Source organism: Saccostrea cucullata, unplaced genomic scaffold (genome assembly GCF_032062105.1).
Source record: "Saccostrea cucullata isolate Sc308-1 unplaced genomic scaffold, CSIRO_AGI_Scuc_v1 ctg87, whole genome shotgun sequence".
Classification (NCBI taxonomy): Eukaryota; Metazoa; Mollusca; class Bivalvia; order Ostreida; family Ostreidae; genus Saccostrea; species Saccostrea cuccullata.
Window position 1 is genome coordinate 175,181 of NW_026932818.1, and position 65,479 is coordinate 240,659.

A 65,479-nucleotide genomic window follows, 5' to 3' on the forward strand; every position below is an offset into this window, starting at 1 on the left:
TTTTGAGAATAGTGTCGAGGAGCATTAAGGCTGATGACGACCAGATATGGCACCCAATGCGCCACTATCATCTCCTGTTCTTTGGAATTTTTATGGCGGCTTGATCGTGCTCCGTTTCTCCTGATAAGAATTTTAACCAACTTGTCGGCTACTGGTACCCATACTATTTTTAATACTAATGGACAGGTTGATCAACTGAGTCAGTTATTAGAAAGGAAATGAACTTAGAGTCAGTGATCTGGCTAAGAAACAAAACAAATATGTTTCCTATTGACATGCAATATTAAAATCAGAAAAGATATATATCTGTGGCGTTTTTGAAAGACAAACATCATTTGTATTCTAAATATAATCATATACTGGTAAACAAAAAAGACAGAGGATTCATAATTTATTTATTGCTTTATCCGGACCAGAGTGTTCAAAGCCCTTTATTGCAATCTATCGTGGCGCAGAGCAGGATTCGTTTCATCCTCTTTTTTCTCGATCTACTTCAGATTGACACGCAGTCTGTGGAGTATAGAACTATTTTTTTTCGATTGATTGAAATCTTGAAGTAGATTAACGCTAATCTCGCGCTCGGTGAGATTTGATGGTTTTGGCGGGGGTACCTAGCATTGCAGACGCCAGGAACTATGTATAGCGAACCCGAGGTTATATTGTCAGACAGTGTGGCATGATAGCGTTTATCGTGATCAATGCTTACAATACAGAAATATGAAAGATGAGAAGAATGCAATAACAAAAGTTATTAAAGAGAGATTATTTACGACCTTCCAGAGAAAATCCTGTTTCCGGCATTTATGAAGTGTAAAAATTTTGTCAATAATATGCTATTTTTTGATGTGTTTTTTTCTTATTTCTTCGATGCGTGTGCACAAAGCTTTTATCAGATCACTAGGTAGACAAAGTTCGCAGCATTGATTTTTTGAAAAAAGAATCTGGTACCAAATCATTCTAAAATCGCCGGAACTCTTCAGTTTTAGAGGAGCGAATTGAGACCTCATTACACGGCAATTAAACGATAAGTGCTGAATAATTGAATTACACTTCAACTCCGCATGTAGCAGTGCGTAAACTTGTTAGAATACTGCAGCAAAAAATGGGCGAAAGCCAGCATATACAACAATCTTTCAAATTTTTTATGCCTCTTTATCTTTTGTGGCACAAAACAGTAAGAAAATCGTTTTCTTGATATCTGTAAGTTACGTGCATACCATTTTACAACGGAAAGAATAGATCTGATGGACAATCATTGCCTCCCAGAATTAATTCTTATGTGTCATTTTGGAAATAAGCCTACACACTTAAGGTGAAACACTATCCAATTTTAATTTTATTTATGATCACATCAAATTCGATTTTAGTCGCTTCGTCAGACTCGCGTAGCAATCACACGGTCTCTTTTATTCATCAGACAGAGATTCTCCGCTTAGATGCTTTCATTTCTGCTCTACACAGCGATATCGCCTGATCGTCGGGTTTTTCACTTGCTGTCGTCAACTTTACGATAACTATCAAAATATTTACAAGCAGATTTGAAAGCATGTTGCCTTGCATCTACTTAAGCCTTGTTGCGAGCGGACGAGTCGGTCTGTCGACGTGTAACATGTATTCGGTATAGGACACAGAAACGGGCTTCTCTTTTAAATTAGCTTTCATCGCATGGGAATGTAACTTGATTATTTTTCACATAAAAGCCTTTTTTCAAAGGCCTCCCTAAAAATTCTTTTTGGTTCGCTATTTAGTTTAATTATGAAAGGATAAAAGAAAAACAAGAAAGATTCTTCAGTAAGAAAAAATCCTGGACATAATTTTGTGGTTACTGTTGTATTCTAATTAAGTTTTTATATAGTTGAACTCTTAATTAAGTTTTTGTAAAGTTCAAATATTGTTCACAGCAATATCTGTACGACTGCTGGTCGTTAAAGTATGCATGTAATGTATGTGTTTGCAGGAGATAAAACAGAAAACAAATTGATAAGCCAGATAAAAGTCTTTATTCCCTAATTTCTATTCATTATGGTCGTCTAGGTTTTTTTAAAAGGCATATTTTGCTTGCTGTTTGCTAACTGATCGAGGTTTCCCCTTTTTATCGTTGTTTGTTGCGAGGCAATTAGAGATTACATACAAAATACCTAACACTGACATCATTCTGATTGAAACCATTTTACTGTGGGTAATTTCCTTTATATGCCAAAATCAACGGACATTCCTTGAAATTTGCCGGAGACTGTCAAACGAATCTGTTCCCTAGTTTTAAACACAAACAGACTAAATGAATGTTCCTTTTGCTTTTAAATATAATTTTGCCTTTAGTGATGCATATATCTACTTATGAATCGCAGAAATGGGACAAATAAAAACACTTAGCCGCGGGCGACACTCTAATTACCGGCAAGTTGGCCGTCATGGTGTCTAAATAAAAGTACCAACAACGGATGATATAATCCGTAATTGCTAAATCAATTTCTGTCTGCCAGATTAACATTGTATTCCGTCAATACGGTACTTTGTGTCTCACATTATAATAACACGTGCTCTATGGCGACATCCAAAGAGGTAAAACGACAAGAACAAAAAATACAAATGAGGAAAAACAGAACAGAAAGCAATACAAGGATTTATCAAATAAAGATCACTGGTGATTTTTGCCGACTTTTCCTTCGCCAAATTAAAATATGTTATTAAGTACTTAAGAGAGAGCTCTTAACTCGCTTGTCGTTATGATTAAGGCATCCCGCGCCATGTTGACGCCGTAATTCGTGATCATACACTATATTATCGATACATTTTAATGTAGATGTAATGCTTTTGAACATCTTGTCTAGACTCATGCTTTGGAAGGAAACATTTCATACGTTACTGCTCCGCTAAGACGATTGGAACTCGGGTTATCAGTGGATTATCTGTTAATGGAGACGAATGACATTGTTTATCTTTTAAAAACATCATCAGTGAAATGGAAATAAGATCCGAAAGTTTGCCTCTCCGGTAGTTCAATGTGCATCGGGCAGCCTCGGTGTTTTTCTTTGTTTTTGTGATGTTTGCTAATCCGAGCTTTCTTTATTTCTTTGATCTACTCCTCAGTCGATTTTCTCGGTATTTCACAAGTCCTTTAGCTAGCTAGCATTTGAGTCGAATACTACACTATGTGCGTGACAAATCTTGATATTTTGTCGATGTATAGTTGATATCAAAATATTATAAATATTTCTTGAGGTTAACATTTTTTGTAGCTAATTCTTTCCGTGTATATGTACATCTGGTATTCCATAATTATACCTGCTAAGTTTTCTTTTCCTTCCAAATCTTTCTGAACATTTTTCTCCTTCAGATGTCAACTTCAATTACAACCATTCACGTTTATTCTATAATTAATAATCTAAAATACGTTGTATTTCTATAGTGGACTTCGGATTGGACATCTCCCTATAATTAACATTGAGTGATTAGAATGCTCTCTTTGACCGCATCAAAACTCTACTATGAGCAGGCGGTGACCATTGAGACACATCGCTACCTAAGGCGACCTGGCTTTTTGATAAAATCTGACGAAAAAAAAAATCGCCAATAATTTCAGGCCTGTGGCAGTTGACGTGAAATGAACAGCAGAGGGTGGGCCTAAAAAGCTACCTGAAAAGTGTTTTTATCGACCTGACTAGCCATAGATTTACAAAGCCTCTGCGTGATAGGGATTCAGTCAAGAAGCTGATCCGACTAATTCACGCCATGACTCAATATCAAGGTTTTATCAACAAAAACAGTTTTTAAGTCAATCGTAAAAGTGATCACAAAGGTGTTACTATATCAACATAACTGAATATGCCAAAACAGCGTGATTTCATTAATCGTCATTTTGAAGACAAAAGGTCATATGTTTTAAAAGTACACATAAACAATAACATTTCCTTGCGTTGACATTTGATCCTGCGCAGTGCCACATACTTTAATCTTCTATAACTGGAAGCATTTGTCAATATACTATAATGTCATCATAGCTTTTTTGTTCCGCCGGTTGTCTATTCGGCACCGCCTTTCAGCTTCCGGAATCGACTGGATTTAGAGCCTTAGAATATTTTTGGGTACCCGGAGATGCAATCTCGTTCTGAAATCTCGTTACCACGGTCACGCATACGTTTAACGAGATGTTCAGCTTGATCAAAAAATCATTTCAAGTTCTTTGAAGTTTAATTTTAGGAGTTGTGCTTTTTTCTTCTTTTTCAGAAAAAAATGTGCATTTTTATGACTCTACCCCCACACCCCTCCTATATACCCCATCCTATGACTAACTTAAAGTCTAAGACAAAGTTCCAAAATTATACAATTGATATGCCAGAGAAGAAAGGGTGATTTACATATCAAGCTGCAAATAAAATCACAGAGGATTACTTAAGATTATGAAATATGATATAGTGGTAATGTGTCCTCACTGGTAAAGAAGTGTTACGTATAAACCATCTTAGTGCTTATAGGTGACATACATAAGGTTCCAGGAATACGATACTATAGCTTAACACCAACATCTGAATAAATGAGATCTTCGAAATCGGAACCAGATTTCCGTAACCCTACTATCTATTTGATATTAAAGTAATCAGTATAATTCTCTCCTCTAGATTATCATGGCACATACATTTGTATTTTTAACGCAGCAAATTTTCTCGATTTACCCCCATAATTTATAGAGATACCGGTAGATTGGAACAAGTGTACAGAACACTCTGGGTTTTCGGATTGTTAAATTTATAGCATAAGGAACAGAGTGGGATCCATTTATTTTCTGGACGTACGTATTGAATTTCCTAATTCTGCGTTACTTGTGGAGATAACAAGTTGCAGTATGCATTTTTCTCCCCAACCGGCATGACATGATGAGGTTTTCATGACATGAAACATTTTATGCTTATATCTTGCGCATTACCCGAGGTGTTGAAATATTTAAAGCGTGATGAGAACGGGATGGCTGTAATTAAAGCTCCTCGCCATAAATCAAGTTATATTGAGAAAAAATATCATCGGGATCGTGATTTTGTTAAGTAACGATTTTTTTCATAAAGATGTAAGGTTTCGTGACTTGCCTTAACTGCTATAACGTAACTAACACCAAATCCGATTCATATGGATTTTATATGATAATTTTTACTGATTTTGTTAGTAGAAAATGAATATACCTACATTGTATACTAGTTAATAAATGTGTGAAAACAAAGAAGAACAACTGCATTAATAGACGTGATTATTTGCTACAAATTACAGTAATATACCTTTATAAAATGTTATGTTTTTACTATGTCAGTCAAAAAAAAACTTTTAGCTCGTTTTTGCCCGGTAGTCTTTTCTCACGTGCCCGCTAAACTGTAGAGGATATAGACACGGCCTTTATTGCCCAAACCTTAGACAAATGAGCGGCCCATTTCAGAGACCTGTGTAAATACATTAGAGGAAAAAAACCCAAACAGGCCGTAGATTTATGGCTCCGGTGCGAGATAACAAGAGTCCAGCGCCTGATAGCTGTGTTGATACATTTCAGAAGTCCTCAGACGGCAAAGTAAATTTTGTTTAAGGACAGATAAACAATTATGGGCCGTAAAGTCGGTTTTCACTTTTCATTGAACACTCGTAAGATTACAACATGCAGGAGTGTTTAATTTGAATATTAACTTATGTCTCTTCAATCTTCGAAATAAAATGGAAAGATTAAAACTCGTAAAATATATTAATTATCTGTATTACAGTATCCTATAAACCTTATTACAAATTCAATTCGCTTTTTACATCAATAATTTTTCAGTTAGACATACTATTTTTGAGGCTGTTTTCTACTTTTTAAAAGAATGTATAAATATTCTGACATGCTACCAGCTTTTGTATCAAATACACAGGTCCCGAAGTCTTAAAGTACCCAATTTATGGCAGAAAAATGACTCATTTCATAAGTTTCTTTTCCTCGCATTGACAGAATGTGGCAGTCATATTGAATTTTTATCACACTATTGAATAACCATACCCGGTAGGAAAATCCGTCTCCTTAAACAATAAGTGAAATCTACCCGACTCAGACAGTGCAACGCAATCCCATATACTGAAGAGCGCTAGCAACCAAGCGAGGTCGCCTTAACAAAGGGGAGCAAAAGCAAGCCTGACACCCGATTTTATCGCAGTGAATTGGTCGAGAGTCGGATTTCTTTTACAGAACTCTCGTTTTGGCGACAAAATTGTATACCCACGGTGAAGTTTCGGTTGGAACCGACACCTTGATCTTCTAGGGTCATGCCATGCAAAACTAACGTGCTCTTTTTTTCCTTTGCGTTTTTCTTCACATGAACATCCGTTTTGTATTTCGACTATAATACACGATAGTCCGAAGAAATTATAAGGATATCGGGTTTTCATTCCCCCTTTTTGCGTTTTTCTAATTACTTACTGCTTTGAGTTTTTTTTTTTAATTTCTTGCAGTTAAGTTTTGCAGGTTTATTTGTAGGGCATAATGTGGTTAGAGAAGAACAAAGTCTCTAATCTTAAAAAAAATTCTCTACATGAAATATCCACATTCAACACCAAGACTTCAAAACTGATGTACAAGATAGAGGTACATGTAAACCAATGAAAAACACAAGCACGCTCGGATCACAGAGCTCTATTATCACCTCAAAGCCTTCTCTAGGTAAAATTGTTTTGACGCAAATACATCACCCTTAAACAAGAGTGCATGCTGCAAAGATCGCCCCGATTTGACAAAACTCTTTTAAATCTATAACACAAAGTAACTGATAGGTCTTGAGTTTTCATCACATTTAAGACGTTTATCAGATAACTCGAAACTAGATTGTTGATAGGTAATTCATCTCTTGTATATTCTTGACTTCTATTTTTTTCTTCTAAAATTGAGAACTGTATCTTAAGACTTTAGTAAACTGAATGAGGAATGACACGTCCTTTTTGAATATTATATAAGATGACAGCAGTCAGTAGTTAATCAGTAGTTTGTCAAATTTTAATTAATATTTTGCAATATAATTTTTGATACGTTTATTTTCTTGTGCTTAATGTTGCGCATACAAAAATTTGGATTTTTTTCCCCTGATGAAATGAACACAAAAAACCCAAACGACGTTTTTATTCTATTAGCAGGAAAAAGACCGATTTCATCAATTATTCCAATTAAATGAATTTCTGACAGTCGTCTGCTGAATCGTGTTTGGAATTGATTTTTTAGAGAAAAAAATCGTGTCATGATCATAAGGACGCTTTAACGACAATCACAAGCAGCTTGTCAGCGGATATGCAAATACAAGACCGGAAATAACCTCGGGTACAGACTCCGATTTATATTCAGGCGACAGCTGCTGAAAAAGCAGACTGTCATCGATTAATTCTAAGGACTACTGGCCTCTGTTCGACTTATCCGAATCGAGCAAATTTTCCATTGTCCGAATCCGATTTCCGGAGAGTAGCGCAAGCAAACATCTGTTGTTGGTTCCGACTTTTATCTTTGCCCTTATCTTGTCCCGGCTTTTATGAATGTCGATATCATATGTAGCATTAAATTATCCTTCCTAATTATGCCGTAATTATTGATTATTGGCCTTTGTTGGCGACAGTACATTAGCGCCCTGACGCCAGATGACAGATGTAATGCGACCAACAGCCAGGAAAAGATGGATTTTTTTATGACCGTGAGTCTATAGGGAGAGTCGTTTCAATAATTATGTCGCCATGCGTTAATGACATGTCGATAATTAGGCGGCAAGCTTAGATGAAGGAGACGGTGTATTTAATGAGAGAGGAAGAGGGAAAGAGTGAGCAATTTTTTTCTTTCGAAAGTTTAAGGAAATCTTTCCTTAATACAAACAAGAATTAAAATATGTAATTCTAAGAAAGAGATGAAATATTGTACGATACAACCCACTTACATTGTAACCTTTCGACAGACAACATACGACAAATATCATTGCGATAAGGCATTTTTGCATCCGGAAAACACTTCTTTGAAATAGAGATGCTATTATGCTGTCTCGTTTAGCAATAATACGAACAGAATTTCAGCGACATTGACACTTAGATTTTTTAAGTACTTTGTAATGTGTCTGTACACAATTCAGTTGTTATTTCCCTCTCCTTGTGTGATCTCAGCTTGTAAGAATTCTCTATAAAGAAACAGTAAAATGACACAAATATATAAAAACAGTCATCTTTCTTCCCTGAAGTGACTTTTATCGATACTGTAACTACACGTTATCATCTGTGTATCGAAGACCGACTTACTTCACTTTCACAGCTCTTCAGGGCTCGGAGATAAATAAAATGCATAAGATGGATGGAATGGACTTCTCCTATTTACATTTGAAAAGTGTATTAATTTCTTGATTTAACTTGTATCAGGGCCATGTAGTAAAGGCATCGTCTGTTTACAGTGTACAAGGATGCATGATCCTGACATAATATACCACGTAAAATTTGATTTTAAGTCCTCTTTTCAGTTAACAGTAGAGAATATAATGGGGACCGCTCTGCCGTGTTTGGTGATTGATGGTCTTTCTAGAGGGAGAACTGATAACTAAATAATACGCATTTTAAACTTATTGATCGACTACAAAACGATCAGGTTAACTGCTACAAAAATTATTAACTTTTCCCTGCATTTTATCATGTGGGTACAAACCACCTTAACCATTCGAGACTCACAGGTAGAATTTGCCACGTACTTGCATGAAGTTAAATACATGTATATCTGAGAGTGAGAGGTAGATAGAGAGATAATTTATTTGCTTTATCTGTAAATCTGAAATGGAGTCTGTTGCATTTGCTGAATGGGTGACGATTTCATTAGTGAATCTCTGTATTTTCTACATTAATTTTCCATTTTATTTTCATTTGAAATTCAAACACCCGTTTAATATATTTCATAAATCATTATCATAATTTTGGAATTCATCAACCTTTTATTTTTTATATAAAAAGGATTAGATATTATGGGTCGAAGGGCCATTTATGAAATTGATTGGTTTTTTTTTCTTTTGACCCACCGCCCTCTTCTTACATGTATGTGGCACTTTTTATAGCTGTGGGACAAAGACTCCCCAAGTAGCTAATGGCTGTGGACCTACAGAGATGGCTAAAAGCCGAAAAAACACATCTCCAGGTATTCATATACACGTCAAACAGACAAAAGACTTTATAGGGCTTTTTCGGAATGAAAAAATTCGTAATATATTCTTTCTCCCGTATATATTTTTTTAAGAGAAGAGTTTAATGTCATATGAAAATAACTTTTTGTAACAGGGGAGTGATTTATGGATGCCATATATGCAAAGACCTCGCCGTATATAGAGTCTATTCACTTGGTGCATCTCTGGCTCTATGGGAAGAAAAGGGACAAGATTAAGCACTTTTTATTTCAAAAAGAGACGTTTTTCTCTCAGCTAATCTGAGCTAGTCATTTATCTTTAGGATGTCATGCGGTTCTAATCTAGATCCCCTTGACTGATGTACGTATTTAATGCTGTGGGTTCTTATGGTGAAATGTCAAATCTTTATATGACATTAAAAACGACCACATAAATCACGTGATGGAACTTCAGGGATTATTAATGTATTACAGATAACTTATTTTTATTACAGTTAAATATGAGGTAACGATGCCAAATGTAATTCCTGTCTGGTCTTAATTAACGATTTATCTTTCCCAACATAATGAGACATCCAGAGAGAGAGAGAGATAGGAAGAAAGAGAGAGAGAGTGGGAGGGGGTGTAAGGATTAATGGTTAATTTCTTTTGCTACAGGTACATAAATCATCTCTTTCTCTCTCTCTCTCTCTCTCCACAGGTCAGAATGAGATTTCCAGAGAGAGAGAGAGAGAGAGAGAGAGAGAGAGAGAGAGAGAGAGAGAGAGAGACGGTAGTGGAGGGGGATACAAGGATAAGGATTAATGGTTCATTTTTTTCCTATATAGGTACATGGTTCTCTCTCTCTCTCTCTCTCTCTCTCTCTCTCTCTCTCTCTCTCTCATATGTACTTTCTCCTGATCCAAGGTAATGCTTTAGATAAAGCACGGTTGGGCTCTCGTTATAGAGTTTCAGGGATTACAGTGATATCAGTGCATCTCTTTTAAATGAGAATTAAAATGCCGCGATCCAAAAATTTAATAGACTTGCCTGAGAGCAAATCCATCTAGAGACGGGAAAAGAAGCCCCCCCTTTTTTTTTACACTGGAAATCTATTAGAGAAGGGCGTTAGGAATCTCAATGAATAAATCATTTCTTGTAGGATACTTAAATAATTTACATGCCTAGCATGTAACAATTCATATGAGATATGAGAAACTTTTTATGTACCTACTTTTGTTCTCATGAATAAAACATATAGGGGAATTCAGCCAATACACACTTGTGTAATGGGAACACTTTAGATCCAAAATATCACATAATTGTGTGTTCCAATTATACTTAGCTGAAAATTGTTATATTCTCAAGTAATTACATGTAACATAAGACTATAAATGTGAATATCACATTCTTCATTCAATGCTTTGATCTGCCTTTACGATACCTACCGTTTACATTGATCGCCAGAAAGCACTGCATGACAAACAAGGACAAGATTGACTCCGAGAAATACATTTTCTGTAGCATCCGAAACAGTGAATAAAATTCAATGTTTACATGAACACTATATTTATCCGGCACACATGGACATATCGATAAAGTACGACCGGAACATGAGGGCCTTTTTGGTGATCACTCCGCTACCATCCTTTAATGTTGACGATGTATCGCCTCTCTGTTCCTAGCTCTTGTCGCCATGTTACTTTAACATCCACTGGATTCTATTATGACATGATTTTTATCAGTGAAAAACACAAAAAGACACGCTGAAGAATTCTACATGGCCGTTTTACTTGACTGTCTATACAGTTTTTGGCTTGTCAGTCGATCTGCTTACGCGAGCAGTCGAGTGTAAACACAAATGATGAATGGCTATGCTAATCAAGTGGGCGGAGCATAGGTATTCATCAGGTTCATTAAAGTGTTTGTTTTCGTAAAGGATTTAAACAATCTTTAATGTGGGCGGGATCGAAGGTTTGTTTATGGGCGGGGTTAATTATGCCATGCCTGATTAATGCTAGCATGTAAAACGGCGCCTCGGAGTCCCGGCTTAGTAAAACACTAGGAAAACAAGGCCGTATGTTGATTTAATGTGTCTGTAGATAAACTGATTCTATGTCTACCTCTGTAATGGTATTAGTCCGTCCTAATAATTATTAAGAAAATAAAAACAATTTTCTTTTTGCCCTCGAATGAAAGTAGGCTGTTTAGAGAGAAATCACTACATAGACTGCTCGGCATGTTGACGGCCCTTTTGAAATTAATTCTGTTTGATATTTCGTTTTTTCTCTTGTAGATGAACAAGTGAAAATGTCTTCAGTGGTTTGTTTTTTGTACGCCTTCAAACAAACATACACTTGATTGGGTCCGCGGAGGCGCTTCGCTCTCGTTATCACGTTTAATTATCGTTGACATCTCGTAAAGTTTTTTTTTATCATAACGTCACCCTGCCTATTGAAATTAGCGTGCCATGCATCCTCGCCGATAATTCTTTTTAAAAAATGAATATAAAATTTAGATAATTTTCATCATTAAATTCCTTTTGTGGATTTTTTTTACCCAAAGCAAATTACCAGGACGATTATCTGTCTTTTAAAAAGGCAGTTGATGTCCCGATAAAGTCAGAATAGTAGATTATATATGTTATAGATTTATAGATTTTGTTTATTCATCTTCCTTTTTTTATCAATCAGAAAATTACCATTGATTTCGTAGACGTCTCCTCGACAAGCATAATAAATAAAATCGAATGGAAGCAATTAGTCGCGTTAAAAGAAAAAAAATAAAATGGTGCTTTAAAATGTCTTCATCATAAAAATGAAAGGAAATTAAAGTAATATTAATATAATCTCTGTCTTTCTATACACGACTGTCGTATGCCCATCTCTTGTTTGATTTCCACCATTTTATCACTTTACATTGTTGGTCGGTAAATTATGATTCTTGTTTACAAATGAACGCAGGCAATTATGATCGTCTGGAATGTGACTTTGGTAGATAGGGATCGGGATCGGACAAGTGTGATCAATGGCGATATAGCGATCACAAGTTATGATTGATCTATCGTCTTTTGTTAAATGGCCCGCCTGCTCTTCAGTCAACTGAAGAATTATATATACAACCGATCAACACCTTTGTTTTCCAAAGTGACTCTTTTTTCAACATATTATTCACACACGAACAATCAACTGCATTAATTTTACAATGTACTAAACATAAAACCATGTATTAATAAATGCAGTGATTTTTTTCGTTTAACAAACGGTATGTTTGAAGCACAAGATAAAGCAATATATTATTTTTTTAAAGATATAATACGTAGCCCTTTACATATTATTCACACAATAAGGCCATTAAGATTTTACAATGTACTAAACATAAAACCATGTATTGAAATTGATTAAATGCAGTTGAATTTTTTTAATTTTGTCAATTTCTCCAAACAATTCTGTACAGTAAGTTATATTGGATGTGTTTTAAGCATTTAATCCCTTGTTTTTGATAAAGCAATATATTTATTTTAAAGCAATTTTCAGATCAGATATAATACGTCATTTTTATGACTTTTAAGCCCGTGTGTTTTTTACATAGTTATGGATGCTAAACAGAGAAAAAACTTGGAATAACATCAAATTGCATTCACAATGGACAAATGTACAAAATACGAAATCATTCATTGATGAATACAGTGATTTTCAATTACATATTATGTTTGAATTATAAGATAAAGCAATATACGATATATATAAAACAATATTAAATTTAGTTTAAGTTTTTTTTTTATTCTAAAAAGTAGTGTTTATATGTACGTATGAATTGCCACTTAATTAAGTTCAGATTCGAAAGCTGTTTTTCCCCTCACAGATATAAATGACATGCAGTCAATGTTTTCATTCTGATCGGAGTAGTCCCAATATAATCTAGAACCGCATGTTAAGAGGCTTATTGCGATTAGATGAGATCATTAATGGGTAATTACACCGAAAGAATAAGTTTCCGATTCTGATTTAACATCACTGGATCCCTAGGAACTGAAGAGATCTTCCTATGCGAATATATTTAGATAAAAATTACAAATACATGTAAAATCTTGCTGTTCTTTTTCGAACGGAAACTGCCATCCAAGCAAGGAGGTAGATTGGGTGCAATTGCCCCCCCCCCCCTCTTTAAAGAAAGAAAAGAACTCACTTTTGAGACATAAGATATTCAATATTTGTCTTAATTAATTTTATAGGTTTACAAAAACTGCATTCATTTTCATTTAAATATGATAAATTTTCCAATTAAACATGAAATTTTTACATGCCAACGTTACATATTTTAGGTTATTTATTTTATTTTATATCTTCATATCTTTGTTGAAACTCTGTATAAGCAAATGAAGGAAAGCCCTTGCATTTTTTAAAGATTTAAAATATTTCTTTAACTTAACAAATTTATTATTGCACCTATTGTAAAGCATTTGCAAAAATGATCTATTTAGGTATGTGTGCCACATTATATTATTAATCCTTATTTTGAAACTTTGGAAACCTGTATAAATTCTCTGCATTTTTTAAAATATTTCCTTCTAGCTTTGATTGGTACAAAACATGAGAATTTGCGCAAAATGCACGTAATTTCCCCTTTCTTTCTATTTTGGGGGGTTGAAAATATTTCTTCCCAATTAGGTCTATTTTTAACGAACACCTATATTGACTTGATGCAATGTATCAACTGGATAATGTATTGTCTAGTAGTCTGATTCTTAACAATATTTGCTGAAATTTTGATGACCGGAATAAATATTTTATTTCTTATCAAAAATAAAAATTGTTAAATTTTAAAGTTGAAATCCTTCACGTCCTTGAATATGGTGGACTGCGGTAGTCAAGAAAGACAGCGAGGAGCTACAAACTTGGAAACCTCTTAACTCCAATCTAACAAGTACACACGGAGAAAGATTTAGATTGCTTTCAAAATGTTTTTTATTTCACATCATTTAAGTTTATATACACGAGCATAAATTTAGGTAAAACCCTAGATATAGTTGAAAATGTATCCAATTATTTTTTGATCGGCATATTTATCCAAACTCGGGCTCAGAATGCACAAACGCTGCTTTATCATGGGTTCTCTTCGTCTACATTTAAGGCTGTCAGTCCCTTTTTAAGGACCATTGTTTCCGCGCGCTGGTCATGACAATTCACTTAACAGCACTTTCCCCCCATTAAGAAGTTGAGAAAACAAATCATCGAGGCCCCATTGGTCATGTGTATTTAGTGAAGTTGTTTTCTCTCTCGGTTTTGGACACGAGGGAATTCTCGAATTCGGGGGATCACGGCGCGATGACCCTAAACAAACTTACCTGTCAGTGAGATGTCTAGGGAACCGGGAGGATTGGACCCTGGGGATAGTTTCCGGATTAGTCATAGGGCGGACCCGATAGTACGTGTTATATCTTATTCCGATCCGACCATATTACACTTAATTGAGGACTACTGCCCGTCTAAAAAAGAAAAAAAATTGATATGGACAATGAAAATTTAATGCATTTGTTCAGTCATTTTTGACATCGACTCTTTTCGTCCAAAATAGTAAATAGAAAATGTTCAAGTTATCGTAGGAATTTTTGAAAGTTAACATGATGAGCACATAATAGATAATACAATTTTTAACAGCGTACATAGTATATTTTTTAAGGTTCATTGATACTCTGATAAGAGAGATAACTCTTAAGGACATAAATGTCCATTATTCCTTTATAGATTTACCAAGTTGACATGTCGTTTTTGTCCAATTTTGCCCCGCAAACTATGCTATATTTGATTGATTTTTACTTATAAAATACATTTCTTTTGGGAAATTACGAAGATTCAAGCAACATTTTATATGAGCCAGAGGGTTTATGAACCCAAAAAATGACTAATTAAAACCAAAAAATTAAAATTGTATGACAAAGGTGAAGACTTTAGCTTTTCCATCGTCATCTTCACTTTATATTTATACCCCGGTAATAATATTCGAATATCACTTCAAATATAATGTTCATGTCTCTTTCACTTGATTCGAATTCCATACATAAGAGCATGCTCTGAGTAGTACAGATTTTTAACCAAAACAAGCTACTGACGATTAAGTTGGTGCCAAACGGATTTAAACAACCATTCAAATTTTTTTTTTCTTTTTTTTTGCGAATTCTTCAATCCTTATAAAGACCTTTCTTGCAATTATAGAAACAACTTGTCGTTGTTTCGTATATACTTTGACAACAAATTCCATATCATTTGTCCAGCCATTCTTTTTATGCTAAAAAGTATTCCTACGTTGTCAATACTTGGGTATCACGGCGGTTGTAACAAGGGATGCTTACTCTTCCTATTCACCTGATCCCAAGTTGATAAAACAGGAATATCAGCAGTCTCGTTAAATTAAAAGTAATCATTTTGTAATTTTTATTGTCGATACAATGACCTTGTCAGCAAATACAATTTATCATTAAGTTAAATGCTGATTGACGTTTTTCATACGTCAATCAGCGTATAATTGTTAGACCATTATTTATACACAAAATTGACGAATTTTCCGTTATTTCCTGATCATGACAAGGAGCACACAGCGGGTGTGACCTGTCAGTAGGATGCTCGATCCTCCATGGCACCTTATCCTACCTCTGATGTTATGGAGGCCCGTTTTGTTCTGCTCCAATTTTGTATCGTTTTATGGTCTTTTGAGCTTGAATACTGTTCGTTATCTCCATATATTTTACTCAGTAATTATACAAGATATCAGTTAGAAGGTATCATGACTGATGTGTTCAAACTTAAGTAATTGTTATTTTAGCAACTTTTGACTTCTTATTACCCCCAGTTAACTGATCAATCTTTAGGAAGGCTCAGAGTAGTATGACGGTCAACGACAGGTGCCATCTCCTCCAAGGTATACACTTTTGCAATAGTTTATCAATGTTTCCAAAGTCATGGATATGGATCATAGTGTATAAGATATAGATACTAGTAAATAAGATTTTATCCATAAACAACTCAGATGTATTATCATGAGTTTTACATCTGCATAATAATCTTTGTTGTGATCATTTATAGCAAGTTGAAGATTTTAGTGTTAGTCCATCTTTAAAATAATGTTTGCTTGCCCTCTCCCGACTCAGGATAAAATTATTGAGTCGGTAGGTAGGGGGTAATCTTTTTTCCAGAAGATTTTAACATATTTGAAGACGGGATAAAAAGAAAAAATACCGTGTTCTGGAATGTAAAAAGAAGTTTTGTGTCAGGCCATTTTTAGTAAGTCGGTCGGGAGAATGCAACCAAATAATTTTTTAAAGATGGCCTTGTTTCAACCACTATTGAAATAACGAGCACTATTGAAATAATTATATCATTAGTGGTTGAGAGTGCATTTCAATAGCAAACATAGTCAGTAACCACTATTGAAATTTGACCACTATTGAAATGATTTTATCAATAGTGGTTGAGATTGCATTTCAATAGCAAACATAGTTAGTAACCACTATTGAAATACGACCACTATTGAAATAATTATATCAATAGTGGTTGAGAGTGCATTTCAATAACAAACATAGGTAATAACACATATTGAATTACGACCACTTTTGAAATAATTATTTCAATGGTTGGTGAGAGTGCATTTCAATAAAAAACATAAATAGTAACCATTATTGAAATACGACCACTATTGATATACTAGTAATTATTTCAATAGTGGGTGAGAGTGCATTTGAATATAATAACCATAGGTTTCAACCACTATTTAAATACGAGCACTACTGAAATAATTAATATTTAATAGTGGGTGAAAGTGCATTTCAGTATGGTAACCAAAGGTTTCAACCACTATTGAAATACTACCAGCATTGAAAAAAAAGTTTCACCGCGTCTGCAACTTTTGAAATAATTATTTCAATATGTATTGGATTCATTGTGCAAAGCACTATTGAAATCAATAATCTAATCCATATTGAAATCTTTATTTCAAAAGTGAACATTATTTCAATAGTGGTTGCAACTTGCAACCTAAGTTTGTTATTGAAATGAATCTCACCCACTATTGAAATAATTTTTTCAATAGTAGTCGTATTTTAATAGTGGTTACTATCTATGTTTGTTATTGAAATGCACTCTCAACCACTCTTGATATAATTATTTCAATAGTAGTTGTATTTCAATAGTGGTCATTACGTATGTTTGTTATTTAAATGCACTCTCAACCACTATTGATATAATTATTTGAATAGTGGTTGTATTTCAAAAGTGGTTACTAACTATGTTTGCTATTGAAATGCACTCCCAACCACTATTGATATAATTATTTGAATAGTGGTTGTATTTCAATAGTGGTTCCAACATGGCCTTATCACAAATAGAAAACTATACTCAACAAAAAAAGAAACGCATATTGTTTTACTTGTCAAAGAAATTTTTAAAATATACATGGAACAACTATCTTGATATCATTGGGTAGCTGTGACCTTTTTAAAGGACAACATCGGGTTTTAAAACCCAAGTGTTGAGTTATCTCCCTTGATTAAACGTGTTTATAAAAGTAGTGTTTTTCAAGATTACATCTAAATCAGATGTCTATTTTTTTTGATATTTTGGATTTATAGAAATCATTAATACTCCTATTAAACCCATATTAAAGATTTGATTGCAATGTTGATGCTGCAATGCCAAGCCGAAACAAAGATGAAGATAACCAGGCTAACGATGATTCTAAATGGAGCTACGCAACAGAAAATTGCAACTGCATTTGGAATATATGAATGGGCTTTGCAACCGTTGAACTAACGTCGGAAGACCCAGAATTCGCGATTCGCAGGTAACCACACCCAGGCAGGACCGTCAGACCCCCCCCCCTTTCAGCAACTCACGCGATTCATAACTTACTGCAAAAACTGCTGTTACAATAGCTGAATGAAAAAATCAGGATAAAAGTGCATAAATTGTTCGCAAGAGACTGAAAGGAGCTGGTATTCGTGCACGACATCCGTACATTGGAAATCTACCAGCACTTAGACGTCGCAAAGGATATATGGATTGGTTAAGGCGTTATGCCCCTTGAATTTGGAGGCGTCGACAATGACAAAAACGTCACTTTTCTACTTATAACACAGGATATGTTTAATTTTAATTAAAACCCTCTAAAATCATTTAAAAAAAAAAACGAATTAAACTGAAAACTTAGATCATCATGTTTAATCTGATTATGCGTTTCTTTTTTTGTTGAGTATATATAGTCCCTAATTCCAATGTTATTACTTTAGTTAACTTCAATGTACATGTACCATAATTATAACATAGTTATAGTGATATTCATTTTAAAATTGTTTATTATAGTAGTATCCCTTTGTTATGGCTATTTCATTTGAATTTTGACCGATCACCATGTCCATATCTTACATAAGGCGTTCCGTCATATAAATAAGGATACTGGACACAGGACCTTCCGCAGGGTAAGATTTTTATCCCTTACGTCATTAAAATTTAAATTTTATTGGCCGCCATTTTGACAAAAGGAAAATTGTTGCACAATTCGTTACGTCCTTTTCGTAACATTTTGTTTTATGCACAAACTTAAAACTCATAAATCATTGAAAATGTTTTCGTCATTTCATAATGTTTGATTGATCGTTTACTCCTCTTTTATCTTTTGTCATATTTGACTAGTTCCAGGTTTTCTTTTTTGATGCACATCTAAAGACCACCAGGATTTTATATGGCTCTGCATGACCGTGCTGTAAAATACCTAGTTTTACCTGCCTAAAATGATGGAATTGTTCATTAAACTTTGTTTATTTTTAATATTTTGTTTGTTAAACGTCTCATTAAAACATTCCCTCAAGTTCTCCTAATTCTTTAATTGCTCTAATACCGGTATATTGATAGATATTTCATTGGACAAAAACTTTATTGCTCTTAATATATAAGATCTCTGGATTTTAAAATTTGAGTTTTTTGATTTGAATAATGTATTGATTTAATTTTTGATTTTGGTATAGGGAGAAGGATGAAACTTTCTATGATATCTGATTTTTTAAAATTATATATATATATATATGTACAGTGTATTTTAAAGCATACTAGGCGCAAAGAAGATGAACAATATACAGCTAGTAAGTTATTTGGCACCAGGTTAGTGTGCAAAAAATTTATATTTAGATATTTTACTAGAAAAAGACATTAGTCATAATAAAACAACGAAGTTTTATGATAAACGTGATGACAAAGTTTTCCATCGTCAATTTCCCTTACTTATGTAGAAATATACCCTTATCACATCTTGCATATGGTGTTTTAAAATGTCTCTCAGTTGTTTCAATACACAGGAGCATGCTCTATGCACGAACTATTTCTAATACGAGGCAAGCTATAGACAAAGATTTGATGAAACAAGAATATAGTTAAAAGATTTCGCAAGTTCTATGGTTGATACAATGGTATTGTCAGCAAAAACAATCTAACTTTATGTCAGTTGCTTCATATACTAATTGTTAGGCCATCATTTAAACACTCACATGTTCGACTTCTTCTCAAGAACAACTGGGTCAATTTCAACCAAACTTGCCATATAGTATTTTTGGGGTAAAAGGGATTCAAGTTTGTTAAAATGAAGGGCCATGCCATTTTCCAAGGAGAGATATATACAAATCAGTTAAAATTAATGTCATCTTTTAAAAATCCTCTTCTCCAGAACCACCGAACCATGAAGAATTAAACTTATATGGAAGCATCCTAAAGTAGTGTAAGTTCAAGTTTAATCACTGGCCCAGGAAAAATGATACCTATATAAAAACATCCTTAGGTTTGTTGGTTCAAGTTTGTTTAAATCATGCTCCCTCGCGTGAGGCGGGGGCACAATAAACCATCACATTTTCAGTAGGAAGATATAGGAAAAAATCTTTGGAAAAATCTTCTCAACAACAGCAGAACCATGATTGATCGTATTTATATGGAAACCTCCTCAGGAAGTAAAGCTTCAAGATTGTTCAAATCATGTCTCCTACCCTTAAGGATAGGTTGATACTACTCATAAAATACTGAACTAGCAAAAGTGTTCAGGTGACCGATGCGGCCCATGGGTCTCTTGTTATGGTCTAGTTGTTCTTATATAATTTTCATAATCTTGAAATGTTAATATTTGAATATCTGATTCTTGAGACATTTGACATCAGAAATATTGTCTAACATTTCGATATATCCTTTACGTAACATTTTGTATGATGCACAAAACTAAAATTCAATGATTTATGAAGATGTAATTGTGATTCAAAATTGTTTGATTGATAATTTTACTCCATGTCAAACCTTTCCCACGCATGACTAATGTACAGTTTTCCTACATGAGGCATATTTTTCTGTCCACCTGTCATCCTTAAGTTCTGTGTAAACCTCTTGTGATATTTCATGTTTTTTCTTTCCTCTCTTAATTTATATTTCCTTTCCTGTCGAATAATTGAGTCAATGGATTAATCGAAGATATATCAGATAGTTTGTTTCACAATGCATTATGATTCGATCTTTCATAAAAGCATATTAATACTTATACATGTATTTATCATGTATTTTACACAATAGTTGTAAGTAAAACATGTGTTGTAAATGAAAAATGAATGATCAATTTAAATGTTGAAGTTTCTATTTGTTAATGACAAAGAATAAATGTTTTTTTTCCTGTTTATTTCCATTATTATCGTTTGCTTTAAAATTAATCAAGGTTACTTCACTAATGCGCCATTTGTGTACTTCATAACAAAACAATCCTTTTCACAAAAGACTAATAATTATGTACCATGTCTTTTTAAAAAAAAAATGAAGCAAAAAACAAACTAGATAAATCAAGGGGAAACTCGGGATTACTGTTCAATAATATATTCGAAAAGTGGTGTGCTTAAGATATAAATACTTTTAAAAATATACGGAACTTTTATTATTTGTAATTATTATATACACTCTATTATTATTATGATAAAAAAATGGAAATAATCTTCTATAAATAGAAGTGCTGACTTCACAAAGCTTATCGCTAATGATAAGCTTTATGTTTCGGCAAAAAAATTAATTCAACTTGCTTTTGTCTCGTTTAATGTCATCATTTCGTAAGTTCTATGGTCGATTCAATGACGTCAGCAAATACAATTTATCATTGAGTCAAATGCTGACTGACATTTTTCATACTATTTGTTAGTCCATTATCTATACACTGAATTGACTACGGAATTTTTTCCGTCATTTCCCGATCATGACAAGGAGCACACGGCGGGTGTGACCGGTCGGCAGGGATGCTCTTTTCTCCATGGCACCTGACCCCACTTCTGAAGTTTTGGTGGTCCGTGTTTGCTCTGCTCCTATTTTGTGATGTTTTATGGACTTTTGATCTTGAATACTGTTCGTTATCTCCATATGTTTCATTATTATCATGATAATCATTATGTTCTCTAGTACATGTATTGTGGATCGATGTAATAATAACGATAATAAGAATCAAATGTATAGTAAACTATATTAGAATGCTTTTTTAATCATAATAAAACAAATAATAGTCTTGGAACTTATTACATTCCCTAATTATATATAAATTACTCTATGAGTAAAATGGAAACACAGCTTTTTAAAGTCTTCAGTATGTGTTTAAGATGACAGAGAAAACTTGGGCTTTGTTGATATTTTTTAAATTTGATATTCTTTTTTTATGTAAACATTTTAAATTAAAAAAAAATATGTAGCCCTTTCATTTGGTCAATCCAAAGATATATCGACTGAATCGACCTTATAAAGGGGCTAAAAATAGTGACTTCCATTCATAAAATTGCCAACTTGATGTACCAAGTGATTTTGGCGAAAATGATACAAAGAATCTGTTTATATTTGGATATTAAACTAGAAAAAGTCGTTAATGGTAATGTAACAACAAAACTGTATGTCAAACGTGATGACTTTTCTTTCTTCAATTTTTCTTATTCATGTATAGTAATATACATGTACCATTATCACCTGCATGTTGGGTTAATTTTATGTCTCCCAGTAAAGTCGATACACGAGAGCATGCTTTATAAATAGCGTTTTATTTTCTAAATTGAGGCAAGCTATTGACAAACAAGTTAAAGAAATATGGATATCAATAGTCTCGTTTGAAGGGACGCTTAGTCTTCCAAGGCATTTGATCCAACCTCTTATGCATGTTAAGAGGACCCTGTTGGCTCTGCTTCCAAATTACATTGCTTCAATTGACTATTGTATTCAGGGTTATTTTCGCCCCGTGTTATTTTCACCCTTTCACACTGTAAAACAAATTTGCCCCGTTTTAAATTCGCCCAATCATAGTTTTGTTTAAGAAATTATACTGATTTTTTTTTTAATTCGCCTCGTTTTAAAGCCGCCCTCATGAGGTAAGGGCGAAAGGGGCGAAAATAAAACGGGGGCGAAAATTTCCTTGTATACAGTATTGAGATGTATTGGATTTTGTTATCTCTGACATACATGTATATCTTCATGAACATGTTTTAAACGGTATACGTGCACGGTTCATTAACAGTCAAACAAGGCAAACGTTTAAAAATAGTATCTCACGTAGTAAAACTTATGGCCTTAACTTTTCAATCGTCAACTTCCCTTTCTTATGTAGCAATATACCTTCATCATTGTATACGGGGTTTATATCTCTCAGTTGATTCGATACACGAAAGCACACTCTACATGTGGCTAATTTCTAAAACGGGGTAAATTATTGACAAATTGCTGAAACAATATCAGAAGTCTCGTTTAAAGTCCACGATCATTTCGTATGTTCTTTGGTCAAAGCAATGAATCTTGTCAGCAAATACTATTTTTCTTTAAGTCAAATGCTGACTGGCGTTTTTCCTACTAATTGTTAGGCCATTTTATACACATGACACTGAAGTTACGACGGATTTCCCGATCATGACATTGAGTATACGGCGCCGGGTGTGACCGGTCTGCAGGGGATTCTTGCTTATCCATGGCATCTGATCCAACCTCTTATGTTAAGAGGACCCCACTTGCTCTGCTCCCAAATTGCATTGCTTCAATGGACGGTTGACAATGCTCAATACAGGTATCTTCTACGAAAGATATAGAACATTTAATGAATTGTATACATGCACAGTTCATAAACTGTCAAATATGACAAACATTTTAGTATCTCACGTATTTTGACAGTAACAAACAGATTAAGTATAAGGATTCTGGTTGTAAACAATTACAAGGACTACTGTAAGAAGGAAATGGACAGTCTCAACGTCTATGGATAATATAATTTTTATATAACCTTAATGTGTAAATGCTCACTATCAGTGATGCTTTGGAACAAAGAGAGATGATTCTACCAGAAATAGTTCAATATAATATTTTTTCATGCATGTATACACAACGTAAGTATATATTTCTTACCAGAATGTCAACTGTGTAAGTTTGGACAACTCAGAAAGTGTCTACATTATATTTTCCAATATTTTTTTGCTTTATTTTTGTGAGATTTTTAAAAAAATTTTATCCTGTTTCAAAAAAATCTGCCCCCCAAAAGGCTGAAGAGTCGTCCAAATGTGATTCATCAATGAAAGTAAAAATATAATGTATTGCATTTGAAAAAAACCTTATAACTAAAAATTAAAAATACATATTCTAAAATATTGCAATGATGTTAGCTAGAAAAAAATCTTATTATATTATCACACACACACACACACACACACACACACACACCCTCACACACACACACACACACACACAAATAAATAAACAAGATTAATAGTAATATAGTATTTGTAATAAAAGTATTTAACAACAATAAAAAATTTGCCGGTTATTTCATGCAATTTTTTTCTTTATGATTTGTGAACTTGAAATGTCATTTCATATAGCTTGAATATTTTCTATAAGTAAAATCTTGAAATTAGGCACGGTTTTGATTAAAAGTTACAGTAATTTACTGTCAATAAATAATATTTTAAATGTTTGCCAACTTCTACTTGTATCAAGCCTGTGAAGTTATTCGTTGCAAAAATGCCATTTAGAAATTGTACGTTTTTGGTGTTTTCATTATTATTGTGCATGTTGTTTTTTTTTTCCAGAAAAAAAAATATGTATTTGATAAAGTTATAACAGTATCGATATGCCCCTGACTCAGGGTAAAATTATAGGGTCGGTAGGTAGGTGTCAAAATCTTTTTCCCCAGAAAATTTCAACATATTCTTGACGAGATAAGAGGAATTTAAAAAGGAGAAAAAAATGTTGTGTCCTGGAATGTAAAACAAATATGAGTCGGGTCATTTTTTGACAGTTCGTTGGGAGAGGACAACCAAACAATTTTTTACATGTAAAGATGGCCTTAATAAGATGTTTTTGTTTAATTTTCATGAAAAATTATGCTAAAGGTTGTGCTGACGTGGGACTTAATGTTTATGGATGAAGAATAAGTAGTATAACTCCCCATTTACCGAATTTCTAACTTTATGTTATTGGATAAGAATGCCTTATGTAATTTATAATTATCCATCACCGGATTTGTAATAAACCAAAGCATACATCATGTTCTTTTAACAGAAAATGTAAAGTAATTATTAATTTTATGCTCCCATTTTTAATTCGAAAATGTAAATATTTTTTTTAGAAAGAGTTAAGTATCAAACAGAATAAAAATTTGAATGCTTTTCCAAGAACAAAAAAATTTTAAATATAAAAAAGGAATACATGTACATGTACATGTATTAAGCAATCAAACTTTTAAAAGAATTTTTTTTTAATATTCCAAAAAGGGGACCGGGGGCAATAATAATTTTTTTCCTACCGCGAAATCAGTACTGTTCGCAAGGGTTTAATTTTCGTTGTTTTGGAGGAACGGAAAGACCAACACGAAATTTAATATTTCATATGCATTACTACTTAACATTCTGTTAACATGAAATCAAGTCCTGACAATTAAACCAATATTTTTTTCCTCAAACCTCCAAAAAATTGACCCCACGAAAATGTGTTTTTACAATACTAGAAAAAGATCCATAAATTGTAATTTAAAAATTAGTTGGTTTTCGTAAGTTTCGTAAATTTTCTCTTTCTTTCCTATATAAATCACATAAATGCATATAAATTAATTTTGTATGAATGATTTTATTCTTAAAAGTTTTTGAAAGTTACAAAATATTGTACTTTAAAAAAGGAATTTAAAAAAATAATGTCCGCCGGAATTCCAAATGGTTTTTGAAAGATCTAATGTACAAAAACTACATACATGTTTTCAATGAAGAACTCCAACATCCTTTTAATATAAGAGTACTTGTGTGCAGAATCACAGTGATTATCAACCAAGCAACTGTGTTGATGACCAAGAACAATATTTGAAAATTTCTAACTTCCATTTTTATGGAAGAAGCAGTTTGCGATGATATCATAAAGTCCATATTTTATTTTATCAGGAGGACTTTATTTTCAAAAAGCATAATTTCAGTTTATTGTGAGAAATGGTTGTAAAATGCGTAGTAAAATCATGCGTTTTGATGTTATTGACCTTTGAAAAAGTTTTTGAAAGTTCTATGGAGTTTTTGAGAACACCACTTCAAGAATATACTGTGGCACATAATGTTTCAACTTTCTCCTCCACAGCATTTTCTATATATATTTGTAAGTCGTCCAGATATGGACCTATATAGAGCATTTACTAAATCCTACTATATGAATCTCTGTCTGTAAGGATTTTTATACAGTTTAGGAAGCCAATAAATGTAGGACAGATCAAACTCACATTGGTTGATTGAATGGAATGTCTTAAAGCTTTAAATAATATTAATGTAATTTTGAAGAATTTTATAGAACTGAAATTCTGCTGTGCAAGATTGGGGCTTCCAGTACTTACCCAGTATGACCTTTTAATATAATGAAAACCAAAAAAATAGAAACCTCTTTCTTCATGCAGAAAATGTAAACTAGTATAATGAAAACCAAAAGTAAAAACCTGTTCCTTCCTTCAGAAAATATAAACTAGTATAATGAATACCAAAAGTAAAAACCTGTTCCTACCTTCAGAAAATATAAACTAGTATAATGAAAACAAAAAAAAAGTAGAAACCTGTCTCTTCGATCAGAAAATATATAAACTAGTATAATGAAAACCAGAAAAAAAAATAGAATACTTTTTCTTTGTTCAAAATATATAAACTAATAAAGATATTATATTGATATAAATATTTATTATTCATATATCATCATGAACTAATCCATTAATATAAAATTCCAGAAATGCCATCATACACATATCATATTAATTTAAAATTTTGAAACTCTACTGATTGCACACAATTGTCCACCCCCAATCTTTAAGCAATGTGCCATATAACAAACATATTAAACAAATATAAACAAATAAGTGATATCACAGCTGTCTTCATTAACATGAAAGGCACATACTGAAACATAAGATATATGGAGATAACAAACCGGCGAGAATTCAAGCTCAAAAGTCCATTAAACAATACAATACTGGAGCAAAGCAAACACGGGCCCCTGAAACATCAGAGGTTGGATCAGGTGCCATGGAGCAATTAGCATCAACAAAAAAAAAATTAAGTGATCAGATGTGATGCTTCAGTAACTTCTTATGACTACATATAATGCTAAAAAATTATTTGTTTGAGTTTATCACTCAAATTAAAATACTAACTATCTGTTCCATTTCATACTAAAAAAGGATTGATTCTTAAAATAAATTCAAATTGAAATTAATGCAATCCTTACTAAAAATACTTGAGTTTATAAAATGTATACATTATCACTTAAAAAATTCTTTGATTAAATTAAAAAAATACAATTAAAAGAATTAAAATCAAATGATATTACTTAATTTCTTGAGTTTATACCTAAATCTATAAAACAGGAAACAAGGAGATATCTTAATAATAAATGCAAAAACAGCTACATGTAAACTTTTGTATATCAATATCGACAGTACCATCCTAAAAAGAAATATTATCCCAATTTGTTCAGATGTCAGGGCAGTATGTTTATTGCATGATTAGCGACCAAACAATAAAGTTCAAAAGACAAGAGAACTGACCTTAATTTTTGACAAATTGTTAAAAGAAAAGGGGTAGTTGAAATGATAATGATCAACAGGCACAAAGTTTCTAAAAATAAATCGTACTGCTCTTTCCCTGATATCTGAACAATTTGTGGTGATTTGATGATTTATGAAAGGTACTGTGAGGGACAGAGATATCAAAGTTTGACTATAATTCAATCAAGATTTCTCTACAGAGATTGAAAGCTATCGCTTGATGTCTTGGAAACTGTGCTACCATGATGTAACAGCGTCCACATCAACAAGCGCAGAATGATAGTCTAGAAATATATTGTGTTAGGACACTGAAAAGCATAGTTTACGAATTATAGTACATATATTATACTAAGGCAGTCATCAAATAGAAAATACCAACTACGAGGGTTGTTCTATAAATAATGTCCTGAGCTCTATGATACACAATGTACGAGGGGTGATCAAAAAGTTCGCAAACTAATTGAATAACTTTTAAAATATTTTTCAAAGTGAGATTTTGAGCTTATTCTTTTTCAAAGTAGGCCCCTCTAGCTTTTATGCACTTTTCCCATGTCTGCCCATGCGCGAAACACGTGATCCAAATCATGACATGACCCTTAGCACCTTGTTCACAGCAGTAAAGATCTTCCCGGGACTCATATTTTTCTCCCCGTAGGTTATCTTTCAAAACTGGAAATAGCCAGAAGTCACAAATTGCCAAATCTGGGCTATAGGGGGGATGAATTAGGTTTTCTATACCCAGTGTTTCCATGGTGTCCATCACAACCCGACTTTTATGGCTACATGTAGGTGCGTTAGATGGTACATTGAATCCAGATCTTATCAGATCTGGGGTTTCTCTTTACTGCTCTCATCAAATCTGATTTGATAACCCGTGCATAGTAGTCCCCAGTAAATGAAGTTTTGGGTGGTACCATGTGATTTAGAATTATACCATTGATGTCATAGAAAACTATGAGCATAACCTTCCCTGCTGACTTGGTTACGCGTGCTTTTATTGGTGATGGCGAGGAAGGATGCTTTCAAATTGAACTTTGTTGTTTACTTTCTGGCTCATAGAAATGTACCCAAGTTTCATCACATTTGATGATTCTATTCATGAAATAATTTTGTTCTTCTTCATATCTACTAACGTAGGACCGTCACGCATTCACTCTCACCCTCATTTGCTCTGGCAGAAGGAGGCGAGGGACCCATCTCGCACAAACTCGCCGCATGTTAAGCTTACTCGTTAAAATCTCTTGAACTGTTCCATAAGACATGCTAAGATCATTAGCTATTTCCCTAATCGTAACTCTTCGATCTTTTATTACATATTGTTCAACCTCAGACACGTTTATCTCGGTACTTACGTTCAGCGGGCACCCAGATCTATCATAATCTTTCACCGTCTCCCTTCCCTCAATAAAACGTTTTATCCACTTACTTATTGTACCTTTTGAAAGCCCACATTCCCCATAAACTTTATGTAAATCATCGTATATTTCCGTGAAGGATTTACCTAGTTTAACCTAAAATTTTATTATAGTTCTTTGTTCAAGTACGATTGACTCATCCATTTTCGTCACAGTCGCCTCTATATTGACGTCATTTTAACATCATGACGTCATAATATGACGCACATTTCAACATGACTGTACTGCATAAAGCACATGTCCATATTTTATTTTTAGGGCTATATTTGTGACAAATTTCATTCTTGTCAAGAACTGTAGTTAGGTAGATAGAGAATTAGTTTGCGAACTTTTTGATCACCCCTCGTAGAAATCATATGACATTAAGCTTGACTTCCTCTCATGAATGAATCTATAATGAATTGATTACAGTTTATTTGACCACTTTTCATCAGATAGTTTCATGAATGGTAAAGAATCAGTAAACTAGTGAAATAAAACGCTTCATTACAGCTGCTGTAAAACTCGTTAAGAATCACAAAGAAATATTCCATGAAATACGTGAAATTTACAGCATTTAATGTCTGTTTTATAGACACATGAGCAGGTGGATTTCAATCAACAAAAATGATATAATGGGCATCTAAAATAGGTACCGTCCTTTGCGAAATATTTACAACAACCAATGTAATGTTTGCAAAAATTCAACAAATAATCACTGATGATGTTTGATTGAATTTAAGACACATAGCAAAATTGATAGCCATCATTTTGGGGTTAGTTTACAATGTTTTAAAGAAACATTTGACAGTAAAAAGGCTTACTACTCAATGGTCACCATATTTTTTTGAAAAATGAGTGAAAACAACAGTGTGTAAGGATATCTGAACAATTATTTTAAAAAATCAAAAATTGAAGTTATCCACGTTTGTCTGAACTTCAAACAGATAGTGAAACTCGATTTCATTGCTTTAAACCCTAAAAACAAATTTACAATAAGATGCACTTGACAAAAACTGCCAAGATCTGAAAACAGCAACGAATTTCAAAAGCACAAAAATAGTTTTATATCTCATTTTCCTAAATATTAGTAGTCTTGTTTTTTTCAAATTCTTATTCGGGGAGGCAGTTCAATATTTGGAGAAGTCTAGAAAGCAATTTTTTGCAAAAAAAATTGAAAGGTTTATTATGGACCCAGAATTAGGAATCCACTACTTTAAATTTCGTCATGACAGCGTCCAAACCCACAGTCCATGAAGAGTAAAGCAGTTTTGGGGAAAAACCAAATGTTAATGTTTTGTCAAATTAACAAAATTTGCAAGATCTTTCATCCTTTCACTTGTTTCATTTTCCAAACTTGAAAAAACACCATTCAGAAAGAAGAAAAAAGTCAAGGAAATCATAAGATCTGCCATATTCCAGTATACGAAGGGCAATACTCAAAAATGCGTTTTAAAAACAATCAGAAATTGGATAAAAATTTTACGGACGTGTTTCAATTAAAAGAAAATATTTAAGTAAAATCATTAAGGCTAAATCCTTGAAAAGCGTTTTTGTTGTTTTCCGAGCACTAAGGACATTATTTATTGAATAGCCCTTGTATATGACAGAATTAATATAATGGTTTTGTAGTATAGTGGAAATGAAATTTAATTGCAAACATTGAAGTCTTGTATATAACATTTTTAATATCATTTTTTAATGAAGTCAAAGAATTACATTTATTTAAAAAACATTACTTATTTTCTAATATATCAATCCTTACCATATTAAACAATTGCTTCTCTGTAGTAATATCTAAATTTTTGCAATAGCACATTGAATAAGAATTTGTACATGTATCATTAAGACTTATTGAACTTTACCTGAAAACACTCAATAAGACATGAATAAGAATTTGTACATGTATCATTAAGACTTAATGAACTGTATACCTGAAAACACTCTCCCGACCGACATTGCCAGTACCTAAGATGTCTAGCTGCTCCAACTGAGGGCAGTACTTACAGAATGCTAACAGGTCCTCATTAGAAATAGTCCTGTAACAAAGTGAGGAAGGTTAGACAAAAATAGTTCATATTTAAAAAATAAAATGCTTCAGATTCCCTGTTCTTTTCCTAGACTTATGTATGAAAAAACAAAAATGAGATGGGGTGAAAAATTTCCCTCTACACAATACTTCTATTGAGAATTGTTTAAGGAGGCTGGGGGGTCAACAAATTAATCACAAATTAACCATCAGATTTAACTTATTTTTTTAGATACGGTAAATTAAGCTGTCTACTATCATTTCACAAAGAAAAAATTCATTTATTTTAGTTTTAAAATTTGATCATTTTCTATATGGAGCTCTCCTTTTAAAGGAGATAAAAATAGTCTGAAAATGGCTGCCACACCCCAGCCTCGTTAAGAATGGTAAAATAGACAAATGGACTTACCTATTGGCAGTCAAGTATAACTTCTTTATGTTTGGACACTTCTTTACAAGATCAATAAAACAGTAAGTCCCTGCCTTCAGATTTGAACTGAAAAACAGAAACAAATATGCTAACAAATCTACCAGAGATAATTGATATTTTAATAAAATTCCAAACTTGCTGAAAAAGTTTTCTACTTTTTTCTTTGTAAAGATTACTAAGCTTACTTCAATGAATGTCAAGTATCTTTAAGTAATGTTAATTCCCACATTCAACAAAAGTTTTGGCATTCCTAGATGCAACATATATGCACATGATTTTTTTTTAATTGAGAAAATACTTGCTTGCTTAAAAGACTTTTCAGTTTAATCACCTGGATAATATAAGAAAGTTTCCAAATCAAATCTGGTTGCATATCAAAAGAAGCATCACCAATGCAAGTTTAGTTTACAAAAAGATGTAAAATAATTTAAGAGTGAACTGGCTCTAAAAATTTTTTTTCTGGTCACTCATTCAGAAGAGGTAGGTCAGATCCAGCATCGAAGCAGTTGTGGTAGTATGCATATCTTTGATTATCATCTATGCATGTTTCGTAGACCCAGCATCCAAAACGTATTTAGTATTGCACACCCATGCTAGTTTGTTCTAAGCCATGAATAGCATGATGCACTTGGAGAGAACACCTCCTCCAAGATTTTAAATCTGATCATTTATCTGGAAAATATTTATCAAATTCAAGTCTGAGAGTGAGCGTCTCTATATGCACTACCCATTCAAATTAAGTCCAGGAGAGGGAGTTGAGAACATACTAGGAAGAAACTGTTCCAAAACTTGAGACTGGTCATGCATCTTAACATATGTATATATGTCATATTTAGCTGCAGAACTGAAGCTCTCCGAAAAAATATATACTCGTATTGAGAGACCGGAGAGCTACAGAGCCACCCATTGAAAAAATTGTATATTTATTGCACACAAAAAAGTGCACTGTTTCTCGATTTATTTCTCCATGATTTTAAAACTGTCATCTCAAAATATTACTAACCATGTGTTCCTTACATAATTCTTTCACTGTTTCCACAACAAAATATTCATTATAATTGTTTATAATAGCTCTCCTGGCCCTAAAATCGAGATCATCGAAAATTTTGCTATTTATACTGCCATTTTGGTTTGCAAGATAATTTGGTCAAATGCACTTCGTACAGGTGTAAACTATGACAGTACTTGGTAGAGGAGTGAGGACTTTATTGAAATCTAGCTTTTTTGCAATTAATGTAAGAATTTGGAAGAATTAATCCAGAACATAGCCCACTTTTTTGTGCACAATAAATATACAGTTTTTTTAAATGGGTGGCACTGTAGCTCTCTGGTCTGTCAATATATTTTTTTTCGGAGAGCTACAGTTCTGCAGCTATGTCATATCCAGTTTCCTGAGAAAGTCCAGTAGTGTGCCTTTTTAGATGTATCATCTGTGTAAGTTTTAATAGTCATCAAAATCTATAGTTACTTCTCTATGTATATGTACATGTATTAACAATTTCTAAAACAAAGCAAACTATTGACCAACAAGTTGATGGGGTTATCATTTCACAAGTTTTATGGTTGATATAATGAACCTGTCAAAAACAATCTGATGTTTGAAATACAAATTATTATTTGCATGCTGAATTGTCTATGTATTTTCCCTGTTTTCTTGATAAGGACAAGAAGCAAAGGACAGGTGTGACCAGTTGAAAGGGGATGCTCACTCCTTCATGGCATCTGATCCCACCTGTGATGTTTTTTGGAGGTCCATGTTTTCTGTACTCCTGTTCAATATTCATTGGATGGACTTTGAGCAGGAGGCTTGATAGTTTTCTCCATATTTCATTACAACTTTCTTGTTATGAACAAAACTAACTGTCGACTCTTTAAGTTCTGAGCAATATGGTCTAAACCGGTCTCTATATAAACACTCACCACCAGCCTAGATCTAACTCCTCAATGTGTTTACAATTCTCAGCAATATAGTCTAGTCCAGTCTCTGATATCCTACTTCTCCATAAGTCAAGAGAGATCAGATTCCTAAAAAAAATATATAGAAGTCAATATATAGAGACAATGTAGTCTCATTACTTTTCTGCATATTATATGAAATATTGATAGTCAAGTGTAATCTAGCAGATAATAAACAAATTACATGTGTATTAATTTCAGAAATTTTGATAATGATTGTTGAAAAGAAAATTTAAGATACTCACTTGCAATGTTTTCCCAATATTTTCATCACATTATCTATATGCATTTCACCAATTCTAGTTGCTCCTAAATTTAAATGTTTTAAATTTGGAGAAACCCTGAAAAGGAAAGAAAATCATATGAAGTAAAACAACTCACCATTCCCTCTACACATGTGCATTAACTAATTTTTTTGTCTATTGACAAATAAGTTGATTACACAAGGACAAACTTTTAAGAAGTCCTGTTTGACAACAGCGTTTTGGAAATTTCAGAGTTTATTTGGCTGTTCTACTTACCTTAAGACCTCCATGAGACTATACCTCTCTACCATTAACCGGTACAGATTTAGTCTTTCTAGGGTGTGGATCTTAGAGAGGTGTGATATGGACTGACCATCTAGTGATGGACAACTTCCTACATCTAACTCTGTAACAGAAAAAATAATGCTAAAATTACACAAAGAGTTTAACGACTCCCTACTTCTAAATCTGTATTTGAAAAAAAAATGCCAAAGTTACACCTAGAGCTGGACATTTTTAACATCACAAACTTTTTTTGTAAGTTAGATTGAAGTTATCTAAAGGCCTGTGGTTAAAACAAAATGTACAATTAATTTTGTTTATTAGGAAAATTAAGCAATCTCTATCTTTATTTTCAAGTTAATAAGAAAAGTTTGAAGCTATCCAATATTATTGCTAAATTTAGAAAAACATTACATGTATACATTTCATTTTAGTTTATACCTTTCAGTTTTGGACAATTTTCTGCCACAGCCTTTATAACCTCTCCATTCACAAATTTACATGAAGACATATAGAGTGTCTGCAGATCCCTGCCACATGCCTCTAAGAATCTTAAATTCATAAAAAAAAATATAATTTTTACTGAAACTCAAATGGAATGATGGCTTAGACAATTTTAAAACTGCAACTTCCACCTTCTGTGAAAAGCCTACCTTGAGAAAGTCCCTGGAGATATACACATCTGATTTCCTCCACACCATGATATGTTTAAATGCTGGAGGAAGTGGCACCTTGTCAATAAACTGTCTATAGCAAAGTTATTCACCTGAAAAATGAAGAACTAGGTTCACTTTATGCATAAAATGGCCCTGTATTAGGACCAATGCAATTAATCAGTGTAATTACAGTAAAACTCGGTTATAGCGAAGTCCTGGGGACCTGTGAATTTAATTCGCTATATCCGTAATTCGTTATATCCGTATAACGAATTCGTATAACCATTATAGCGAATTCGCACTATGCATGTTTTTCTTCAAGTATTACTACCAACTATGTTAGTGAAGCAAATATTACAAGACATATCTTCCATAACTAAGGTTTTCTTATGAATTGAGTTTTATATACAAATGCTACAAGGAAATAAAGTAAGTTCAATTTATCCTTCTTTTTTTAATCTTTGAAAGTTCGTTATAAAAGATGTAAATTTCATTATATTTAACCTCAACGGGACTCAAAATCAGTTCGCTATATCCGTAAATTCGTTATATCAGAGTTCGTTATAACTATAAAATTTACAAAGATTTAATTGTTGAGAATTTTGCCGGGGACCCAGATAAACTTCGCTATATCCGTGAATTCGCTATATCCGTGTTCGTACTAAACGAGTTTTACTGTAATCAGTTGTCACACCATGTCCAAATTTATATGATGCTTTTATATACCATATAAAAACTTCTTTCTCAAAGTCCATATACATGTATATATACATGTACATGTACATGTATTTAACAAATAAGTTCTCAAATCCTGATGTGTTCTTGAATTTTACAATAAAGTTTGCATTTGATTATATTCATTTTGATTACATTAATACATTTTTTTAATCTGATTCCAGTTCTCCATATAGGAAATAAAACCAATCAGAGCACTTGTGATACAATAGTTGTATTAGATTACTATACATACTTCTGTCCAGTGTGGCTGTAAATCTAGCTCCTTGTATTGAAGGGAATCATAACAATGCTTATGGAAAAATCTGGAAAAAAGTTGAAATATAGAATTTGTGATATATTATGTTTATGATTATGGTGAACAATAATCAATCACCCATTGTGCAACATTTAAGAGTGACTTGATATAGTGTATCATACTTTTTTCTATGTCACTTACTTTGACTTTTTTTTTAGTGTAATATTGTTTTTTTGTTGAATACATACAGTATACTTATCATCACAATATGTGACTTACTTTGAGGTAATGCTGGCTTTGCATAGAGAAGGGATATCGAGGTAGCTTAATATTAACTGTATTACTTCTTCCTAAAAAAATCAATTCATTTTTTTAAAATGGACTATCTGTAAATGTACATTTTTTTTATTTTGACCTATTACAATGTATTTCTGATTAAATTTGATTTTCATTTTGAGGATGATATACTTTAATTAAAGCAGTTTTTCTTACTGGCAATTCTTCTATACTGAAAGTGCCATTTTCGACTGCAGTACTTTTCTGAAAAGAAAATTCAATACTCTTCATGTTTATATATTTAACTTAAATTTTATCAATTAATGAACATGAATGTACAGTATTTGTATATGTAATTAAAAAAATGGTTTGAACCAAGAAATACTTTGGATTAAGTAAAAGTCAGATATTTCTTTGATAAAAGTTAGTGTACAGTGACAAGTCACTATACATACCTGTTCCTTAAGAGTGAAGCTACTGAGTCTCTCCTCTAGCTGACTGATATCTTTTGACCTTTGCCTGGAGGTCACTCCCATGTTGTTACTATGGTGATCGTCTCCATGGAGACAGACAGCATCCAATTCCGTGTAGTAATCACACAGATCATGACAAACTTCTATTCGGATGACGCTACAAGAATAATATTGTGAATATTAGCATGGTTTAATTTATTTTTTCAACAAAGTTTGTGATTGATTACTTTGTGAAATTATTATATTTAAATTTTACATAAATTTATTATTTCACTCTAAACTGAATTTCTGGGATACATGTTTAAAGCTTACTCTTTTTGAATCAAAATATAAATACTGAATAATTCCCATTATATCAGTTGCCTATAACTATAGATGTATCAATTGCACAAACAACTTACTGATGTTTCATTTTGCAAATTACCTTCATGTATTTATGCAAAATTTTCTTTTTTTCACAATAATTTTTCCACAAGCCAAAATGTAATAAACAGATTTAAGAACAAATGAATTGCAATTCAAGTTACACAGATTTCTAGGGCAAGGAATTAAATTATGACATTTTATAATATACGTGTAACCTTATCACTAGGGCTGAGCCAAAATATCGATATTTCGGTATATTGCAATACATTGTCAAAAAATATTGTATTGCAATACGTTTTCTTAATACCAATATATCGGGAAAATGTTTTGACTCAGGAATTCTATAATTTAATATTAAGAAAATTAAGTTGTCAGAAAGGTTTGTGATTAAGCAAAACATCAAGACAGAAGCTTTTGCATGGGTGTACTTCAGCATATTAAATGTTTAATTAAATCAACTTGATTCTTTTCCCCTTTGGTTACTTATCATAGTTTTGTACATTCTGCATGTAAATTGAAATATAATGAGAAAATTTAATTCAAACTTGAATTTTGATTACGTTGAAAATATTGCAATACATATCGCAATATAGTTATAAATATCACAGTATATCGCAATACAAAATCTCTGGCCAATATCCAGCCCTATACTTATCACAAAACAAGCAGGCTGACTGGGGTATTATTGTGTGAAAATTATCTCATAGAGAAACTCTTTAAACAGTATAAATACGCTTCAATTTACTATGATGCGCAAAATACTGCACAATGGAAACTCCAGTTGGCCCCCTTAAGGAAAGTTAAATATAAATCTCACTTGGTTGGGAAGTTGATTTCCCGGATTGGTGGTGAGAAGACACGAGCATTAGCTGGTGCTCTCTCAGGATTTCCTTCCCATAACACTTTCCACCTAGAACATAAAACAGATTTTATAATTATTTAAACATAACATGAGCACAATCAGGTACAATTTTTTCCTTTCATGTATAGGTAGATTTTGATAAGATACAGTGACCTTCAAAAGGAGAAAAATGTACCCTCTAAATGTGCTCACTTATTTCAAGGGCTTAAAAGTGTGGGGCAGGGCCAACATTCTATGGGAATTGTCTGTGAACTTGGTTCCCCTACCCAAATTAAAGATCGATTGTCCTCCATATTAAATTAAAACTTTCTATTTTTGATAATAGTAGTATTCCATTATGGTACATGTATCAGTGCAGATTAAGTGCATGCAAAAATTTGAGTTAATTTAGACATTTCCATTTTTTGTCAATTGACTTGGAGCCATGTGGCATATTATCCTTTGTCATAAGTCATGTAAGGCAGTGGATAATTTGTTGGTCTAAAAAAATCCTGCCTAGGATTTTTTGCTTGGGCTCGACATAAGAATACCACAGTGTACGCTTTTATAATTATAAAATAATTTTTGCCACGAAATTATCTACAGAAAATATTTGCTTATTAAAATTTCATAGATTTAGATAATAAGAACTTAAATCCAAGACTAAAAACATGCAATATCACAAACTGAATATGATTTTTAAGCATCTGAAAGGCATACATAACTTTCACAAGCCATGACATTTGCACACTCATCTGTCTCCCTTAGAAAAAGTGTTTCAAATTAACATGATTAAGATCTCGTCTGACAAGTTTATAACATGTTACCTAGCCATTCCTTTGTCCACATCAGTACCTGAGGAATCACATGCTAGGATTCTGACAATAGTTCCTGGGTTGTACGTCTCATAAATATCAATTTTTGTGGGAAATACTTCATATTCAAACTCCAACTCTGTAAAAAGATGTAATGATCAGTGAAGTTTCTGCATCCTACATGCATGAAAACCAAATTCAACATCATAGGATAACTCCATTGTGGCCTCTGATGATGTAAAATGTTTATGAAAAATACTTTCTTGTAATTAAAATGCAATGAAGCTATGAAAAAAGATAGGGTACAATGTAGGTTTGTAGCTTTATACTTTCTTTTTCTGCATGGGCCTAGATCATGAAAATTTATACAATTATAATTTACGGAAAATGTATAAAAATCTGTAATATGTGTACTCTATGAACATTATACATGCATTAACATGTTCTTAAAAAGTTGGGAGGAATGCCCAAAGACTACAGTGCCATACATTAGAAATCCCACACATCACAAAAAAATGTGCTGTACACCCCTATCCCAAATGTACAGAAACTAAAAGTTAAAAAAAAACTAATATGTATTTTAAATAAAATTGCATTATATGTTTCTCTGACTGTATTTAATGCTATTGTATTTACCAATATAATCCTGACTGACAAAGTTTGGTGGTGTTCGCTTAAACTTCCTCCTTCCAGATGGGGCATATTTCCACCAAGGTCCATATGTTCTCTGTTGTGATGAAAATCAAACTTATCAAAATGAATGCATGCTGAAAACCCTTTATTATATTTCTAAGCATCTTATTTCATTTTTCAGATAATCTTCAATTACTGAAAAAGGGGATTACATCATATTATTTTTCTTTGAAATAGGTTTTTTTTTCTATCCTAAGATCTTCAATACTCACAAAGACACAGGCTTGTGTAAAATCTCCATAACCCGGGTAGATGTTACATCTCCCCGCTAGGTTAGAAGCAGTGTAAGATATCGACGTCTCACTCCCGTATTGAGAACTGAAGTCCGTGACTTCTACGGCAAACTGGGCATGAGGTTCCATAAGAGGTTGATTGCGACTGAAAATTTCACAACAATCACGCCAGTTGCTGGGGATTTTCAGCGTCATACAATCTAATTCATCTTTTTCCTGTAGGTTACGGATTTGTTTACAAAACCTACTTTCACTTTCCAGATTTTATAGGTTTAGTATTAGTTTCGAACTACTTTTTAATGTAAAAAAGAGAAGATTAACCTCTCTATTTATGGTAAAACATGAACATTTTTAATGTTAAGCTTTAATATAAAATTATAAATTCAAATTGGTTTATTGTAACAACTATGAATATATATGCACATGTTTATTTCAAAAAGTACGAAACTAAATGTAAACTATGGGTCAGAAAATAGATCTATGCTGAAAGTCCAACGAGGGTTTCAGCGCTATCTAGGACGTTTTTTGAGTTCCTCTAACTCCAACATGTCGGTGGATTACAGCGTTCAGGGATCAGTGGCTGTCTTAGAAGTGAACAATCCACCTGTCAACGCACTGAGGTAAGTAAAAAAATATGATGAACAGCATGATCGATGTGGCGGATCTGATGAATAGATTTTATGCCTATCTAAGATTTCTTTTTGTTAATTAAAATATAGGTATTGCATTGCTGTTACGTCTTGCATTCAATGAATATTTCCTCTTCATCGTGTCCTCAAATAAATCTGCATTTTTTTTTCAATTCTTATACATTGAATTGATTAATCATTGCTGCTCATCACGTTCACCAATTGTAAAATATCATTTTTAAATGTTGCTTGAAATAGTTAAATTAGTCAGCATGACTAAGTTCTCAGCACAGTTCGTCAAGACTAAAAATTCTGTACTGACATCTCTTCCTAATCTTAAACCCATGTAACGGAAGAGACATAAGTACAAAGGCCTGTTAAATACAAAAGGACTTAATTACGACTTCAGACCAAAGTTAATTCTCCATATAACTTTTTAATTCACATTATAGCGAAAATTATTTTAATCCTTATAAAAGGAACATGGTAAGATATTTTTACACAAACAATTTCCGAGAGATTTATTAATTTTGCAAAATTTTACATTCATCTTATGTTTTCAGTCTTCGCCGTAAGTTCTTTTGTAAAATGGCCCCCAGAATTTTAAATCTTAAAGAATCTTATTGAGATTAATCATATATGTCTAAACAAATGGATTAAATAACTAATTGATCTGTAGAATAGAAAACTTGAGTATATGTTACCTTTGAATTACAGCCATGGTGTTCGGCTTGGCTTGAAGACTGGAGTAGAGCAAGCATCCAGAGACAGAAATGTCAGATCGGTGGTCATCATTGGTAAAGGTCAGACATTCCCAGCCGGTGCCGACATACGAGAGTTTGGCAAACCAAGTAAAGGTATAAAAAATTATCAATATTAAATGTAATTAAAAGGGAAACAGTAATATCTGGGAAGTTGCATGACTGTATGAAGCGTAAACTTTATATAAATAACACAAATATCAAATTAAAGACATAAATCTTTCTGAAGACATTCTTTGCACAAATAAAATGAGCTAAGATTTCAGTGTAAATGTGTAACCAGTGTAAGTAATTAAATGTTTCAGTTTCAATGTTTTAATTATTTCTATTATGTGTTTACGTTTGTGTTGTCATGTGTGAATGTCCACGTGTGAGTGTTTATGTTTGTTAGGTGTGACGTATTTGACCATTTCCTTTTAACTAGTTTCTTTCTATTAATAACTTTTTACTAACTTTCCCGCGGATAACAATATTCACGCACACTCCGCGCTACACCCTTGAAGGGAATAGTCATATCTATCTACAGTAGCTGATTTATATAGTGTGCCTGGTAAATATATTTATCACTTACCTATTTCTTATTATATTTGTAATTTAAAAGTAAAGTCAGTAAGGATTTGTAAATGTTTATTAATTATAATGACTTTATTTCAGGTTTTTCTTATATTATTACCGTCAATAAATATACTAGTCAAACTACCAGTGACTTGATTGTGTCTTGAAGTAATAATGAACCCAAGTATTACCGACATGGTCTACAAATGTATATCATTTGCATGTAGATAAGATATCCATTTCATATCGTATGATTCAAGTTTGTTAGAAATATGTTAATTGTCCTCACTACTTACAAGACTCAGGCAGAGCAGTTTGACTGAAGAACTCAGTGTTTTCTCTGAGAATACTGTAAACCAACTTTTATTCGCGACAACTTTATTTCGCGATTTACCAGGGATAAACTAGTTCGTGACTAATAATTTTCGCTATCAAGCCTATTTTTGATCTGTTGTTAATAGGCACATAGATTTTAATGTATATCATTTGCATGGCGATAAATATTTGCGATGGTGGCGTTAGAAATATGTTAATTGTCCTCACTAAATTTCTCGCACGCGAATAAAAGTTGGTTTACAGTATACAGTATGTTCTATAGATGTGTAAGGTTTAGCCTTTTTATGCCCCCCTACTGTCTGTCGCTTGGTCTGTCAGTCAACAGAGTTTAAGTTCATTTTCTTCACAACCATTAGGATTGCTCATACTGAAAGGAAATTTGGTATAGTCTACAGATTTATCACATGAATATCTATAGCTAGGTCAAAATCAAGCCATTTTTGACAGAGTTATGCCCCTTGGACTTAGAAAAATTCCAATTATTTGGGGGAGGGGGGCATACATGTGCATGTAAGTGTTTAATAAACATCTCTTGTTTCCTTTAATTCAGAGCCATGGTTAACAGAGGTAGGAATGGCGATTGAGGCGTCCCCTAAGCCTGTGGTAGCAGCCATCCATGGCACCTGCCTCGGGGGTGGGCTGGAGATAGCTCTCTTCTCACACTACCGTATCGCTGTACCCTCTGCAAGGTCAGTGCTTTATTTCACTTTTAGTGTAGGCTGCCTTTATAAATTTAAAGAAACATTTTTTTGGCAGTCACATCTTCTGTCTGCTTAAGTCTTGCAAATCAAGATTCTTTTAAACTGCATGTTGTCAAGTAAATTCACTGGAAAGATGTTGATAATTACAGCAGGAAAGGAGAAATGCATAAAAAAAATATATGGATGGGTCAGGAATCGAACCTGGGACCCCTGCAGCACTGTACCACTGAGCTACCCAGGATGATATCCATGGTCCATATAGCCTGAACTACATAATATTTTTCTATGATTGCTTGCAGAGTGGGATTTCCAGAGGTAGCACTTGGGCTATTACCAGGGGCAGGGGGAACCCAAAGATTGTCCAGACTAACAGGTCTACCAGTTGCTATGGATATGATTTCCTCAGGTCGCCATGTTCCCATTAAAAAGGCCAAAGAGTATGGCATCATTGATGAAGTTAGAATTTATAGAATTTTTCATTTTTTATGAAAAAATAAATTTTTATCTTTTAGATAAAAATTTTATACCCAGTAAATAATTAGAATTTTATTAATACAAAGGATGATTGTTGTTGAGTGAACTGGCACTTCAACTGTAATAGTTGTTTGAAACTTTTAGATTGTGACCGGGGATTTAATGAAGGCAGCTTTAAAGTTTGCACAATCAATTCAAGGTCGTCCGTTAAAGGACAGATGTCTGATGTTCAAGGTTGTTCCTAATGCTGACAAACTGGAGGAATTCACTTCAGGTGAATTTAATGTAGATCTCTTGAGAAATAGAGGAAATTTAAAGTACATCCTAAAAACATTGACTTTTTGGTCTGCACCATGTGTACTATTTAAAAGTTACAGCAAAGAAATATAAACGACACGTAGAGTGCATAATGTAATACATATACTTTGTTTTAATTGGAAAATGGTCTTTTGCAGCGGCCATGGCTCAAGTCAAGAAAAAATACAAAGGATATGAAGCCCCAGTGGTAAAATATTTAACTTTTGAAAGCATCCTTTTACTTCAAACTATGTTCTCATAAGATACCCAGTACTTTGAGATTTACATAAACCCTGGATATAAAGATTGTCAATTAAAATGTTTTTTTTCCTCCTATTGTTCATCAGGTCTGTATACAGACTGTAAGGGCCTCAGCAGAACTTCCGTATGAGGAGGGGATGAAGTTAGAGAGGGACCTGTTCCTACAGCTACAAGGCTCCGGGCAGGCCAGGGCCCAACAGTACGCATTTTTTGCTGAGAGGGCAGTGTCAAGGGTAAGACAAACAACATCAAAAGAGCTCCATTATACTGGGTCAAGGTCATCTTTTAGTGTCAAGGGTAAGACAAACAAACAAAAGAGCTCTAGACTATTATACTGGGTCAAGGTCATCTGTCAGTGTCAAGGGTAAGATAAACAAACAAATTTTTAAAGAGCTCTGATATACTGGGTCAAGGTCATTAGGCAGTGTTCAGGGTAAGACAAACAAACAAAAAAAGCTTCATTTTACTGGGTCAAGGTCGTCTGTCAGTGTCAGAGTTAAGATAAACAAACAAAAGATGAAAAGAACTATATCCATATATTTTTTAAAAGAAAAAAAAAATATACAAGTTATTTTTTATGATTGGATTTTTTGTTTAAAATGGTAATGTTTTTATGTCACATTATAGCTGACATAATGTTTTATATTTTTTAAAAAATACAAAAAATGAAAAATATCATTGTGAAAAAATGAAAAAAAAGAAAAAAAATCACAAATATTGTATTGGATTTGATAAAGTTTGACATTATACATGTATTTAAATACATGTACAATAATAGGATAAAGATTCATGGTTATATTTATATATCTTCTCACAAAAATCAAACATAATTTACATGTAAATATTCCTTTCTGATTTCAGTGGGTGATGCCTGGGGGTAGTTATAAGACAGCTAAGCCCCTCCCCGTGAGGAGTACGGCTGTGATCGGGGCGGGGACGATGGGGTCAGGGATAGCTGTGTGTTTACTGAGTGCAGGTCTCCCCGTATATCTACTGGAACAAAACGAAAAGGTCTGTATGATTTTGATTCAGATAATGATTTAAAATGGTGACTCTTCTTTAAAGTGGTAGCTATATAGAGCTTGCATTATGAAGTTTTTTTTATATATTATATATACATGTAATTTTTTGAAATGCATGTAAATGAATAGTATTTGCTGTAAATGTATATGTAAATGTATATTTCTGTATTTACTTTTAATATATATATGAACGTGCACATAAACAGACTGAACTTGTTTTACAGTTACATCGTATGTATAAATTAAAAAGTAGTTGTTCCCAAACTCTATTTTTACTATAATACTTTTTATATTTTTTTATTTTATAAAATTATTTGCTTTTAATGTATGAATACTGAAAGTGAACATCATGTCTGGGAGTGTGAACTTGTTTGAGTTACACTGTATATAAACATTGAATTTCAAACCAACACTGAATTACAGTGACCTCAAGGATGTAGACCTGGTAAACTGTTTTTTAAATAATTAAAGAAATATACCTTTTATAAATATTAAAAAAAATACACAGTTTCATATAACAATTGGAGTGAAACTTTGATAGAGAACATAATTAGTCTGGAAATGTACACAGCTTTCCTTCAAAGTTTAAATACACATGGAAATTCAGCTGAATGTCATCTAGTGTAGCAAATAGCCAATTAAAAATTACAGTGACCTCAAGGATGTAGACCTGGTAAACTGTTTTCTTCTTATTAATAAAGTGAAGAAAAAAATATCCACTTCATGTTATTAGAAAAATTCACATGAACGTAGACATGTGACATAGATGTACAAGCAACTGTACAATATGAATTTAAATATACACTGAAAATTCTCTTGTTTTATCCAAAGGTGATAGAGGCAGTGTTTGAGAATTTAGATTTAAAGAGAGACGTGTTCTCTAAGCTGGACAAGATTTGTAAGCCCTCAGCCATTCTGTGTACCAACACATCTACGATAGACATTAATAGGGTAAGTATGGAACCCCAATGACCTTGACCTGTCATGGATTGTGACCTTATTATATTAAACTGGTGTGCTTAACTTTCTGATGACAGATTTTTTTTTCATATCCTAGTACATGTATACTTTATATATATATAGCCTTAAAATGAGTTGAAATTGAAAATGTTATCTTGCAAGAAATTGAATGTAAAAATTTATTTTTCATAAGTTTGTTAAATATTAAATTTATTTCTTTTTTCACATCTCTGTCAACTAGATAATCATGTTTTCAATTGCATTTAAACTTTATATAACCCCACAAAAAAAATTTTGTAATGTTGAAGATATTGTTTTCACAATTTTACAGATAAGTTTTCGCAATTTAATTTCCAATGTGAAATTATATACTGCAGATATCAACAGCAACATCTCGGCCAGATAAAGTTGTGGGGACTCATTTCTTTGCTCCGGCATATCACATGAGGCTACTGGAAAATATTTACGGAACTCAGACATCACCTGACACTGTTGCCACGGTGATGAAGCTGGGGAAAACGATCAACAAAGTAAGGCTTATATATCCTTCTATCATGTACAGAATTCCAAAATGCATGTACCTGCTCAAAAATTTAATTTTAGAATCTTGTCTGAGTAATATGCACCTGGCAGATGTCATTTAGAAGCAGTGTAATTGAGATTATTGGTTAATATTCTTGATTTGAATCATTTCATTCTTGTATTATATAATTCCATTCAATAGGTTCCAGTTTTGGTGAAGAGTTGCCATGGTTTCTTGGCCAACAGAATGAATGGTCCCTTTAACACTGAGGTTTGTCATTAAAAAAAATCAAACTTCTATGTACTCTATGTTTCTATGGTAACTATAACAAGAACAAAAAAGGGGCAAAAAAAAGACTTTGTGTAGTATTACAGACATAAACTAATGCAATACTGAATCTGATGCCTGGAATTTTCAGTCTTTATTCTTGGTGGAAGAGGGAGCTAGTCCACAGGAGATAGATCAGGTGAATGAAGATTTCGGAATGCCAATGGGTCCGTTCAAAGTCCGAGATCTATCAGGTACATTTATAAACCACTGGGTGAGGAGACAATTCAAAATATGAATACATACATGTAATCTGTGAGGTGAACCATCTACATGTATAGAATTTCAAATTATCAATTACTCTCTTTATGTGATATTTAAAAAAGATATTGTATTAGATGTGTACAGTTAGACTTTGATATCTGAAACAATGATATCTTTTGGTAATCTTTCCCCTGATAACATGAGTACTTGGATGTCTCAATTTTTTTTTTCTCATTGTAATCCAGGAATGAATATATTTTTTTAAATCAAGGGAAAATAATTTCTTAACTGATATCTATCTATTGTTATCTACAGGGATTGATATCAGCTGGAGAATCAACAGGGAGGTTGCTAAGGCACTGGGTACGACAATCACTAAGGAGACCAAATTTCTAGGAGGCAACAGATATTGTGGACTAAATGATGATTTCTTTGAGAAAGGGAGATACGGAAGAAAAACTGGTTAGTACAGCATGAACATGAGAGATTTGAAAAAAAAAAATCAAACAATTATTTTGATGTTATGAATAAGATTTTCCCCCTGGAAAAAACGGAAGATTCTATCAAGCTTTTGATGTATCCTTGACCTTAATCCTACAAGTGAGAGCCTTGGTTAACATCCCTATGCACACACACACACAGAAAAAGCTGGGAACCTCTAGCATGCTTGAGAAGCTTGACCTTGACTTTCCAAATTTTAAAGAGAGCTAGCTTGGCTGGCATGAATTTCTAGGTCTTTTTTCAAGGGAGCGATACACATAAATGTATATTCTCTGGAAAGTACTATTATTTCAAAAAGTAAATACAGTGTATTTGGACAAAAGTCATCTAAAATGGCATGACAGCTTAAGGACACAAAAGTTTATACCTACATGTAATTTCCTTTAATATTTTTTAGGTAAAGGATGGTATTTGTATGAAAAAGTAGGAGGGAAAATTCCAACAGTTGATTCCGAGACAGAAGAAATAATAAACAGTTACAGACAAAGAAGAGGGATAATAAAGAGGAAGATTACCCCACAGGTAGAACATATATCTGCAGATGTATTAGTACAGTTCTCTGAGATCCTTATACATGTACTTTCAGTAAGGGTAATGTCTCTCAAATGACGAATAGATTCTCATTGGTTAAGAAATTAATAACATCAGCAACTTTAAATTGTTGTTGACAACGATGAGATGACTTAAGCCCCACCTCTTTGCCGTATGAAACGCTGTTATTGGATCATTGCTACACTTGTTGACATTGGCCCATATTTCTATTCCATGTATATTTCAAAAGTGAATGAAAGGCTGTGTAAATTTCAGATGCTGATTATGTAATGTTGAGAATACCACGCCTTACTGAAAATCCAAGGTTAACTGAGAATTGTACTTTATTTGGGTGTGTCTTCATTTTAGCGTTTTGGTGGCAAAAAAACTTCCACTAATTCAAGTGCAAAGCTAAATGTCTTTTACAGAAATGCGCTAATTCAAATCTACGTTAACTTTTACAGAAGTCAATTTGCGCCAAATATTGTATTCGCTGAATGTAATACATTTACAGTATCTGTACATCCATGTATACAGTTGGACTACTGTGCATCTCCAAAACTTGGAAAATGTGGGACAGATATTACAGTTCAACTCTTTCTCTTCCTGTAATTTTATGTAGCTTGGTTATCTCAGATAGCAAGGATTGACTGTAGATACAGTAAAACTTATTGGTTATAACAAAATCACTTTGATCTATGAAATTTTTTCACTATATCCGTAATTCGTTATATCCCTATAAGAAATTTGTTAAATTTATATAGCTGGGGATCCAGGATAACTTCGCTATATCCATAAATTTACAATATTTATGACTTTTATGTTCGTACTAACCAAGTTTTACTGTACTAAAATCTTAATTGTGAACAAGTATTGGTTAAGAGTTTATTTACAGATTTTGGAGACTATCTCTCATAAAAACAAAATTCTTGTCAAAAATTAAGTATTAAACTCACTTGATAAGCTATATGCTTTTTGGCAGGAAATTTTTGAGAGGCAATTCTATTCGTGTATCAATGAGGGATTTAGGATTTTAGAAGAGGGAATATGTAACACTCCAGAAGAAATTGATATCTCATGGTGAGTTCCAAACAAAATGAATTCAATTAAACAGAATTGGTGAAAGTGATTCTTCAATACTCATGGAAAGAAGAATTGGGGAAAGTGATCAAGAATAAATATTTATATTTACTTATGGAAAAATTTTACATATTTTGAATTTTTCTCTTCTGTTGTGAAAATTTAGGGTTAAAGTGTGTAGGTCAACAATTCAAAAACTTTATTAAACTCCATTATTTTTTTTTTGTGGAAATTTTCTTAAGCAAGTATTCCATTTGTCAAAAATTTTTGCATTTTACAGGATTTATGGCTTTAGTTATCCAAAATTTCGAGGTGGACCGATGTTTTATGCCAGTCAGATAGGACTAAAGAGAGTTTATGACAGAATATGCCACTATCATGAAACATGTCGTAAGTTCATAAGAAATATTTCAAAAACATTTGCTCTCTAAAGTGTTGAACTCTGAGGTTTGCCAATTTCTTTTTCTATTTATGATATAAGATTTTTAAGTGTAAATATGAGGTTATTTTTAGAGGCTAAGAAAAAAAATGAAACTAAAGAATTAAAAAAAAAATGATTACATGTACATTGTACTTGTAAGGTTGAGTAAAGATAGATGTATTAAAATTCCAATGATGGAAAGACATTTTAGGCATATTTTTGATTCACTTCAAGGAGTTTAATTTTCAATGTTTCATAGTATGAAGAGACAAATAAATTCATGTTTTAGAAAATCCCAAAGAAGTCAAAATTCTAATTAAACTATCGCGAGTACTGTACATGTACAACCAATGATGATAATATTTTTCTTGAATCACCAAAAATAGACACCTTAAAATAAATGATTTTTACAGTATTTTAAATATAGAACATTTTGTTTATTATAGCCTACAGCATCCATTGGGTTCCTAGTCGACTTCTGAAGAAATTGGCAGAAAATGATGTTCCATTCTCACAGTGGGCCAATCATATATCCAAGAGCAGAATGTGATGTGGGTGTATTACATATTATATAAACTTTTGATTATAGCTGCCAAAGTCATTGTTCAGTGTACATTAAAAATTCATTGAAATTTTTTTTTCAGAATATGAAAGTTAATCCTTTTCTCAGAGAGAAAAATGTTATTTATGAAGATATTTTAGTGAAATTTCTGTGTAATATTTTTTAAAAAGTTAATTATGGTGCATGTCAATTGTTAAAGTTATGATTTTACAGAGACAAAAAATATTGAAAATATCTACATGTAGTAGACGTTTTTCTGGGACAATCCCCTACAATATAGGGCAATAATGAACTATGTCAAACCTATGGGTAAGGTTGATTAATCATTCAAGGTATACATATTTACAGTATATGTAACTCTAGAGAGACTTAGATTTAGAAATAATATCAAATTAACACCAATTATAAGTGCAATCACTGCTGGGTAATCTCCTTTTCAATAAATGAATGAAAAGCAACCAAAGATGTAAACAATTTTTACATTGAGCAATATTTGTTTTTGTTATATTTGATTGCCATAAAATGGCCAAACTGTTGATTTTTAATAAAGTTGAAAAAGAGTACCATCTCCTTATCAATTTAAAGATGTACTTGTTCTGATTACCTTTTCTTCACAGGCACCTGACGTTACTTATTTTTCTTTTAGTAAATATAAACTATTAGGTATGGGTATACTAGTATTTTTTTTATAAATGTAAGACATATAGTGACAGTCTAGGAAATCCGCGTAATTTTCTACACGCAGATTAAACAGAAATTGAGATTCCGCAGAATTATGGCCCCGTGGAAAAAAGTACATCTACAGTATTTTTTTTATTAAAAGAAAAATAAGTAATGTCGGGTGCCTATGTATAAATGTTATAATACCGATGTCTTTCAGAACATGGTATGTAATTGTACATCTGTATGAAATCTGTATTGTTTTATTAATATACAAGAGGCCTATACGCCACAGCAGTCACCTGAGTCACTGGCCATGCTGTTCTTCGCCAGATTCTCCCCCTTATATTACCTAATGTGGCCCTATTATTACGCGTATTTGGAAAATGTAGAATCTATCCCAGAATGCTTCCAAATAAGTTTCAGATTTTCCGGCCAGTAAAAGATTTTTCCTAGATATATTTCAATATAAAACTTGGATTCCCCATCATGGCCCCGCTCTAGCCCTGGGGGTCATGTTTTGAACAATTTAGAATCTACCCTACCTAAGGATGCCTCCACATAAGTTTCAGTTTTTCTGGCTTAGTGGTTCTTGAGAAGAATGATTTTTAATGATCCCACCCTATTTACGTCTTTTCTTGATTAGTCCCCCTTTGAAAGGGGCTTGACCCTTCATTTTTATAAATGAAAGTCCCCTTTATCCAAGAATGCTTTTATTAAGTTTGTTTAAATTTGGCCCCATATTAGTTCTTGAGAAGAAGTTCTGTTGATAATGTGAAAAGTTTACAGACGGACAGACAGACATTGAGTGATCAGAAAACGGTTCACTTGAGCTTTCCGCTCAGCTGGGCTAAAAATATACAGTACACTATGGACCCATAGATATTTACTAATCATAGGTGTCGGAACCCGGGGGGGGGGAGGCAAAGAATACAACATTGTACAAAGGGATTTGCACTGAAAATAACTGAAGTTCCAAATTAACTATAAACACACACTCTTGGGGTTGCGTAAGTATTTAAATCTAAAATATAAATAAATCCAAATAAAGACGAGGAGTCAAAATTTTGAACTCAAGGTTTTTTTCTCACTTCATTATATCTATAGGAAAGCGGTAACGAAATAGAATTTTCGTGTTTGGACAAGGTGTATATTGTCCCCCTTTTATTTTTGCTTGTCAAGTTTTTTTTTTTTTTTTTTTTTTTTTTTTTTTTGTGTGTGTGTGTTTGATTTTCTCTCTCTCTCTTATGGAATGCCATATACGACAGCCAACTGCTTACTGCCAACTGCTGACTGCTTACTGCCAACTGTCAGCTGCTTACTGCCGACTGCCACACATATTTGAATAAATTTTATTTTTATATTGATATTTATGTAAATAAAAAAAAAGGCGCTGATCTATAGGATATTTTTTTCAAGAGGGTCACTCTGGTAAAAAAAATAAATCCAACCCAGAAATTTCTTGACAAGAAAAAAATACGTAAAGTCCTTTCCTAAATGTGAAAAATTATTTCGTCCGGGGAGGGTCATACCTTCATGTGTATGACATTTTTCATACCAACTTAACACATACCTTCATGTGTATGACATTTTTCAAGCAAAAAAAAAAAAAAAAAAATACCAACTTCCCAAAAAAAAAAACTTACTCGAAAATCCTATTTCGTGGGGGGGGGGGGGGGGGGGGGGGTACACGAATTTTTTTCCACATTATATCGGTTGGGGAGGGGTGGGGGGTGGGGGCCCCCCCTGATACTACGTGCCTGAAGGTCCCTTTTAGTTGATTTATTTTATACATTAAATATATAACTTTTAGTTGGTTTAGTTTGTGCATTAAATAACTTTACAATTTCAGAGGGGTGTTCCGGACCCCTCTCTCTAGATCTATGCATGTAAAATATATTTTATTTGTACAAACAAACAAAGAGATATAAATGTTTGATCGGCGTTTTCTAAGTGGAGGGTCCAAGGTCAGTTATACCGGTAGTTCGTTTAGTTTATTTAACGTATGACTGTACAAATTTTAAATGCCCCCCCCCTCCAAGATCTATGCATGTGAAAATTTATTATAACACACAGAGATATACATCTTTAATTTGAGGAAATTTTTAACTATGGAATATAATGGAAAACGGAAATTTATTTTCAAAACATCTTTCTCTGCGAAACGACAAATCTTTTTTTTTTTACTAATATTCTCTCTTCAAAGGTTTTGTTGTCTCCGGGGGAGGGGGGGGGGCTTCTTTAAAGATTAAAAGCAGAAAATAGTCATTTTATTACCTATTTCAAATAGGAAAACAAATAAAAAAATAAACAATGTACTTTATCAACCGCATATATTGAATATTACATAAGAGAAAAAAATATTGGTCATTTTATTCAATTCAATTTTACCAGGGTGACCCCCTTGGAAAAAATGTCCTGGATCCGTGCCTTCTTTTTTTCCTTTTTTTGTGAAAATTCATATAAATATCAATAGTCTACAAATATAAAATTTACTCAGATATGTGTGGCAGTCGGCAGTAAGCAGCTGACAGTTGGCAGTAAGCAGTCAGCAGTTGGCAGTAAGCGGTTGGCTGTTGTATATGGCATTCCATACTCTCTCAACCCTTTCAATTTGCTTCAGACGCCAATGCTAAAACTATATTATATGTCCCTAGATGAATGTTCCGTCGTTAAAATGATAAATGCCCTATACGGAACCGGGTGAAGGCTTGTCCCGAGACACACTATGTGACAGTTAGATTATTCTGACAAACTAATGCGTCCCTGGTTTCATCCATAGGCACTCCCCATCTTAACTGTTAAATATATAAATATCTACTATACTATAAACATAGGCAATCCCCATCTTAATTGTTTAAAAAAATATATATCTACTATACTATAAACATAGGCACTCCCCATCTTAATTGTTAAAAAAATATATCTACTATACTATAAACATAGGCACTCCCCATCTTAATTGTTAAAAAAAATATATCTATACTATATAAACATAGGCACTGCCCATCTTAATTGTTAAAAAAATATATCTACTATACTATAAACATAGGCACTCCCCATCTTAATTGTTTAAAAAATATATCTACTATAATATAAACAAAACGTTTATAGTATAGTAGATATATTTTTTAAACAATTAATGGGGAGTGCCTATGATTTCATCCTCCAAAAACATATTAACCCCTGGCATTTTTCTTTTCTGTTTTTTTAAAACGTTCAATGCATAAAAAGATACACACAATTCACTTCAATTTAAATGATATATTAACTTCGATGGAGAATGAAATAATTGTATCATTTTGTGTAATAACTCTGCGCACGAAATATTATAATTTCTGATTGGCACCGAGACTTGTTTGTGATCGGGTTCGCGATGCGAGAATTCAGTAACACTCTCTTCGCGCCATAAGTAACTTGATATGTGAACTGAATCTTTACATTTTCACAAATATTGCAATTTAAATTGATTTTGGATTTTCTCATATTGTGGCACTGTTGTCTATTTACAGTATTCACCATTTTCTAAAGTGTGCTAATGTTTACTTATCGTACAGATACCCTATATGCTTGATTTTACACAGGAAACTTTCGGATGCAAAACACGTGTTCCTGTCTGCAATAGTTTATCAGTGTTAACAAACAAAGACATACCAGCAATACAAATCTGGTAAGTACACAAAATAAGCTTTACTTTTAAATTACTTTGATAGACACTAATATTTAATTTCATTATGGTTAATAGTATTAAAATTTCGAAGTATGATACGAATAATAATAATTATGCCATACTTTGGAGCAATACCAATATTTTTGTGCCTAGTTTTACCCTTAAAATACACAAAAACCGAAGAGCTTCAGGGGGCGAAGCCCTAGACCCCCTTCATTCAAAGTATGATATGACCAGTATTAATAATGTCATACTTTGGTTCATAGCGGTAATAACCAACACCACTATAATTGTGCCAGGTTTTACTCTTAAATACACAAAACCCCAGAGCTTCTGGGGTTTTTCTCCCTGGCTCTCCACCAGGGCTTCGCCCAGGACCCACTTCTGTTTTACACATAGTACATACATGTACATGTATAGTTACTATAAAACTTGTAAATAATCTTTCAAAACAGGAATGCAGAACTATCATTCAATGGGATGGGATGCCATTATTTATGGCATATTGTAACAACATGAACATGTGCACCCTTTCAAATGTCATTCAAAAGTACCGGTAATTTCAAAAGTTGAATTTCTTGAATATAGATAGTTTTTGATTGACCTAAATTTAGCAGAAGTTACCTCCTGTTGGTCGCCATATTGGAGGTCGAATGGTGAGTTTTCCTCTTTGTCTTACCATGTTTAAGAAAATATAGCAGAAATATTGAGGAAAATCTTTATAAGATAATTTTTTTTTAATTAAAGGAGGCATTCAAAAATTTATATACTTCAGAAAAATAATGATTCCTAATTCAAAATTGCAAATATAAAAATTTGAAATTGGTTGAACAATGAAGGAAAATGAGCATTTGGACCTCCAGTATGGTGGCCAACGGGAAGTAACTCTTGCTAAATTTAGGTCAATCGAAAACTATCTATATGGTGTATGAGGTCAAACATGAAGGACAAGGTCAAGGGGTCAGAAATCATGGCATACTCAGACACATCTTGTTCCAGGTAATGCACCAAGCACCTGTCAAATATAAAAGCCCTAAGGCTATCTCTCGTCGATGAAGTATTTAAGGGAAAAAGATAACATTTTTGATGAGTAAGTCGCTAACTGAGTCATATGTTCAGTTCCTCAGTTTATACACAGTTTAAATAGAAGGACTGTTCTCTGTCCTGCAGTGGATTCCTACACTCGACTTTTCCACAACTCTAGGGTAGATGCTACACATGTACATGTACCGCTGTACCATATTATTATAGATGATTTAAAGATGATGTTTACTCAGGTTTCAGAAGTCAGACAGGAAATTTTATAAAGTATGATAATCATTTTAAATCAAAAATTGTTCCAAATGGATAAAACAACCAAGTTTTAACTCAATATCAATTTGAAAATTTAATATTTTATTATTTTAAGGAAATATACAGAAAAAAAGTCAATGTATGGTAATGCAGAGGAAATTCAGACTAAATTTCTATTTTTTTTTATTTTTGTCAAAATTTTTTTGCAATATTGATAACAATGTGAAGGTGACATATATTTCTAATCAGCATTTTGCAAATTTTATGTGTTGAAGCTCATAAATTATTTCAAATAATTAAATGCTATGAAATAAAGAAATTCAAAAATATGAACAAAAACCATTCTAGACACGATATCTCAATAATTTGATCATTGACCCCATATAATATTAATACTTTGAGAATTAGGGCAACAAAAGGAATTTGATTCTATAAATAATTTGGAGTTTTTATCATTCAGATTTTTGTAATATTCAATTAAAAATGGAAAAAGAAATATAAATATGACAGAGGAAATTCAGACTGAAATAATTATCAAGTTTATGGCCCAAAGTCTTATCGTTTCTTTTTATGAAGCATCCCTGTTCCATTGCTATACTATTTCATTATTTGAAGAGTTTTGTTGCTTGTAATATTTTGTAAGTGAAGAAAAAATTGGTCATAAGGTGAAAAATTGGGGTATTTTCCGAGAAATAATCAGGGGCCACTAGCATGAAAAGTAGGTCATTGACCTAGTTATTTGAAATTGAAAATTAACACAAGAATCATAGGTGTAGTATAATGTGCAGTAGGTAGTTTTTCGTTCTTCTCAGTGGAATTTTTAGTCTTCTGAGTAAAGGTATACCTTAAGTCTCGGTACTTTGGTTTTGGTTACTTTGGTTTTGCAGTTAGGCCATCTTCTAAAAAAATGTATGTGTGTCCTCTCCAGACCAACAGGCCCAGAATGGACTGACTAAAATTAAAAAACTTTTGTTAAACATTCCTGATTCCATATTTCCAGTAAACAAGTTTTTATCCCTTAATTTTCTCATCCAATCAACAGTCAGTGTGTTACATTGAATTCTTCTGGGGAAAAAAATTTGCTACCAACCAATCCAATTTAAATTACCCTGAGTCAGTAGAGGGAAAACAAACATTCAGCCTTTAGCATATTTTTTTCCAAAAAAAAAAAAAATTCAACTATTAGAAAACTGTACAATGATCCTTTTTATTTTTCAGCCAAAATGCCAGCCGGAATATCTGATTTACCTGATGAAGTTCTTTTGATGATATTTTCCTACCTGGCATTTTACGATATTGTACATTCCATCAAATTAGTATGCTCTCGCTGGCGCAATCTTAGTAACAAAAGATGTTTATGGAACACAATAGGAGCCATTAAATGGGTGACAGAAAGTCTAGAGGAGGAAGATTTCCTGGGGCGGGCCAAATTTGTAGCAAGAAATCTTGAGGCTTTGGAATTTTTAAGAATTCGGGCAAAATATTCTAATAATTCCAAACTTGCCTCAAACATTGAAAAATATGCAACATTATATAGCGGACCAAACCAATTACTAGAGAATGACGATGATGATGATGAAGATTCTTCAACTTGGGGATTCAATGGTCCACTTGTGTTTTTGAGGGAGGATGTAAACTGCCCGAATTTAAAAGGAATTCACCTTGTCAATTCAGACTTATCTTTAACAAATTTCCTGAAACTTTTGGAAAAATATTCATTTGTGACTGAGGTCACCAGTGACCAAAACGCATATTTTGACTTAGACACTTCTGAGATGGTGATGCCTGCAGTAAGAAAATTACCAAAATTAGAACGTTTAACAATAATAGAGTGCGAGGGAACAGGTGATTTCCCCGACTTTTACATGGAGGAAGGTATCGTTACTTTCAATAGCCGTAGATGGAATGCAGAGCTGCAGAAAATTGTTATTGCCCATCCAGAGCTGACATATTTAAACATTTCACTCAGTGGAAGAAGTGAGCAAACCATTCGAACCATCTTCGAAAAATGTCCGAACTTGAAATCGTTAAAAATTCTAGGAAACAAGATGAGAGGCACAGAAGAAATTAAGATAAATGTTGCACTGGCCTCGCTGGAAGAATTGGTGTTAGACAACTGTTATTTGGAAACACAAGATTTCAAGAACATTATTTCATCGGCTTGTGCTAGTAAGATGTTACAGAAGCTAACACTGTTGAACTGTACAAACATAACTGAGGAGGTTTATCAGATCATCAGTGACCAATGTCCTATTCTGAAAAAGTTTATAGCTAGAGAAGATGAAATTTTCTACAAAAGTAGAAACCAATGCTTTTATAGAAGGTGGGAAAACACATTCATAAATGACAAAGCACTGATCTATTTGTCAACCTGCAGGCATTTACAAGAACTGAGTATTGGCGACTCCAGTGTGTCAGCTGTAACCGATGAGGGAATCTGTGCTCTTGCACAAGGTTGCACACAGTTGAGAGTTGTTAATCTCAGTGGATGTCAAGGCATTACAGATCTTGGTGTCATGGAACTTGCACATAATTGTCAAGGACTGCACGTTGTAGACCTCAGCGGTTGTCATCACATAACAGGCTTTGGATTCAGCTGTGTTGTGATGAACTGTCCATGGCTACAGGAGATACCAATGCGTGGTTGTCATGCATTAAAAGAAATTGTTTTATGTAAGGAAAAGAGATTTCCTGAAATGCCTGTTGGCTCCTTAAACCAAATATCTGAGGAAACAAACGCAACTGATATTCAATGCAATTGTTCCACTTTCTGTGAAACAAGGATTTGCCCAAAGATTATAAGTGGCCAACAGAAAATCAAAAGTATTTATGGGATTACTGATGCCGATATTAAACAAAGCGCAACAGAAAACCAACAAAATGACTCTGCCGTAAAGGTCTGGGATCCACCCCTCCCTTTCCATTCCTCCTCAGACCACTCCTGGATTCAGACACTTGAACTTTCTAACTGTAGCAGCATCTCTGATTCGGATATCCTGAAGATTTGTCAATTCTGTCCAGAAATAAGAGGCCTTGATCTTGCTTTTAACTGCAAGTTAACAGACAAGAGCATTCTTGCTGTGTCTAAATATTTAACTTTACTAAATGCATTGATATTGAAAGGCATCTATCAATTGACAAATAATTCTTTGGTTGCTCTAGCAAAGAGGGGTTTAATTAGTCTGTCTTTCCAAGCATGTCCGAAAATTACGATTTATGGATTAAGAAAATTTTTAACCATGAACAGAACTCTTCAGAAAATGAGTATTCATCAAAACAAAGATGGCACTGCAGTACCATTAAAGGGCAACAACATTAATGATTTGCTGGAAGAATTAAGCAATGATTACATCCTCTTTGTAATGCAAAATGATGAAAAAGCCAATCGCATCAACATCGAAACAAGCCGCATCATGGAAGATGAACTAATGTTTTAGTCATAACATAAACTATGAATCATGTTCAATCCATGTATTGTGTTCTGAATGTTCATTAATCTCCAGTAGCAACAAAATGACAAAACCTATAGATACATGATGACTACAGAATTTGTGTTGGCAGAGGATTTTTAACTTAATTGCTATTAATAATTCAGCATAACAGCATTGAGAAAAAATTTTGCCTTCTTCCTGTATTCATTGTGACCTGGCAGTGTCCGACCTGCTTTCCTTTTGATTGGGTACACTACATTCAACCATAAGATCAGTCTTGCATTTCCTAGTGACTGCAATCAAAGAGAAGTGTTTTGTTATCCTTAATACAAAAGACTTCCTCAGTTTGGAAGAAAATTTTGTGGTGGTTCTTCCTAATTTAAGGACACCTTATTTGGAGATCAGACAGGTTCTGGTACCATTGGAGGTGGACAGCTCCAAATAGGCAACTTGAAAAGTCACTACCAGAATCAACCTTCAAGCCACAGTGTTACTTGTGTTGGCAAACAATTGATACAACATTCCATGTTACTTGTACTCCTGATTTGCAACTAACATTGAGGTGAATATGTGTGACTTATTGTACTGATTTAATTATTACATATGTATACCTGACCTTGCTTCTGCTGACAGCGACAAATGTTTTGCCTGTGGCAAATTCATGTATTTACCATGATACATACTGTTCCCAGCTCATCAAAGAGGTCACTTTTCTTCTTTATCTGTAAGAGACCTGGACCAAAAGCTTATTGTTGTTCCTATAAGGTATGACATATTTATTTTTAATGAAATCATTATCCCAGCTGGGATGACATGTTGTCCTAATCACGTACAGGAAAAAATTGGGGATATCAACCCTTTCTGAAAAAAAAAAAAACTTGCAGGTTCAGAGCTGAAAATTTTGTCCCGTACTTGGCTTCGACTCTCAACCAATTATGCACAGGAACGCTGTTGTTGTATCACAAACTTGAAGAATGAAGATTGAGGAACATTTATTGTTTGGAGCAGGTGTCCTTTACACTTTTTATTTCGTTATATATGTAAATAATATATTTCTCCAATTTTCATGTTTGATTTACAATGCGTTATTCACAATGTGTTATTATTTTGTTGATGGGGCAATGGGATGCTCAATATGTAAATAATTTTTTTGCATTCAATTTTCAAGTTTGATTTACTGTGTGAATTCTTTGTGGTAATGGGCCACTCCATATGTAATTTTAAAAAATTGATGTTTGATTTACTGTGTGTTATGTCGGATACTCGGATGCAGAAATTGGCTGCTCCATATGTAAATATTTTTTTATTCAATTTTAATGTTTAATTTATAATTAAAATGTTAGTGTTATGCTGAATGCAGAAATTGACTGCTCCATATGTAAATAATTTTTTTCCTCAATTTTTGGGTTTAATTTACACACTGTGTATGTAATGTTTGATGCTGCAGTTGGCTAGTCCTTATGTAAATATGTAAATATTTATTTTTATGAATTTTTGTGTTTGATTCACAATTTGCGTGTTATGTTGGATGTGGAAATTGGCCGCTCCATATGTAAATAATTTTTTTTCAATTTTTGTGTTTAATTTATAATGTTAGTGTTATGTTGGATGCGGAAATTGGCCGCTCCATATGTAAATAATTCTTTGTCAATATTTGTGTTTAATTTACAATTTGAGTGTTATATTGGATGCTGCAGTTGGTTAGTCCATATCACAGGCCTTTAGATCGCTTAGAAAAAAAAATTGAGGTGTTGAAAAAAAAAAATAAAGGTATATCGCCAATAAAATTCTTTTAAAACAAATGCTTTATAATTTTACTTTCTATCCATATCTATTCATATATAAAAAATCTCCATTACTTCCAAAGTTCATTCCGTAATTCATTATACTTCTCGAGATATGCTGAAATCAATTCCCAAATTGACCTTATTTTTTTTGTCGACATCAGTTGGGCCCTCACTAATTGTAAAGCAGGAACGACGGGACAAATTTTCCCCGGAATTTATTCTAAACTCAATGAATATTTGCTCATTCGCATTCGAGCTTTACAAGGATTTTCTTTAATTTGATCATATGGTGTAAGTGTTATGTCACAAACAACATTTTAGCGGTCTTATTGTTTTGAAAATCGAAAGGTATATAATGCATTCCGGGAAAAATTCGTTCTCATGGCTTCATTTACTTTCATAATCAACATGGCGGTAGTTGTTGATGTAGACGTTTTCAAATAATTTTTTGAATATTATTACGGACTTAATTACAATCTGGCGTAAGAAATCAACTTTAAATTGTTGAAAGATTTTGCAAATACTATGCAACTCTTCGCCGCACTTCAAACACCGTCTGTTTACACGTGAATGACCAGGGGCCCAAGCTATGTGTAACAGAAAGTAGGTCATTTTTGCAATTGATTTCAGAATATCTCAATAAATATACGGAACGGAATGAGCTTTGGTAGAATTGAAGAATGTTTATCTATGAATAGATTTAAATAGAAAGTAGAATTTTAGAGCATTAGAATAAAAAATATTTTATTAGCGAAATTAGGTACCCAGTGTAAGAGTTCAGTACCTTTATTTTTTTTTACACACACAAATTTTTTTAAGCGATCCAAAAGCCTGTGGTCCATATGTAAATATGTAAATAATATGTATTTGAATTTTTGTGTTTAATTTACAATGTGAGTGTTACATGTGTATGTTGGATGTGAAAATTGACTGCTTCATATATAAAAAAAATGTTCATTACCAATTTTTGTGTTTAATTTTCTATTTGTGTGTTATGTTAGATGCATCAATTGGCCGCTCCATGTGTAAATATATTTTTTTTCCAATTCCATGTTTGATTTACTATGTGAGTGTTATGTTGGATGTGGCAATTGGCTGCTCCATGTGTAAATATTTATTTGATTTCAAATATTTTTGTTTAATTTACTATATGAGTGTTAAGGTGGTCAGGATGTGACAATTCACCACTCCATATGTAAATGATTAGTTGTTTTTGTTTTAATGCATGATTTAATGAGTACATGCATGTTATATGTTATGTTGGATGTGATAAATGAACCACATACTCCATATTTTTTTTTCAATTCAATTTTCATGTTTGATTTACTGTGTGAGTGTTATATTGGATGCAATAATGGGCATGTTCACATGTAATTTTTCTTTAGATTTTAACCAACACATTGTTTAATTTGGTTGCAGTAAGGCCTTTTCAAGTTTTTTTTCTATGTTTAGCATCCAGCCATCTTTCAAAAACCAGGATACCTATTTTCAAAAAGCATACAAACTTAAAATAAAACCCACAAACTTGATGTCGTTCTACTGTAGGATTTGATTTCATTGATCTGGTCCACCCCTAGAACTATATTTTAGCAAAATCAAGGTTTAAATTGCTTTAAATACACTTACTATGACGTAAATTGTACACAATTTTTAAAGAAATTGACAGGATTCACAGTTTTTAGCTCACATGAGCTGAAAACTCAAGTGATCTTTTCTGATCACCCATTCTCCGTCGTCTGTCTAGCTGTCCGTCTGTCTGTCTGTCTGTCCGTCCGTCTGTTATCTTGTCACATTTTCAATATCTTCTCAAGAACCACTTTGCAAATTTTAACCAAACTTAATAAAAAGCATCCTTGGGTGAAGGGGAATTTAAATTTTTAAAATAAAGGGCCAGGTCTCGTTCCAAGGGGAGATAATCAAGAAAATACAAAAATAGATTGGGTAATTAAAAAATCTTCTCAAGAACCAGTGGGCCAGAAAAGCTGAACTTACGTGGAAGCATCCTTGGGTGGTGTAGATTCTAAATTGTAAAAATCATGACACCGGGGGTTGGGTGGGGCTTCAATGGGGAATCCAAGTTTTACATAGAAATCTATAGGAAAAATCTTTAAAAATCTTTTTCTCAAGAACCAGTGGAAAAATCTCCTAGATGTAAGAAGAGGGCAAATCTGGTAAAGAACTGCATCACCAACGTTACTCTGGTGAGCGATGTGGCCCATGGGCCTCTTGTTAACAAAAATAATCGAATTTGGGTCTCCTGATTTTGTTGTTTTTTTCTCAAATGGGATGTTAATAACTTAAGGTGCATGTGGACGCTAAATGTAGAAAAAAAATTGGAGTGGCCCAATATGGTGCTGAACATGTGACTCCTGTGTGAATTGAATGTGGGGTACAGAAAAATGGTCACTCAATATGAAAACTTTTTTTCCAACTTAAATGTCAAATATGGCAGGTGCAGTTATAGACCACTTCTCATGAAGAATATTAAGATTCATATATAAACCCTCTGCTCACTCATATATAATGTATCTTTAACTCTTGTGATTTCCCAAAGGAAGTGTTTATGCTTAGTAAAATACAAACAATTATAGCATGGCTTGCAAGGCATTATTGGACAAAAACATTTCAGCTTGGCAAATTTATAAAGGAATAATATGTCATTAATAGTTATCTCTCTTATCAGAGTATCAATGTACCTTAACTCTGATGAAATATCGCCTGTTGCAGTACTCAATCAGATGTATGCATAAGACCGTCTACAGTAATAAGCCACTCATTGCTCATTGACAGTTTATACCATTATGTAACATTATATAACATATATGTAACATTTGTATTTCGAATTTTTTACTCTGAATAATTTTTTAAGAAAGATTTTGCAATAACTTTTAATTCTTTTAATACAATGATTTTGAAACCTCTTTTCTTTTTAACGAAAAACTAGGAAAAAAATCATGCACACACACCCTCCCTCTCACAGAGAAAGAGAGGGAGGGAGGGAGAAAATCTTAATTCTTTGCATGCACATTTCTTTCTTCAAATTTTATTCATAAATCGCATGAAACTTTTGAAAGAATTTACATTTTCAAAGTGCATTTACTTGGTACAAAATTTAATACTCCTTCATTTTTAATTGCTACATGTATCAATATTTGTCCGTCGTCGTTCGTCGTGCGTTAACATTTAAACATTTTCAGCTTCTTCTCTGAAACCGCTTAATCAGTTTCAACTAATTTTTGGCATATTACATCTCTGGGCAAAGGGGAACAAAAATTGCGATTTTCATGGTCCCTGTCCCCTGGGGCCTAGGGGTTGGGACCAAAATCACTATAATTAGTACAACCTTTAAAATTCTTCTTTACTCCTGGACATCAAGCAGTCAGACTGTTGGTATGATTGTAATCAGCATTGAGTCCTCTATCAAAATTTTGAAATTCATGGCCCCAGGGTCAGGGGTTCTAGTGCTAGGGCGGGGCTATATAGATTAATTATAAAGTGAAAATGCATTATGTCTTTGAAAATCTTCTCTGCTCCTGGACATTAAATAAACTTACCAAGTACATCTACAGTGTAGTTATAATGGGCAAGAGTGCCTATACCAACATTGTGAAATTCATGGCCCCAGGGTCAGGGGTTTCAGTGTTATATAGGGCTGTGCTCTATAATGATTATATAGTAAAAATGCATTATTACTTTCAAAATCATTTTTTCTGCTCCTGGGCATTAAATGAACTAAATAAGTTCATAGCTATGATGAGCAAGAGTGCCTCCTCCAAAATTATGAATTTTATGGCACCAGGGTCAGGGGTTCTGGTGTTAGGGTGGGACTCTATTGATTATATAGTGAAAATGCATTAATTCTTTGAAAATTTTCTTCTTCTCTGCTCCTAGGTCTGAATAAACTAAGTACATAATTGTGATGAGCAAGAGTTGTGAGTTTTATGACCCCAGGGTCAGGGATTCTGGTGTTAGGACGGGGCTCTATAATGATTATATAGTGAAAATACATTACATCTATGAAAATCTTTTTCTCTGCTCCAGGGTAATAAGGAGATGAACTACCTTTCAAGTCATGATGTGCAAAGTTTCTTCTTCCAGTATTGTGATTTTCAAGGAGCCCTGGGTCAGGAATACCAAAGAGACGGGTGGGGGGGGGGAGGTGTAGCTCTATTATATACTGAAAATGAATTGTTTGAAATCTGCTCTTTGGTATTAATCAAACATTTTTGATATGCTCTTTGGTATTAATCAAACATTTTTGATAAGCAAGTGTACCTTTTCAAAATTGTGCAATGTGTAGACCTAGGGTCAGGAGTTCATGTGTGGTAGGGGTACTTTTGATTGTTGCTGAATATTACTGATTAGCTGAAAGCATTTTCCCCTACCCTGCCTAAGGGTATTAAGTAAACAAAGTAACCAATTGCTAAGTGTATAGTTTTGATTAGCAATGGTGCTTCTTTTAAAATTGTGAATGCCATAGCATCTAGCTTAAAACCTGAACCAACTTCAATCATTTGAAAGTTGTTGCATGATGCTCAGGTGACCTATAAGGCCCATGGGTCTATTGTTTTTTCAAAGGGCTTTATAACATACATGTACATATATGAGGTTAAATTTATCCAATTATCACTTAAAAAAAGAAATTGACAGAAATTTTACATTTAGCACTTCTCTTGTATTTTACATAATTTGTGAGCAACACTGTCACTTGAAATAAAATGAGTTTCGATTTTTCCGTCTCATAAACAGCCGATAAGCTCTGTAATACTTTGTTTGAACAAACGTTCCTTATTTTCCTGGGAGAAATCTTTATGTCGATCATAAAATCCATGCATAAACATCTTTAGATGATAGCTCAAATATTTGTCAATTTTTGTTGGATTTTCCTTTTTAATATTTTCCTTGATTTTCTTCAGCAACTTGAAAATCTCTTTTCGGCAGCAATTGTGTTTTTGGTTGACATGAAGTATAAGTTCTTTCTCGGCGTGTCCATAGAAGATCGGCATCAGGGTAATCTACAAAGAAAGATACTGATGTGATTAAGTACATATATATTTAATACACAAAACTGTTCATTATTTTTCTTATCTTATATATAATTTTCATGTAATTAAAGAAAAAAATAACGAATTGGTCCATCTAAGATGTTATCAATTTATGTACTAAATTGGATTAAGATAAATTCTTGTCATAAACAAATTTTTAGCAAAAAAAGAAAGAAAGAAAGAAACCGCGGGGGGAGCGCCTATTTTTTGTTCTTTGTCCATGTCGGAATTAGGTACTAATAATGCAGGACTTTAGTTTCAAAGATGCTGAACATTTTTTTTGTTTGAAAAGTTTAGGAACAAGGTATCCATCTTTGTCACACAAAGAATCCAGGTCGTAACCGGTTGTCCGGCCTTTCTTTGTCCTACAATACCCCGGGGGCAGTTTCTGAAAACTGCCTCAAACTTTGCGCTTGGAAAAACCATAAAATCAAATTCACCGTCATAGTCAATCTGTTGAAGCATGGAAAGATCTTACACAAAACACGCTACATGCACAATGATGCAAATAAATTCAGTTGCATTAGTAGTGTCGTGTTGTAAGTTTTGATTTTACTGTATGGCACACTTGCGCGGGATTTCAATAAGGATTTCAGGAA

The 65,479-nt window shown here is 33.1% G+C and overlaps 4 protein-coding genes across 4 annotated transcripts in view; 2 read left to right on the forward strand and 2 right to left on the reverse strand.

Moving 5' to 3' along the window:
* LOC134236259 (BMP and activin membrane-bound inhibitor homolog) overlaps nt 1–10,953 on the reverse strand; it is an 18,298-nt gene extending 7,345 nt beyond the window's left edge. Inside the window, exon 1 of the mRNA XM_062718440.1 lies at nt 10,558–10,953. Within this exon, the coding sequence (XP_062574424.1) occupies nt 10,558–10,636 (79 nt within the window). The 5' untranslated portion in view covers nt 10,637–10,953. The remainder of the gene's footprint in view (nt 1–10,557) is intronic.
* Nucleotides 10,954–27,981: 17,028 nt separating this feature from the next.
* Nucleotides 27,982–39,103, reverse strand: LOC134236285 (F-box/LRR-repeat protein 4-like). Its single transcript, XM_062718465.1, has 17 exons — nt 38,829–39,103; nt 38,560–38,650; nt 37,936–38,062; nt 37,085–37,177; nt 35,884–36,058; nt 35,645–35,692; nt 35,432–35,502; nt 35,150–35,219; nt 34,177–34,289; nt 33,965–34,074; nt 33,518–33,647; nt 33,242–33,337; nt 32,961–33,065; nt 31,020–31,106; nt 30,516–30,620; nt 28,348–28,582; nt 27,982–28,206 (listed from the first exon to the last, which is right to left on the reverse strand). Exons 1-17 carry the CDS (start codon nt 39,042–39,044, stop codon nt 27,982–27,984), a joined length of 2,097 nt encoding a protein of 698 aa, XP_062574449.1. The 5' UTR covers nt 39,045–39,103.
* A 195-nt stretch (nt 39,104–39,298) lies between these two features.
* LOC134236286 (peroxisomal bifunctional enzyme-like) lies at nt 39,299–49,557 on the forward strand. The gene is made up of 18 exons (XM_062718466.1): nt 39,299–39,469; nt 40,196–40,335; nt 41,681–41,819; nt 42,131–42,287; nt 42,450–42,579; nt 42,761–42,810; nt 42,950–43,096; nt 43,725–43,886; nt 44,280–44,330; nt 44,717–44,836; nt 45,223–45,375; nt 45,570–45,638; nt 45,787–45,889; nt 46,215–46,361; nt 46,798–46,922; nt 47,914–48,011; nt 48,292–48,401; nt 48,879–49,557. The coding sequence occupies exons 1-18, from the start codon at nt 39,330–39,332 to the stop codon at nt 48,980–48,982; spliced, it is 2,145 nt and encodes a 714-aa protein (XP_062574450.1). The 5' UTR covers nt 39,299–39,329; the 3' UTR covers nt 48,983–49,557.
* A 3,508-nt stretch (nt 49,558–53,065) lies between these two features.
* Nucleotides 53,066–58,504, forward strand: LOC134236278 (uncharacterized). The gene is made up of 2 exons (XM_062718460.1): nt 53,066–53,324; nt 55,836–58,504. The coding sequence occupies exon 2, from the start codon at nt 55,841–55,843 to the stop codon at nt 58,052–58,054; it is 2,214 nt and encodes a 737-aa protein (XP_062574444.1). The 5' UTR covers nt 53,066–53,324; nt 55,836–55,840; the 3' UTR covers nt 58,055–58,504.
* Nucleotides 58,505–65,479: the final 6,975 nt, after the last annotated feature.

What these genes read in the sequence shown, in the direction of transcription:
- LOC134236285 (XM_062718465.1), bottom strand. Translation starts at nt 39,044, where the DNA reads ATGACGCTGAAAATCCCCAGCAACTGGCGTGATTGTTGTGAAATTTTC. An exon ending in TACAGCCACACTGGACAGAA is followed by an intron (nt 34,290 to 35,149) that starts GTATGTATAGTA and finishes TTCATTTTTCAG; the next exon opens with GTGAATAACTTTGCTATAGA. An exon ending in TTATACTTGACTGCCAATAG is followed by an intron (nt 30,621 to 31,019) that starts GTAAGTCCATTT and finishes ACTTTGTTACAG; the next exon opens with GACTATTTCTAATGAGGACC.
- LOC134236286 (XM_062718466.1), top strand. Translation starts at nt 39,330, where the DNA reads ATGCTGAAAGTCCAACGAGGGTTTCAGCGCTATCTAGGACGTTTTTTG. An exon ending in GTTTGGCAAACCAAGTAAAG is followed by an intron (nt 40,336 to 41,680) that starts GTATAAAAAATT and finishes CCTTTAATTCAG; the next exon opens with AGCCATGGTTAACAGAGGTA. An exon ending in ACCTCAAGGATGTAGACCTG is followed by an intron (nt 44,331 to 44,716) that starts GTAAACTGTTTT and finishes TTTTATCCAAAG; the next exon opens with GTGATAGAGGCAGTGTTTGA.
- LOC134236278 (XM_062718460.1), top strand. Translation starts at nt 55,841, where the DNA reads ATGCCAGCCGGAATATCTGATTTACCTGATGAAGTTCTTTTGATGATA.